The sequence below is a fragment of the Sipha flava genome, unplaced genomic scaffold, assembly GCF_003268045.1.
Source record: "Sipha flava isolate LNK unplaced genomic scaffold, YSA_version1 252_pilon_pilon, whole genome shotgun sequence".
Classification (NCBI taxonomy): domain Eukaryota; kingdom Metazoa; phylum Arthropoda; class Insecta; order Hemiptera; family Aphididae; genus Sipha; species Sipha flava.
In genome coordinates, this window is record NW_020272904.1 from 1,052,608 (window position 1) to 1,124,696 (window position 72,089).

Below are 72,089 nucleotides of genomic sequence, written 5' to 3' on the forward strand. Positions count from 1 at the left end.
AAACTTGGTTAGCATGTGTTTTGCTGTTTACGAAGGTAATTGAAATATGGCAAAATCGATAATTATCGCCAACACAATAACTACGTATGCTTAAAAAAATAATTTGAAAGTAAACTTGCAGCAAACATTTTTCAGATTGTGCGCATACCTTACTCGTACATATATATCCACGTCGTAGTATTTCACATAAACTGAACGAGTGGTTTTTCGTACGCCATGATTAATCGGATAAGACGAAGAAAGTACGATTTCCATAACAAAACGAACTCGTGCACTACGAGAGGGGCGTGGGACAGAGTGACTTTATCAAAGTGTACTTTTCTTCCTATTCGCAGTCACACGTTTTTCATTTGTCGAACTACCGGAACATCGTACAGCGGTTTTCGTCTCCTCGAGACCATTATTTTCAGTCTTCGGGCATCTGTACCTATCGCCTCCGCCGTCGGTTGGTGCGAATAAAATATGATAATTGGAATAATCAAATTGCGTCTTTTAGTATTTAATAAAAAAAAGCACTGTTTAGTACTCCGAAAGTGGTTGTTTTATGGGTTTCCCAAAAGTTTTCATATTAATTGCCAAAAAGTTATAAAAAGTACGGCACAATTTACGGCTTACCGGTTTTCGACAAAATTGCATTTTTTTTTCTTTGTAAATCAAAAAATAATAATCGTAAGGACATAGCATGTTTTCTAAATGCTTGTATAATCGTTTTCTTCGGATGATATCATTTTTAAAATATTTATTACTTAGCTATTAATAGAAAATCGAAATCTTTTTATTTTCTTAGATTTTCCAAAATGTCAATAACATAATTTTAATTTGACAAAAATTCTTGAAAATGTAATACAAAGGTCTTTATATAAAAATATAGATATAAATACTATATGTATATAAGTTATTTATAAATATCTATAGAAAATAAATTGAGATTTTTAATAAAAAAATGTAAAATTAAAAACAAATACCATAATACAGAGAATAGAACTACAATATAATTTTTTAGTTTCGTACTACACGTTTAATATTTCATATGTTATACTGCACGCAATTTTCAGTTCCTGATTCAAACGTAACACGCGTAAACGGATCGGCGGATGGGTTGACTTCGAGTTCGACGAAAACAGATCGGACTGCTGTTCGCCGAGGAACAAACACAGGGAATCGTATCATCGCACGTCCTCGGGCAGTAATATTTGATCGTTTCCCGAAGGGTTCGCATGGACCTCCTCTAGACAAGTGGTCGGTGAGAGAAAGAGACGGAAACGGAGGAACGATGAGCTGGACGCACACGTGCACGCGCTACCGGACTAACGATTGCGGCAAAACCGTCGTTATAATAATGGGCAATAACAATGATACAAAATGATACGTACAAACAATGATACGTACAACGGGTACGTAAAGTTATTACCAGTACCCTCGTTTGGTTCTTACCGGCGCACGCGTTATCGAGACATCGGTCGCGCATTCGGTTTTCTCTCTTCCCCTTCCTCCCACTCCCCAGACTACATCATAATATTATTTACACGTTTTTCGTATTTCTCCTGTCCCCCCGGTCTGCCGATCGCGCAATTTATGTTTTTATCGATACTCATGTATATCATAGAAACGCGAGTACTAAAATACTTTCGGGTGATATTGATTGCGCGCTCCAGGTTGACCTTTTGACGCGCGAGCGGATCGATCAATCACGCCACACGCACGCGCCAGAATGTACGAAGAACACAATAAATACTGTAGCACGGTGGCGGCCTAAGGCTCTTTTGAAATAATAATCTGATACCGTAGGTTGGATTGCCGTTGAACGTTTTTATAATGACTCGAGAGCACGCCGTCGGGTCCAACACACGGGTTGTGAAAAAAAAAAATTAATTTTACAATGCTTGACCAATAATCCCGATTTCGAACATTATTTGATACATCGCGAAACTGAATATAATCGTTGATAAGTGCGACTTTGTTGCCTTGCACATGGCTTTCACGAGAAGAAGAAAAAAGTTATAGTTAAATCACGTGCGTACAGAAAAATAATTGAAGTTAGCCCAGGGGCAGCAGTACATGATTATGAAATTCTATATTATTAATACGACATCCGTACCCGAAATGAAATATTATTTTATGCAATTTGACATTGGTATTCAATGCCGTTAATCGAATAGATTCCGTGGCGTGCAAAATGAAAACACAGAAGTATTGGCTTCTTCTCCGATCACTTTGCGTTAACGATAATAAATGCGATTACGTTAAAAATAAAAAGCCCCTCCCAAAATACTTTTTTGCACCTACACGCGGTAACAATGTCGACACGATTCGTTAATTAACACGATTATGTATTGCTTGTGTTAAAAGTATTATGTTCAGTAGGTGCTTTATTGTAATGTATTTTGCTTGCCACACGGTGTTTGAACGATCTAAGCAAATTCTTTTCCAAATGTTTATATCACTGTCCGCAGCTAATCAAACAGTATTGTTCTGCTTCTCGCATATGTACAACATTGTTTCTTCAATGTCTTGTTGGTTAACCTCAAAAAAAAAACATTCGTAGGATTTGTTCGATCAGTGTATTCGTTGCACCATTCTTCTTCCGGGAGGATTTTGCGGTTGCATTTCTGTTTCTGCTTTAAATAAATGCACATTTGTCACTACCAAAGTGCTTACGTCCAAGTAACTGTGGTTTTTTTGAAACTTTATTAAATAATTGTAGTAATGCTTGTACGAAAAACGTGACGAACAGATAGTAATATTAAGGACGTCATGCGGTATTGAAACGAACGTGACATTTTTCGAAGACCAATCCGAACACTTGACATTCATAGTCCAAAAAGAAGTACAATTTTTACGTCACGGAAATGAAAAACATACGTAGTACGCACCCACATATATATACTTATATATTTAATATTACAAAAAACTTGTATATAACATTCTTAATTAGGTTAGGTTAAAATATCATTAATTTTGAGAATATTTAATTATTTTGTATTTATTACAAATAATTCGTGAAATAATACTAATTCAATGTTCTCAAATCCAAAATCTGGGTTTACAGTAAAATCCGGATTTCGGGTTTCGAACTTCAAAAATCCGTATTTTCAAACTTCATCGAATCCGGATTTTTCCCATCGCTAGTACGCATACGTGCCTGTGGTTTGTACCAAAAGGTTTCAAAGAGATACTTCAAATAAATTAGTGTTTTCGGAAAGTGGATTAGAACTAATCGATATTTTATTTAAAAGTATTTGGATATTCGTAAAACCATTTGCGGCAGTCCAAGTCTCCCGCGGTCGGGACCTAAGTTTCCACCGTACGTGTACACTTGTAATACGACTACGAGGTCGACGTAATCCACGCGAGATCGGTACAGCACAAACAGACATCGCGTCGGCTACACTATTTTGCGGTGCGACCGGCGAAAATATTTATACAATTGTACGGAACTTTTACCCGTAAGCGCGCTACACCTTGGTCGTAGCCATAGGCGTGATCCGGACGTGGGCAAGAGGTAGCAACTCCGCGCCAAGATGTTCTGTCGGAGTGGCCAAACTATTATCTTGTCCCCTCGGTCATGTTTCAATTCGAATTTTTAACGCGAAAGAATAATCAAATCTGCGATAATTAAAGACGTCGAACATTGTGGTACCTACCCATGGTTCGGTACAATAATAATTAATATTGCAGTGTAACGTGCAGTTCGCGTTTCAGAGCAATATTCTGGTCATTGGCCTTACACCAACTGCTTACACAAAAAATACATATTCAAATACACGTTCTGAGAATAACCGCCCGACACGATAGTAAATTAATAATAGGAAAACATAGGCCCGAAAAATCTTCAACTCTGACAAAAATAATAAAATTATACTCTACTAACGCGAAAAATATTGCCGGTATGAAATTATCATTTTTATTAATATAATTGATTATTATTCAACCCTAGTGCGACAGTAATACAAAAACCATAAACTCGTGTATTTTATTAGTTATTACTGTAAATTAGATTAAACGATTCAAATATCGTTTGGTCTTAGAATTTTTTTTGAGATTCATTTTCCTACAACTTTGATAACATTTATCATCCGTAAAGTACGATAAAAATATACCATATTCTATACATAATTATATTTAATATATATTATGGGAATTTTAAATATATATATATATAATATTTTTACGTACCAAATCTTCTGTGCTTCGATTTTTGATGGTACTTACATACACCATATTTTGACATCAATGGCGTATACACTTGAGAGGCACAATATTTAAAACATTAGGTACCCGAAGCATAAAATAATAGAAAAAAAAATTAAAAAAATAATGCTTGTAATGAAAAACGAATTGAGACAGTCGCTTGTATTGTCAGTAGCATTAGCCGAATGACTGTTGAACGAATAAGGGTTCGTCAAAAACAATACATACAAGGTTGCTATCTTTGTCTGTAATCAATGGGCATGAGATTTAAAATTAAAACAACACTGGTTTTTTTTAAACAAACTTAATTATAAACTTTATGTTATACAAGTATAATGTTGGTTGACTTTTAATTTGGTAAAATAAAAATCCTAAAATAACTACATATTATGTAAAATTAGTAATATTATTAAAGTAATTATAATTATAATATCGTTATTTTTACGTCTAACGTGACTGAATGAGACTGACCGAACAACACTTCCACTCTAGCAGTAGTAATTTATGTATTTTTATGTATTTGAGTACGCCTTTAATTTTCGTAGTAATGAAAATTTATTCGATCACGATTTAATAAAGTCGTTGGAGATTTTCAATTTATTTTCAAAATTTAAATTTTTACATTCAAAAACTACAGTTTTGTTAGGGCTTGTTTTATATGATTATTTGGATCGTCCGCCGTAAATCAAATCCATTATTTATACGTATGGTAGATAATATGGGATAATATATGTAATTTATGTTTAGATCTTTGGTTTTCTAGGAAATTATTTTTGATTCCTATATTTTTTTTCATTGTTTGTAGAAACATTTAAACAGCGTAGACGACTTTCAATCTTCAAATGGAAACCTATAATCTTAATTTCAAATCCCAAGACATAGTTTTTTTGAAAAATATACACATTTTTAAACATTTTTTATAATTTCAAAAATCTAATAACATAGGTACCAGCAAGATAAAAAAAATACTACGCTGCATTTCATCAATCTAAATTTCGACTACAGTATTATAATTTTAAATTACAAAACTTTTACGGACCGTGTATAAAGCGTATATTAACTTGTTTTTGTATTATAAATATATATAGTCAAGTCATGTTTAGACTTTTTTTTCATGTATACAAAAAACTTTTTGACGGTACAAGTGTTTACATTTTTAAACGAATCTTCTGTCCTGTGAAATAATATATTTTTATAAATTCATCCTTAACTTTGAACTTCGGTTTTGGTCAACCAGGACTTTGAAAAAAAAGGACAGCGGGAAAGGGTAGACCACAGAAGGACCCGTGCGCGTATCTCTGCCACTTTTACGGGCTCGTAGAAAATACACTTTAAACCTTGTGTTTAGTCGAATAATCTATTTCATAAACATAAATTTCCGCCTGTGAATCGAAAATGAATAATTGTGCGTCTGAAGAAACATAATTAATTGTAAATAATCCTTAATATTTCTCACGACGATAAAGAGTAGTATTATAGTTCCACTGCAACTGATGTATAGAAACGTATACGGGCAGTGGCGAACGAAGGGATGCTAAGAGATGCTTACTTTTCCCTAAATTAAATCCCCAATTAAATTTAAAGCACCTCCATGTTTCATGTCGTTGTGAATCAAGAATGCCTACATTTAATGACACTGTTCCGGATTAAATAACTCGGTCGTTTATTGCCAGAAAAAAAAAAAACGTATACGTACAAATACGTGAACACACATCGGTGGCATGAAATCAAACGTTATACGTTTACAATACACAACCATAACTTTCATCGAACAACTCTCGGACGACGTGACTCGAGTGGCCCGAATCGGACCGACACAGTATTACTATGGAACTGAAGACGATTCGGCGGTAGCTGTTAACATTGTTAACATTGTTAAATATCAATGCGATCGAACGCAACAAATTAGCGGATTCATGTGTTGTCGAACGACGTATCAGAAATCGATAAAATGCATGAGATAACATACAACGTGTTGTGCCGTCAGTTTTTGATTTCGAACAATCAGGGGCGGAACTAGGGGGTGGAATGCGGGGACTCATTCCCGGGTGTAATTTTTGTAATTATTAACGACTAATTTGATATTTTTAACTTTGTTAAATAGTGATATTAGGTTAAAGCCCATGAAGTACGATTGTATATTAGAAAACAATTCTCGAGAAGAGTATTTTGATTATCGGTCTATGACAGGGGGTAATTTTAACATTTTCCCAGGGCGTAAATATTCCCAGTTCCACCTCTGCGAACAACACTCGGTCACGAGCCCACGGCCGAAAAACGGTGCGCGCAACGGGGTCTCGTGAAGGCTAATTTCGTTTCAGTCGTGCCGACCATCGACGCGCGGTCTGGGGACGGATTGTTCTTGCGCGGACGGACGGGGGTATTTTTTATGTTTTTTTTCTCTCTCTTCGCGTCCAAACGAGTCAACACCGCGTGGTCCCGGGCGGGTGATCCGCCGGAAACCCGTCGGTGGGCCTCGCTCGCGTAGCAACGTGCTGCGCCGGCCCAACGACAGGGAAATCGATTGGTATACAACGTGAAACCACCTCGTTCCGGGTACTCCGCGTGAGTTAAAAGCCACAACAGCCCAGGGGCGGGTTTTATCACTAACCAAAGGAGGGGTAATGGAGGTTTAAGAATTTAGTTAGTTGGTTTTTTAAATCTATATAAAATTTTAAATTACAGAATAAGTTTTTGAGTCCCTCATAAATAAGTCATTTTTTTCACAATAATGACAAAGTTTAAATAGTTATATTTTTGTATCAATTTTAATCTGAAACCATTTTAAAATATAAGTAAATACATATAATTAACAACAAAAGTGAGCTATTTATTTATAAAAATAATATATAAAATAGGTACCATATTCATCAATGACCATTGACGATATTTTATTGTAATCATTAATAAATAATAATACTTTCCTTTTTAAAATAGATAGCTTAGTCCCAAGGGGGAGGGCTAATGCCCCCTTAAACCCACCCGTGCAACGGCCATTGAAACCCCGAAACCGCATGTGCGCGCGTCGCGTTATAATTTTAGAAAAATAACCATACGCTTCAACGCGAGCCAATCACACCTGCCGCGAGCTGATAGTTTTCTTGTGTCGGCCGAGTGCGTGATACGATATCACCCGTATAGGTTTCAAACGGAAAATTATAATTGATTAACTTGTTTTTAAAAAAAAATACTATGTACTCGTGGAAAAATTATATCGGTAAATGATCAGTAACCGAATATTCAGTAAAAACTTTTTATTTTATTTTCCATATCATCTGCCTTGTATTATATCAAAGTGACCCGAAAGGTTGAATGCTCAAAAATTTATAACGATAAGGGGCCTCAAAATTTTGATTTTCACACAGGCCTCGAGTAGTTCAGTTACGGTACCGGACATGACAAGTTTTTTTTTTTTTTTATCGATATTTAAAGCGATACCGACTATCAAACGTGTATTTCGATTTCCTCGGCCGAGGATGGATTTTCATCAATGCGATCTCTAACCGTCGATCAGTGAAGGGAGAACACGAAAACGTTGTAAGTATTCCAGTCGAATGAGGTACATACACCGTGCGAATAATATTATTTTATTATTGGGTTACGCAACGTTTCTACTTACCGTTCGCTCGTTGTTGATATCGTCAGGGGGTTTTTTTTTTTATTATTATTATTACACTTGAAATTTCAAATGTATTTCCTCGTCCCCGACAAACATCAGCTTTCGTTAAATCCTCGGAGTAGTCACGACGAAGAAGACGATGACGTGCGTCATTTAGCCGTTATGACCACGCAATGTACTCGTAATATATTATAAAGAAAAAAATCCTACACAATTGACTAAGATCACGAGTTTATTGTGTATATATATATATATATATAGTTCTTTTTGAAACATATATCTATGTTTTACATATAAATATACGTATGCAGACACATTGAAATATACATATATACACACATTGTTTTTTTCACACAAAATATTATCTAATAACACTACATAAAAAAAAGAAAAAAAACATTTACAACATTCATAACATATATAGGTAAAAATAACAATGATTATAATTTTATGTATAAATTTCTTTTTTAAAAAATAAATATTATATTCTCTATATGGTTAAAAAAAATTACAATAATAATTTACGTTTAAATATAATATATACATATATATTTTTTTTCGTGACAATTATTTTCTACAAAATATAATTTTTTTTCAGTGAGCTTTGTTTTCATTCAATAAAAATTACGTATATAATAATAAAAATGGGTTTAAAGAGAAACAGAGACAAGGATGTATAATATGATAAGTGGACGAATACAACTGTCTTCACAGGTTACACGTGTATTGTTTTTGTGGGGTTTCAAAACCATGTTAAGTTTGCGCGAAAGACAAACTAACAGTTTTGAAGACGAATAATGTATGAGGATAAATTCAAAAAAAAAAAAATTAAGTAATTGTATTTTTGCACGATGGCGAAGGTGAGTGAATACGTAAAAGTCAGAAGTCCGGATCGAATCACAATTACAACTACACAATAATCAGTCTAAATTAATAACATAAATATATAATAAATAGAAAACAATAAAATAATATTGATTTCTGGAATGTCGTGGAGGCGGATGAAACGAAAAATAAAAATAAAAAAATTCAAGAACGCTTAATTTCTTCTTCCGACGATATAATATTTGGGTACACGTGTAGTAAAAATAATAATGAAAATAGTAATAATAATAAAAATAATAGTAATGATAATAATGTAAATTCAAATTTCTTCTCCGACCGTAGAGCACCGTTCAATCAATGAAAATCAAAACAGTTATTATATATATATATATATACACATAGGTATACATTATAATAAAACGTTTAAATATATGTTCGTACACGTATACGTGAACGGACAGGAATATATGTAACGCGTATCGTGTTTAAGTATACGGGACACACGAGGTCGTGTACAGGGATGGCAATACGAACGGTTTCGCGTCTCGTTTTCAAATATAATATGTATTGATACGTGAAAAATAAAACGTATCGTATAATAAATATACTATCGTGTACGTGTGCGCGTACGTGTGCTATGGCAATATCGCCGTCAAAGGACGAGGGCACGTATATGTAAACAAGGACGAACCATGGGACACAGGGAGGGGGAGAGAGAGAGAAGGGATAGGGTAAAAAATGGCAAAACATTTTTTCGAGTCGGGATCGTGCGTGACGACGACGCTGAGTACTCGCGGCCGCGGCCGTCGTGATTGCGGACGGCCAGTCAAGCGGCCGGTAACGAAGAGTCGGGTTGCGATAAGTCAATGGAGTCGCATTCGGGCGGTGGTCGCTTGGAACTGGCGCTGGTGGCCAGGCTGCTCTCGATGCTGTCGAAAAAAAACTCGCCGTTGTCGTCGTCGTCGTCGTCGTCGTGTTGGTGGCGCTGCTGTTCGTCGTCGTCGTCGTCGTTTTGGTCGCGGAGTTTGGCGGCCGCGGTGGCCATGGAGTCGGGCGGTTCTTGAACCTCGTCGACCGCCGGTAAGACCGTCTTCTTGTTATCGATCAGACAACGACTTGATCGCACGAGGTTTCGGCGTCGGAATAGTTTCTTGGTGGTGCTCTGCACACGCGTATCAAGGGGGAAAAAAAAATATAAACTCGTTAATAAATCGCATCGCAGACGCGTAGATTGTTTTGAACTAGCAGGCATGTCAAACACGCGGGCATTAGATGAAATTAAGCGAACAATTAATTATTTTTTAAAAAAAATGTTAGAAGTTTTTGCTATTTAAAATAGGTACATTTAATATAAAAAAAAAAAAAAAAAAAACATTAAATCGTAAGGGATCCGGATAAATGGTTTCTTTTTGTGTGGTTCGCGTAGTATCTTATTCAATATTTTTGGTCCGGTTGATGATTTCGAGTTTGACATGCCTGTTCTACATGAACACAAACAAACAACATGAGCAAGGAAAGCGGTTAGATCAGGGGCATGCCAAGGAGTGATGGTTTTAGAGGTACTACTCCTTCCCTCCCAAAAAAAAAAAAAATAAAGATTTTTTTTCTAATTGTTTCCAGTTATACTTATAATTAAGTATTTTAACCATCCCCTCCCTTCAAAATGATATCCTGGGCATACTCCTGGGTTAGGTATGATTTTCTGATGGGGCAGAGTTTAAGAAAGATAGTCAAGTGATTATCCAAAAATCGTGCGTCAATTTGCGCGCATGTTAAAACCGATGAGATGGATGATATTATATTTCAAAGGTGCACTTGAGAAAACAACGATTCATTATTCCGTTGGTAGTACGAGTAGGGTCAGTTATAATAACAGTTATAAAAATAATTCTGATCTGTACAAATTGTTATCGTTATTATGATTATGGTTATTGCGTATTATTGTGTAACGGCGCGCAATATATGTAAGACACCGTTACACGCGGTGGACACGAGAGGTGTACATAATATATATATGTATACATTTTGTAAATATATTTTATATATGGCGAAAGTCTTGAACGCGAGAGGTTTTGGAGTGTTTATAAATCAGTTACGGGCGTTGAGTACATGCGGTTATGGTCCGGTATTATGGAAATATGACAGGAAACGAATATCATACGAGTTAAGCATGAGGCGCGGAAGAGATAAGTTTTTTGCATACTGCATTATAAATGTATATACACGCACGCATTGTAAGAAACTGAATTATATTTCTCATCGTAACCTATAAGATTTTTTTTTTTTCATTATTATTATTTTGATTAGGTGTGTACATTACGCGTAATCGGTGTAATTGAGATTTTCTTTTCTGATGGTACACCGCGCGAATGCGACGGTAATGACGTTCGAGGAGAGATTATTATTTTCGTTTGGTCAGTATTTTCGGACACTGCGGTCAATCGTTTTCACTCCCGAGCACGAACGTTTCGTTACGGGAAAAATACAAACATTGCAATCGAACGTACACACAAAAATATGGTTCGTTCAATACCCATCGTATTCCGATGCGAGTGAAGCGCGCACGTACGCATCGACAACCTGGAGGAGTGCCACGCGGCGAGTTCTACGACGCGCAACAACAAGCGGATGTCCGGATATTATTATAATATAACGTTTGCCGTGCAATCAAAGTACAATACATAATAATACCTCTCCCTCTGTATAGTATGGTATATATATATATTGGATTCAATTTATCGCGGGAAAAAATATTATGTGCAACGCCGCAGGAGTTACATTTCTTTGTTGTCACGAAACGAAAAACTCGAAACGAGGACGCACGTCGCCCGAAAATCGTCTCTTCGTTTAAGAGATACTGCGTGTGCAATAATACGACACAAACGTGTCGAAAAAAAAAATTATATCCGACGGGATATAAATGAACAAAAAAAGTTTCTAAATTTACCTACTCTCGTGATTGAAACGTTTATGTTTACGACAAGCGTTTTATTTTTCGTGAAAACTTGAAAATTTTCGCGTAACGTGTAACACATACATATACATACATGTAACATATACCTATTCACGGGAAACTACATGAGCGTAGCACTCGAAAATTCGGAATCCCGTTCGGACGTGTGTGTTGCAAATATAATTACTCGCGCCACATCTGATTTTGATCGGGATCGAACTCGACGATACCGTTTCTAGTCGCTGTAACACGATGTGTTACATGATCAAACTGTTCGCGGACCCAACGCGTAGATCTCATCGTATTTCAATACAAGAATAATAATAGAAACGGTAGTCGATAGTGAAAAAAAAAAAAATTAAATAAAACGTGTGTACGACGCTTCAGACATCGGGCGTTTAATGTACAACGGTGCGCACGCCAAACCACTGGATGAATCGTCGAGATAATCATTTCGCGCGTGTTGTACGTATATAATACTATTACACGTGAACGGTATACGGGGGCCAATAGGAAGACACGGTCGGCTGAACGCGGTTGTTATTGCTGGTGGCGCAATCCGAAAGCGGCCACGGCAGCGGTTTTCTATAATAATATACATATTATTTACAGTTTTGGGTCTGAAAATCTGTTGTTTACGTGGTCGTCGTCATCGGTGTACAAGGAGGCGAAAAAATTCGCGCGCAATGACCTCTCCGACGTTTATTAATCGGTTGTAATATAATTATCGATTTCTCCCACGATTTATCGCCGCGACATTATTTTATACACAAGCAAGTATCGTGTAAGAGTAAAATGTATATACATATACATATGTTCGCGGAGACAATGCTATTTGACGGTAGGATTTTTCTATAACGGATTCGATTTATTACGCCGTAATCATACCCCGCGGTCGCGGCGTCGTGCAGGTCAAACATATACTCTCGGCATACGATTACACGATGATATAAACGGGAAAAATGGTTATTTTTTGTAGGCAGGAGGGAGTACACTTTTAATCGCGTGTACGCTGTGTACAGCTGTAACGCTGAGATAGAGAAAAACAGCACAGATAGCGATTTATGCGAACGTTGATATGACGCGGTGACGAATACTATGTCGGTGCGTGCCTACGTCAGCTATGGGCGCGTTGGGAAACTTTCAACGGACCCCGATAGTGAAACGCCCAAGGAAAATCGACTACGTATTTCGTTGTTATATCGTTATTATGATTATTACACCGTACCGTAATTGAATAATCGGTCTGATCAAACCACTGTTTATACAGCAGTAGGTAAAAGTTCGGCACAAAAAAAAAAAAAAAATTTGAAAAAAAAAATGTAGATAATTTAAGAATTGTATCCGTGTATACATCAAGATATTTGGATATTTATTTAGACGATTTGCATACCACTCAGGTGGTTCTATACGTTTAAGAACAAGGTTTTGGGTGCGTAGGATTTACAATTATGCACGATAAAGATAATTTGATGTCTAATCGAGAAAACTAATACATTCCTTTCGCAGTCCTTAACACCACGTAATATGGTTATACATTGATGTCCGATTATATAACCTTATTATATGTTCATTACAAGTGTACATTATTCTCCATTATTCTTCTTATGATAATATTTTACATCATTATACATATATATTATTTTAACAGTGATCGACACATTTACCAATATTAATATAATACATTATATATATATATAGGTACATAATATAATGAAAACAGAAAACATAACTAATTGTTTTATTTGTAGATCGTACCGATTTTTAAATGTAGAATGATCATGGAAGTACTATTTAAATAAAGCAATATTTGACAAGAACTAGATTTTTAAATTGTAACATAATTTTCCCTTATTATCATCATGTTGCAAAGTTTTATCTATTAAATCGTATATACTCGGAAAAGAAAAACTAAATCCAGTGCGTTTAAATAGAAAATTACTGCATTGTACATGAGGTGACCATTAACTTCACGTAATTGTTCATGATTTAAATTATGTACACATGAGCAATCATGACTTTCTATATAAATTAAAAAAATTGTCCGAATATTTCCTAAATGCGAGTACGTCATATATGTACGATATCAGCGGAGCGGTATTGCAATTTTATAACAAAGAAACGCATTAATCTGTGTGTGCCGCATTCGTCTGATTAAATTAACGTGCATATATATATGTATGGTATATTATCATTTCGACTTTCGTTTTCGGACGGTTATTTGTTTCGTTGATTCCGACGAGGGAGAGCCACCGGCCTATCATTATCTAGTTAATGTGTAATCGTGCGTACGCGCGTCTACAGCTAATCGAATGCTGCTGGATGATCGCGTCGGATCAATGCGGGCGACAAATGCGCAGAGGAAGTAATCAGGAAATGGTTTCCGGTCGTGGCCAGTTGGTCCGAACAATACAACGAGTTGTAGCGGGTAGAGGAACCGGAACAAATCACGTCGATGACCCACCGGCCGCCGCGAAGTCATAAAACGGCAACATTTGCAGTGAACTGCATTATCTCTCTCTCTCTCTCACTCTCTCTCTCTCTCATTCTCTCTCTCTCACTCACCCGTATTTTAACGAAATTCGAGAACGATTTACGTTGTAATATAATAATTTTGTGTATAATGCGCGAAAACAATATAATCGTTTTCGGAACGGTTTCGCGGGGGAAATCAGGTAACGAAGAACGGACAATAGTTCGCGTGGAATGAGCAAAAGTATTTACTAATCACCCGGCAAACGACAGATCGTGTGTATATAAGTAGCATATAAATATAATGTTACAATAACGAATAACAATTCTTAATTTTCTCTCGACCTATAACGTGTATCTCTCTCTCTTTTGGCGCGCGTATACATCAATTACAACCATGGTACCATACATACTATGTTATATTATATATATATATAAATCATGTAGTATATGACGGTATAACACGCGGTTTTTATGTCTTACCTCCCGGTTGGGATTTTCGACAACTCTCGAAATTCTGTACAAATGTAGAACATACGTGCTCGATTCGACTAAGGTTAGTATAGCGACGGAAATCTAACGGAAGTATATAGAAAGTGTAGTGTATATTTTTGATAACAAAAGCGTGAACGAAGCTAGCGAAAAATCGACTCCGCATAGTTGTAATGACGGTAAGCAATGCAACGAATCGTGCATACCTGTTTCTAGTAAACCGTACAACCGATAATTATATGTATTTCAAATCGGTATTGAATTTTAGTGAGTATATAATATATTTACTGTACAAAAGCAGTTTTATGGCGGCGGCATTAGTATAAGTGTGTACGAGCATATTTAAAAATCTGTGTACGCCACGACGACGACGACGATAAATTAGTATTGAGAGCGACGCGTTTTAGAGAACATATGTTTCGGGTGAACCGAGACCGGACACGGTGACAATAATATCGTTATGTCGAACCTTTAAGAATCGGGAGAGGCGAAGACGACTGGGAGAAATGAATCACTGTCTAAAAACATTAAAATTAAAAATAATACGTAGACATTGTGGTTTGTTGTACGAGGAAAATTTGGGCGACGGCGAGAGACGCCTATATATACACCGTATTGTCCTTGATTCACAGTTTAAAAATAATAATAATAATAAAGAACAAAAAATTAAAAGAGGAAAAAAAGAACAAACAAATCGTAATAATTATATAGTGCGCGGTGAGATGATAATGATGATGACGACGCCGTGGGGCCTTGAAGCTCGATTCTATATCCATTTATACACACATCAACGCGCGTAAGCAGTGTACTACTGCTAACCAGATGCTAAAAAGAATTAACGATCCGTAGCATATAGAAATATTGTCATATAGTAAATTTAATTAAAAACGGAGAGACAAAAAAAAATCCTATTATTGAAGTCCAGAAAATAAGTGTTGAGGTAAATATTGCTAAACGGCTACAGTGGCGACGGCAACCTTGGGATAAGCAAATTCGTACAATGGGTACCGGGATTAAGCCGCAAATGTGTACACTATTTTATAGTTTCAAGGTAAAACGAATATTGGTGGTTATTCAATAATATAAATCGTATTCATGCAGATCGAATACAATAACGTACTCCTAGCCGGTTTAATATTAAGTGGTTACAATATAGTTGTACAATTAAACGTATGTAGGCGGTTAAGTTAAAAAACTCGAAGGGAGAGGTAATGGGATGTATATATATATATATCATGCAATAAGCCACAACTCTACAAAAACAAACCATAATAGAGGGTAAGAAGGTAGTTATATAAGATTTGAAACTTGGTTAAAAAAAAAAAATAAAACAAAAAAATGATATCAGACTTACGGGTTTCGGCCGACTTGAGTCGTCGCGTGTGAACGTGTTTGGTGATTGGGGACATATGTAAATTTTTTTTTTTACTGTAAAATCCAAAGAAGCAGACAAGCACACGTTGAAAAGCTAATTTGTTTTCGGTATACGTATATATAATATATAACAGATTTTGTATTATTATTATCATCGTAATTATTATTATTATTTTTTTTTTTTGTGTGACTATGGTCGCAGCAATCGGTATACATGTGTATAGTAGTATTGGCGGTATGAGATGGCGATACGACGCACACACACACAAGCATATATTCATGTACGGACAAAACAGTCGCAAAACACATGACATGTATACTCGTTTACGCGTGTATACACACTAGTTTTGCGTGCGTGCGTGTAATATTTTCACGGTAATAGTATTATATAATATGTATATGTATGCGATGTGCGTGCGTACAATGTGTGTAGTATACTGCGTCGGTGCGACAGACACATGATTATCGTGTTGTATATCACGTGTGTGTCAATATGTAAATATATGTAAATATATAAACATATAGATATATATATATATATCTCACAGGGCTTATAATTGTATATATATATATGTATATGTATGTATATGTATGTATGCGTATATATCAAAAAGCCTTCCGTTTAGGATTTCCGCATCCAACTGTTAAGTATGTTGGCGAACCTCTTGGTCGGCCGTACCTTATTGGTATCGTCGGCCGCTGCTGCCGGGGACGAGGCGGCTGCGGTCGGGCCTCCACCGCCGGCCCTAAAGTCTTTGGTCCCTGCCGAAACGGCGGCAGCACGCTGCTGCTGGTGGTGATGGTTTTGTGATTTGGCTCGCGTCAGAGACGTGCCGCCACTCCCCGAGTCCCTGCGAGCCCTATGTTGCTTGCCATCCAGCTGCTGTTGCTGTTGCAGCGAGTCCTGTTTTCCTCCTCCTCCTCTCTGTTTACTACCACTGCCGATGGACGACCCGCCGCCGTTGATCTTGCCGATCGATTCCCAGTTCCGGGGTAACGAAGATTGGTCCGACTTGGATTTGTTCCACGACGGGAACGGGTCCCGGTTCCCATGGTGATAGTGGTGTTGTTCGCGGTACGACAACGGAGGCCTGGGCACCGAGTGCGACGATGGCTTGACCACTGGGATTTTGCTAGGTGGCCTGCTACCGCTGCGCGCCTGATGCGCCGACTCGGTGCTACTACTACCGCCGTTTTCGTCTTGGTGGTGATGCATGTGCTGGTGATTCTGATGGTGGTGCGAAGAGGTCACCGTAGCCAATGGGGGATTACCGGGCAACGCGATCTGAGGTAGGATCGGGTTCGATGGCACTAGGTCCAACCACTGATCGGTGGCCGTGTTTTTTGCCACGGCTATAGTCCCCGACGGCTGACTCACGACGGGCCCGTGCTGCTGTTGCTCCTGGTGCAACTGCAACAACCTTACCCGGGCCATGGTCCCTTCCAGTTCTATGCGCTTCTCCTCCAGCTAGAAAAACAAATGTACACAAAACGCATGTATCAGTATACAAGTATCAACATCCACGTGTCCTAGTAGTCTCTCACTTGGAATTTTAGTTCTTCGTTATCTTCCTTGCTCTTGTTCAGCTCGTTGGAAACATCGCTTTTACTTTTGCTCAGTATTTCCAATTGGCGGATGAGGTTCTGCGCGGTGAAAACAAAACAAAAAACACGCGTTACAAGACATGTATAGGTACAACATTATACAACATTCGTGTTAAAATAAATTATACAAGATTCGCGTTACGGACGCTTTTCGAGACAACAATGCAGCCTCGAACCAATCGATTTGTGTGTTATTGGCACGCGTGAAAGAGAAAAGTTCAATCGTATAAAAAACAAAAGCGCGAACGTACAGCGAAACCCATCATGGTCAATGTCATCGAAACCTCATAAATCTAATAGTACATCAATTATATATACTTAAGACCCGAATAGGATTATGTGCTATACGTGTTATTATGGTGTTTGTTTTTCATTCATTCAAGTCAAACGTCCGCCCGCATTAATATCTCGTTGAAGGGCGTTGGCCCAGTTTTTTTTTCCTTAGAAAATTTATATTATGAATTCATCAATATTGCGAAAGTATATTATATCCCTCGTACACGCTATAAGGTCAGTCAATTATCACCGGGCCAGCGACTCGACACAACTGCGGTAACCCAGATGACCAAGATTGTGTTTCTAATTGGCTCGGATTCCGAATAAAATAATGTAAAAATATGCACACGTTTCTAAGACACTGCACTGCCACAGATATCCGTGTTGGGTAGTACTACAAGATTTTCGACACAACTGTAGTTGTATGTTCAGGAATCACGGTTACATAACTACCAACATCTCGGGGACAACGGTGATGCATGAGCTAATCGTCAAATTATTTAAAAAACCTACGAATTAATATAAATAATTAATATTGTACATGTTAAACTGCATTCAAACCCAGTACGAATTTATTACAATAACATTAAGTACATGAACACGAATAGCGTAACGGTCATAAAGACTTCGCAGCACATCGTATTTTTATAATATTACCGCGGCGGGATAATTAATTATTATTGGTTTTGCACAATATATATTTATATAAAAATAACAAAACGAATGTACACCATACGGTATAAAAATAAATAAATAGCCGTGTATCCTTGAATAGTGCATAATCATTCTTATTTGTTTAGAGATGAAATATTGAAACAGCAATATGATCCGCCTACCGAAAAAAAGGAAAAGGCGAAACAATGAAGACCTTTATATACATTACATGAGTGCATACAATAATAGGTTCGGTAAAATAAATTTTAATCGCGTGGGTGTAAGCGCTCAGTGCTCATATATGGTCAACTTGTGACTAACTTCCGATGTAAATATGTCAATGTGGGTTCAAAAATTAAAACTCAGAAGACATCTGTACGTCCATACGACAAACAGAGGATTCTTCATATCAGTGGGCGAACAATTAATACAACCAAGAAATCTCTTAAATTTCGAAGGTACTCGTATAGAAAATATGTTTAGCCCAACATCCTTGCAGTAATGCAATTTCTGCTATGCATTACATCATAGTATTAAATTTAAATACATGTTGATATTTAATGCGAATGCAAGTGTAATTCAATAATTCAATGTAGGTATGTGCAACGTCCGCAAATAAAGTAACACAACTTCAACAGACCAGTTTCGAAATTCAACCTTATAAAAATGAAACGTGTGAATCGGTACCTATTCGAAACCATCGTGATTTTCAAATGCAAAAAAAATTCACCATTTATTTTTGACCACAGATTCCGTCGTTGGTATTATATTATTTTAAAATTCATCACCTTGGGCGAAATACCACAATATTTGAGTTCTGGTTGGCACGAGATGAGGAGTGATTTAAAGAAAATATAACTTTGGAAATTTATTTACTTTACATCTTCATAAGGATTATTCATAAATTTCGAATAAATTACATTTTGATCTCATTCGATTTCTCCAAGAAGATTACGTGGTATATAGAGTCGATCCAAAAGTATTATGCGAATAGAAAACTTTTAGCAAACATTTAACCACAAAGAAACCGACTAAACAAATAGTGGTTACGAATTGAAAGCGTATGTTTACACAAAGAAAACCGTATTAAAGATACATTATTAATAGAAACGAACGTGTTCACGAAGTTTGTCAACTGGAACAATTTGAAAACATTCATATACATTTCATACACGTATTGATGCGAGTACAGCATAATTTTACCTACGATAATGTACAATTTATACGTCGAAATATTTAAGAAAATAAATAAACATGTACGATTAACAATTAGATGTGCAAGGGCGCGAAAGAAAACAACGAAAGCGAAAGAGAAAAGCCTAAAACCACGAACGGAGAACGGACGTTGAAAGAATAAGCGTTATTTAATGGGGAGACCAAAATCAAAAAAAAAAATAATCTTCCAAATGTCTTTGACTTCAAGTGACATAAAAAAAAAAAATCCATTTAAACGATCATACAGACCGATCGGACCGATTCGCACCGCATACGGATTCCGGGTGCACACGTATATCGGATCGACATACTTTTCGCAGGTTACGCGCGGACAGCAGTGCGAGGCATGTTTACCTTGTTCTCGTAAGACACGGTGATGAGGTGCCGCTGGAGTTCGATGGGATTGAACGTTTTGAGTATAGCAGCCAGCGTGCGTTTCGGCAGCGGAGTGCCGACCACGGGACCACACCCGGGCACGGGTTTGCCCACGCTGTCGGCAGGGCTGCTGACGATGCCGTCGAGTGCGCCCAGCCGCTTGGCGAACGTGGGCGACCCGATATCGACGGCCGGCAGCAGGGGGGACAAGGCCCGGCCCTCCAGGTTTCGGGATATGGGGTCGGACGGCCGGACCAGCAGCATGCGCGACCGGTGCCGGTCGTCGTCGTCCGTGTCCATGTACGAGGACGAACACGGTTTGCACAGCTCGATGGACGACAGGTTGCAAGCCGAGTGTTGGCTAGGTGTGTAGTACGTGTCCCGGCCTGCGGACGACGAGCTGGGCCCCGTGGTCGACGATTCCGGTTGAACGGGAGCGAACCCCCCGCCGCCGTTATGACTAGATGATTTCCTCGCGGTCGACGTGGCCGCCGCGGAACACGGCTTACCGTTGCCGCACAGCCGGTCCTCCAGCTCCTTGTTCTCGCATACCACCGACTTGAGCTCGGCCAACAACCGGTGGATCTGCGCCGCGGTCGACAGGCTCTCCGCCTCCATCTCGGTAACCCGGTCCAGCAGCGCGTCCCGTTCCCGTTTCAGGTTGGCTACGTGCAACCGGAACACGTTGTAATCGTACCGTTCGTCGGCGACCGGCGCCGGCCACTTGCCACCGTCCCGGCTGATCGTGGCCCGTAGCTGTCGCTCGCCGTCCTCGCACAGCGCCATCACGTCGTCCAGGCTGCGGCACCGGCGCAACCGTCGCCGACGTCGCCGCCACCGCAGTTGCTCGTCGTCCAACAGCCGACTCTGCAGGAACTCCACCTCCAGCTTGAGCTTGGTGCCCTTGTCCTGGATCACCTCCAGCAGGCTCCACAGCTCGTCCTCATCCTTGCAACAGTTTTTGGTCATCGTGGTCCGCGAGCTGGTCGAACTACTGTCCTTGCTCTCCGTGCAGAACCCACTGTCCTGCACGGTGCCCACGGACGTGGTGGCCGGCTCACCACTTTTAGGCCCCTTTCCGTGACTGTTGCTCCGGCTCCGGGGTGCCGTGGCCGCGACCACCGTCGCCAGTCCACCACCGCCGCCGCCACCAGCGATCCATCCGGCCGACGATGACGATCCCAGCTTCCGGCGAACCCGAACTCCGGGCTCCCAGCGGCTCTCTCCGGAACCCACGCCCTGCGACCCGGAGCTCGGCTCCGGGCTGGACACCTGCTTCTGGCGCAGGTGTGGGAACGTGTCCATGACGAGCTCCCTAAACTCCAACAGCGCACCGACCTCATTCTGTAATTCCTGAAACATTCAAGCAAATTATTGTTATTAACATTACAAACGTACATAATAATACAGCAAAATATAATTTAAAAAAACAAAATTTAATATAATATGTATAATTTTAAAACTAAAATCGTTCCTATTTTACAATGCAATATTTTATTTTATTACATAATGCATTAGCTACATTTATAATTTAAAAATATTTGTTGGTTTTCCATTCCCTTTTAAGGAGATTTCCGTCTAAGAGGGAGTCTGTTTTAATAAGGATTTACTAATTCTACAAATCATCGCTGCAAGTACGAGTTAAAATTATTCCAGTCGCATTAGGTGTAATTAAATATTTGAATCAAAAGCATCTTACAACAGTTTTACGCAGATTGTTTGCGCGTTGACGTTTAATATTGCATTTAATACTTGCTCCATTACAACAATTATTATAATACGCGTCTCCATTTTTACTTACATTTTTACTAACATATTAATATAGGCAGAATCGTCAATAAATATATTAACTTATTATTATCATTTTGAAAATAATATTTTATTCATATATGGTTAAAACTTATTTATAACATTAGAATAATAATAAAAGTTAACTCTCACTACAGCTGTTTTATGACCACTAAAAAAAAGAAAAAAAGAAAAAAACTTGCAGTAAATTAAACAATGAAATTTAAAATCGTCCTACTTTTTAACGAATTAAACTTTAAAAATATTTTATTATGATAACTTAAATTGAGAACCACACAATCGCGGTATTGGTTATTTTTACTATTCAAAAAAATTTAAATTCTAATACATTTTTACAACAATTTAAGACAATCAAAAAACAGACAACGCTATGGATAACATTTTTCTTAAAATTAAAAATATACTAAGAGCATTACTAAATAACGGTCTTTATTTATGATATTTATCGATGAAATATAAGCAAAATTGTATTTTTTTCTAATAAAATATTCAGTACTTATATATAATACGAACATATTTACAAGATTACGAAAAAGACAAATTCGTGTCATAAAATAGTACTGACTTTAGTGCCGTAGGTGAACAATTTAATTTTACTTGTATGCGAAACATTTTATATTTTTTATTTAAACTATGTAATACATGTTTTGATAAATTAGTCATATGGCGTGAGATACTAATAAGATATAAGTTTATTAACATTTAAACAATATATGTATTTATAATTTACTATACAATGAACAAATTAAAACATTTAAATTGCAATTATTTCTATAACGTGCATATTAGTTTAATTAAGTATTTAAGATGTATCGAGAAAAAAAACGCATGAAAGAAAATGAAAATTTCACTTTGCTGTAATCTCTGTATGTACTTATAGGTTTTACTTTCGAAACACGAATTTTATATTTAACAATTTTGGTTACAATCAACAGAAAATCGAAAGGTAAAACTTTTGTTTTACCTCATTTGTCGAAAATCTACAAACCGGTAAAATGAATCGTATAATAATATCATACGGAATATAACAAGACATAAAAACAAAACGTTTTTTAGAAACGTGTGTTTATACTTTCTTTAAATATGGTTCAATAACTAATAATATAAATAATTTAGGTGTAAGTGAAATAGCAAATATAGACGTCATAACGTGCAAATTATATGTTACTTATATCGGATTATTAGGTTTAAATGATGATTTTTACTTATTTAACTATATTTTGAAAGATATTATAACTTTTTTGTGTAAAATTATGAAAATAATTTATAATGGTTAATTTATATTTTTATAGTCTAAAAGAGTAAAAAAGAGTAGGTATATACGGTATATATATAATATTTTTCATAAATAAAGAAATACTACCATCCTGATAAACGTTATAAATTGTTTATAAATTAATTTTAATGACAAATCACCAATTATTTCGTAATTATTTCATACTTGTTTTGATTTATAAACGGAAATGGTTAATTAAATGATACATAAATTAAAATGTATCATTAGGTTCTATCATTCTTAGCGAATTAAAAATAAACTAAATACGTAGAAACATGACGTAGTAATCAGCAGGATTTTTATTTATTATCAAAGTCAACGAGATAGATTTAAATAATATTTTTATAATATAAAATAAAAATATAAATATACATGTATTAGTGTTTACTGTATTATTCACTATTATCAGACATAACTAACAAATATCTAATGCAGTAATAAAATAAAAAATTTAGTAATTAAAAAAATATCAAATCAACTAATTTATTTAAGAAATTGGTTACATCTTAATTTTAGGAATCAACGTTTATTACAAATTGTCTTTCAATCGTTAATGACTGCAGTCGACGAGAATAATTAATAATATCATTGGTTATATACAGAAACTCATATCTTTATATTTTTTTAAAAACAACATGAATGAATAATTATCGATTACATAACTTATATTGTGTAATATTTCTAAGGTATACTTAAAAAATTGAAATAACAGTTTACACAGACCTGTAGAGCGAGGATAGACTTAGCCTGTTCGTTGATGAGGTATTGAAAAGGCACAGCTTGTGCCGATGCTCTGTTATTGTGTTGGATGAGCTCGTCGCCACGGCAGTCCATCCCACAGGGGCTCAAGGCCCCTCAAGGTCTGCAAACAAAACTATATATTTTAGTATTTGAAACTTTAACGATAAATTATTAAAAATTTTCATTTTTTTAGATCAAGAAAAGTATTGTGGTATAAAAAAAAAAAAAACACGAGCAGTCAAATATGGATTTTACAAAAACTCGTTCGCACATCAATACAAATCATATAACAAGAACGGAATACAAATTATATAACATGAGTTTTATTTTATCAAATTATTTAATTCCAGTAATCGTTATAACATAGTTGAATGATTTCGCAGAAGAAATCACAGTTCAAGGTAATCTATTGCTTACGAACAAGTTATCGAATGTATTTTTTTCGCGTGTTCGCGTAACACAATGCACATACGTGTAACGTCAGTATTACCAAGTAACAGTAATATCTATAGTGTAGACTACGAGTATATAATATTATTTTGGATTTCGGTGCAAATCAGTGCTGATCCTACGAGTAAGTACACTTTTTCGTTTATTTAATAAATATTGACGAATGTATGCGTATATTGGTGAATTGCGTTATGGATCGTTCAACAACAGCCCTCGAACGTAATTATTTTCTATAATATTTCACAAGTTACTAGCTGTCGCCCGCATGTATTCTTGTATATAATATATATGTACAGCGTATTACACTGAAACCAATTGAGTTCGTAGACATTGTTTCCCGTGTAATTTTTACGGCGAAATTTTTACATATCGTAAAACAAGGAGACTTTTTTGTAGAGCATGACATGTATAGAGGTAAAAAAAAAAAAAAAACTATGGTTACTCGACTAAAATAATATAAAAGAATAACAGTAATAACGCGATTGATAACGTGGTACCCGGTATGTATATATAGAGTTCTTTCGAGTCATTGGAACCTGTGGTCAACGTCCACCTCACGGAAACCGCTAGTCGATCACACAAACGTATATACATGTTATATACATGCACATATCGCACGAACGACCTCATTTCGTGCAGTATTGGTCTGGATATCGATGGTCTTCATTCATAAAGCATACGCTGGACCGCTACATATTATGTACTGAATTATGTTCGGTGTTCGAAAGGCGTCAGACCAAACGATCAAAGATCGAGAAAAAATTCGTGGGCTAGACCCGACAGTCGACCTTCTGTACGTTAAATAATAAATACTATTTAATTAACTGGTTTCATAATGTCGCAAGAAATCAATAACACGCCGACGATTTGCAACCCCTTCATTCTCACTCGATTCCTTCTCTTTTTCTCTACAATCGGATTTATAAATTCAATAAATAATATCGAACCAATTTGGTCGAAACTCCGAAATAATGGCTGCGGCCATGAAAGTTGTGTATCAATATCCTCGGTGATAACCTTTAAATAAATACCGTCGTTGTTATTTATACCTATGTATTAGAGTCGAGAATGTTACACGGTTGATTTATATGAATTAGTAGAATTTTTATCGTAACCAAAAAAGTTCCATAGCAGGAAGGAAAAAAAATTTGAAAAAACGTAATTTTAATTAACTAGACCATGTGAACAGACGACGATTAACATTATGTCGGTGTGCACTGTATTTCACTAATTAACTCGCCGGCATGACCTAGATCAAGATTTGAAATACAATAGTCGTATATATATAATAAATAAATAAATAATTATAAAAATGAACGTCGAAAATAAAGAATAACTGAAAAAAATATAACAAACCCGCTGAATCTGTCGAATTGAGATTAAACAACGCGGAAAACAAAGACATTCTATAAGAAATATGTGGTACATACTATGAGAATATTCTAGATAGCAAGAATAACTTTAAGAGGCATGCAAGCATATTATGTATGCCCGATGAACATTGCTCACGTTGAGTAATAACTATATAAAACAAAAAGTACTTATCATTATTGGAATGACTACGTGGACAAATATAGTACCAAGTGCAATACCATAATATATTAATAGTAAATCGAAGGTAGTTATCAAATTCGTAAAACACGAATATTTAAATGCTCCAATAATGATCGTTCTAAAAAAAATTCAATTAAAACGGATTGAGTGACTTCTCTCAGATATAACCTATAAGATTTGAGACCAAGTTGGTTTCGAATAATAACTATTAAATACTTAATTTTGCTAGTAAACCATATAGTTTTAAGATAATATTTTGTTAAAAATATTTACATTATAATACAATTTATCATGATTAGGACAATATCTATTATATTTTACAACCAAGTGTACTGTGGAAAGCTCGAACGTTTTGGGACAGTATTTCTATTGGGCACTATAAAGGTAGTATGTACTAAATTGATTGTCCGGCCTGCTTGATACAGAACTGCCTTAACTGTGGTGATTATATGGACAATATTTTATGCAATTTAAATATATGCTATAGACCAGCGTTTCCCAAACTGTGGTCCGCGAACCCTAGGGGTCCACACTTATACTAGAGGGGGTCCGCGAACGTAAATTAAAAATACACAAAGTACTTTTCTATAAAAACGAAAATACTGATGTAATATTCGTATTATATGGGAAATACATTGTCGAAATAATTATCGTTGAAAAGCAGTTAAAATTAGAGACAGACTGATCGCGTTGGTATATCGCTATTTATTATACAAATATGAGCATTTAGTTCAGAAAGTAAAGCAATCAATTTAGTATTATTATGTATTATTGTTTTTAATTTTTATCTGATAAAGAGGTCCGCGATCAGGGGTCTGGCAAAGAAAAAGTTCGGGGAACGCTGCTATAGACTATAATAACATTGCAGTAATAATTAGAATTCATATGTAAAAAATTTGATATTTTGTAGGTATAACTTTACACTAAGTATTTCGTGATGTCACAAAAGAAACAACAACTTTTATTATGCATATTTCTGCATAATTTTCGGCTTTAAGCACATGAATGCACATTTTTATTTTTCGTTTGTAAAATCAATAATAATACGTATATATTTGATTTGCTTTAATAGCGTAATATATAATAGTTAAATATTTATTAAATTATTTTTTTTAGCGCATTAATTTTCCAACTCCTTATTTTAACCTTAATACTAACCGATCGTTTCTCAATTAATCAATCGTCATCAAATAAAATGTACAGTCGGCTAATAAAAAAAAAACAAAAAAAAAACAGTAGATTCGATGAGGGAGATCGTTTATTAACGACCATCGATCCTCTCTCCGTGCGTCATAATATATGAGTATATATATATAATATTATAATTTTTCAACGAAACCTGCAATAGGAATCGTGGCTGTCGGTATGCGCACGTGTCCGATTTTTAACGCAAAGTGGGACACGAACGCTCCGCAGACTCGACGCTACAGACGATGTCCGCAATAAAATCGGTTGGCCGATATTCAACCGACTGTACGTTGGGGGGCCATCGTCGTTTTTTTGGTACGCGCACACATAATCTTAATCTCCGAAAACGTGAGGTTTCTCGTTGAAAAAAATACGTATACAAATCAATTGTTTTTTCATTCCGTCATTAAAACACAAGCGATAAACTGTGAATAATAATAATAAAATGTATGGATTTTACAATGTAATGTATAGAATGCAACGAGCCGATGAAGACGCGATGACTCGGTGTGGTAAATTAAACGTAATTGGCAGACAACGCCTAGCTTTTAAATTAATGGACAGTGCATTGGGAAAAAAAATCGTTTTGAAATTCGTTTTTATATTTATACATAAACTTGCACATAATTCTATCGTCGTTTGAAAAAAAAAAAAAAAATTAAAACTGAACATGAAAAATATTTTTTTTCCTATTAAAATTTACAACTGGGATATCCAAAAATGATACGATCGCGAGACGGTTTTAATCGCAAAAAAAATATCGTCTGTTTACCATTTTCAACGAGTGTACGCAACAGTAACAGCAATTCGCAAAGAAGTGGTCAGAATCTTATAAATGAACAACATTAGTCGTTAGCAGGTTTCTCGACGTTAAAAATGGCAACGTCGTTGTCGCGGGCTCTGAACGACGCTCGTATGTGCCAAGGACAAGGGATAGATATACCAGCCTCGTGTCAGATTTTGATTTTTTTTTCTTCTATTGTTTGTAAACAACGGCAAGACGTAAGGCCAAACAAGCCGACGGTCGCTTTTAAATCGAGCTTGACGATGGTGCATTTAGGCGGCAAACTAGCGGCAGCAGAGCCCGTGACACAAAATAGTTTGATGAGAGTAGCTTCTATATCGTTTTATTTATAAAATCTTTAAAATATTTCTTGAGCCAACCTAGTAATATTAAATCACGATTGTGACATTGTATCATAGCTACAACTATGATAAAACCGTGTATAGGTGCGTTGGAAATAATACATTTGCAAAAAGCCATTATGTCGCGATTGCAAGATATGTATATTATCTATAGATATAGAACGCACAATATATATATGATATATCACATAGGTTTACCTATACAGAATTAGTTAAATCAAAACACTTTCGTTTTTAGAACGTTTTTGTTTTTGTAAACATGTTTAACACATACTACACATGACTACACATGAAATTAATGTACCTACAATTTAATCAATTTGATTGTTCTGGTTTAACGTATAGTAAACACTATATTTTCTAAAAATATACAAATATAATTGTAATGATTATAACTATTTTCATAATTCATAGGTGTAAAGTCTCAAATATCAACCATAAACAATTCACTTTTTACACTTTCGCGACATGGCATCTATAAAAATTATATAAATCTTAAACATTGAGCACCGTGGTGTGAAGCTAAATTAATGTATTACTATTACATACAACAACAACACTCTTATATTAAATATAACATGATTATATATAAATATCTTATTTTATTTTTAAACAGTTATACTTAAAAAGTCATAAAACATAATACATATTATATTACAATATGTCAACTTATAAATATTATCTAAATAATTTAATTAATATTATTAGAATAAAATTATTATAAAATAAAAGTTGGATTTGTATTTTTTAGAGCGTGTTTGCTACAATCAAGATAGTTCTTTCAATGCTCAAAAACTACTTGTAAAATAAATCGAAGTTGGTCCTCAGCGTGGATGATTTTGCGATTAAGATTTTGGATCAATGCAACTCCTATTTCTGCCACATCATTTGTCACTCTAAGATTTTTGAAAATTTTCTCTGCTTCTTTGAAACTTTTACACTCGTTCCAGTTTACCACCTCAATTTCTCAGAAATTGTCTACACCAAATTCTATGAAAATTCTCGTCGTATTTTTATTAGCTAAGTCATAAAGTTCCAATTTTTTTAAATCATCTTTTTTAATTTTTGGTCGTACATCGCGAACTTCTGGGGAAGGGTTTTTTAATCATTGCGTGAACAATCTTACACTTAGTTTCTACTGAGACATTTTGATCAAACAAACAAAGACCAAATAACTCATCTGACAGATACCACAAATGTCCCATCATCTTTTTAACTGTGGCATTTGAAATATCTGGATTATCGCAATTTATTAAGGTCTTCATAAGCTGTACATCATTGTTTGAAGCACATGTCGCAAAAAATGCTGTGAACCAATTTTTTATATAAACGGTTACAATAAAGAGGCATATTTCTTCTAAGCCCCTTTTCCCTTTCAGATTTAAATAAAATTGCTCACCAAACATAAATATTTTCAAACAATAAATTACCTTTGACATCCAACGAGCATGGCTAGTAGCACCTGGAATAATAAATCTGATACCTCTGGTGGGTTTCTTACCAAGAAATATAACAGATAATTCCATTTAACTTGTTTGATTTGAAACATTTCTTGACAAAAATTGACTATATCATTTCGTTTTTTATCTGTAATCCTAAGAATAATAGTTGGATTTGATGTGATATATGTTGACTGATTAATTTCTGACCAATAAAACTGAAATCGTACAAAAAAGTCAATTATCAAGCCTAGATGTAGCTGAAGGCAACACTGCTTGAAATGCTGCTCCAATAACTAACTCAAATATGTGATGTCTGCATGTTAGCCAAAATAAATTTCTTCTAAGTTTATGTTCCAATAGTACACAAGACTCTTTGTTTTTCCCGGTGTTCAAGGACGTCGTGTCAAAACACATGGCAACAATATTTTGGGTCAAGTTTCATTCTTGATTAGTCAATCAAAAACAGCTTGAGCCTGCACCTCTCCAGTCAATGATGACAATTTTTTTTATAATTAGTAATTTGTTTTGTTCTCCTCCTGAAACCAGTATTGGAAGGCGGTCTACATGTTCTCTGGATGTGAGATCAGACATCATTTTTCCATCCCAGTGAACAGTTAGTTTGCTGTTTAATGTAAATGATTCTTTTATAAAACTAGCCATTTCTTGCCTCATTTTTTCACGATGTAGTTTTATCGTACTATGACTACACGCGAAAGAATTAATATCTTCGCCTAAACTTTTTACTGTAACTCCGATAATAAAAGTTACTTGCCGATCACTTACTATAGTTCTATCCAACACAGCTGCTAATTCTGGGGTTATTAAAGATGTCAATTTTTTCTTGTTTGCAATGATATTTTTTGATTTTTTTTTCTTCAACTTTAAAATCGTTATCGGAATTACTGTCACTAGAATAATTGTTGTCCGTGTCTGATAATGTAAAATCATAAAAATCACTTGAATTACGATTGACAACCTTTTCTTTAAACAACCGTAGTTTTTCTTCTAGCTCCATTTTACGGTTTTCTTTTTGAGTAGTAAAAACGTCAATTGTAGACATAAAACCCCTTCTCCCTGGCTCTTGTTGTGCCAGTAAAAGTTGCCTATCTTCATCAAACGTTATTTTTTTTTTTTGAAGCATCAGCATCACCAATATCAAAAAAAATTAGCCATTTTTAAACGAAACCCGTATTCTTGTTGACGGTGAAGCTATTTTTTCTATCTTTATGTTTAAAAAAATTAAGCCATTGATTATAGAGCTTTTTAAACTTATTTATTGCGTTATCTTTCCAAGTTGTCGGTATTCTTGCTTTATTCCAAACAAATATCACTTCTTCAATTACTTTGATGCATGAATAATTGAATGATTTTTTTTTCTTTTCGGTACATATGAAAAAAAACCAAATGCATCACCATTAGACGATAACCGATTAATAGATAAACTTGCAAAAGGATATTCAATTAAGTAAATAGAAGTACGACTTCGTGTGTTCATTTTATCTTTATTTAAATAAATATATAATATAATAAATGTAATATATATTATCGAATCATCGCTATTCACTAATTTACCACAATATAACACACAAACGAAACGGCGCCGCGGCGATCAAAACCATGCACAGTCAACAGAAAAAGTTAAAATGTAATTCTTCGAACAATAAAACATACACGGTATTAGTGGTATAACACACTATCATAATATACCGACCGATAAGGATTAAATATATCACATGGATGAAAAGCCGGCTAATAGTGCATAAAGCAATGTTATATTTATTGACACGGCCATATCTAAAAATATCATAATAATAATAATAAGATAATTACGAAAACATTACGCTTGTATCGTATATACGTATATATCGTATAACGAACAACTTTAAGTGGCTTGGGATGACTCAAAAATATTTATTATATACTAATATTTATAAAGAAACTATTTTTAGACTATAGAGAATAACTTTAAGTGGTAGAAGGTAAACATTGATAAGCATTAGTTTTTTAGACCACCCTAATAAAGATATACGTATAAAGCCATATGTAAAATATTAATTTATCCTATTTTTTTTTCTAAACACCCGAAAGCAGTATTCTATGGTAAAATCGATGTGTAACAAAAACATTCTTTTAAACAGGTTTATGAATTGTGTGACCGAGTTAATAAAATACATTTATGGCATACATAATATATATTTAGGTGTGAGTGTGTGTGTATTGTGTGTATATTATATATATATATATATATATATGTGTGTATGTGTGTGTAGTACGTACATTTATATATATTATATTATTTATTTTTAGACAACAGTATTTTTGTACGTGAGGACATTTGTATGTTACATGAATGAATACGTGAAACGTGCACATAGATACTACATTATATATATATATATATATATTACAACAAAATTATTTCCACAATTTTTGAAGGATGAAATACGTATTTGCTAGTACATAGGGTAATATAATGTTAATGACAAGTAAATGTCGTTGTTTCCTTTTTTTATATTTTTGACAATTTCAACACCACCTATTTGGAAATATTAATAACCGTGTAACTTGACCGGGAAACACGAAAAAATTATGAAAATAGTTAATTATTTTTCATACATTTAAATGTCTTGATTTCACGATATTTTAATAAATAAATAATAACGTGTAGGAGTAATAATTAACTGAAAAATTATTTAATTCCCATTGGATAGACATTTACTATTCAACGACATCTCTATGTACATTGTTATGTTTGTTTTTATCGAGGTTTTTATCGTTCTTAATTATAGGTAGAGTTTAATAAAAACGTTTGTTTTTTAAAACATAAATTCATTCGAAAATATAAAAATCATATGGTCATATGGTGTTTCAAATATCTTGAAGATTACGCACCGAAAACCCAATTACACACGAGTAGAAAGCGAACAAAATAGCATAACGACGGCGGTTTTATTTTAATTATCTGATCTAGTAAACAGATGAATCGTTTTTTTTTTTTTTACATTAAACATTTTTTTTTACATATGTAAAGGTCATTTAGAATATAGCAGTCATTTCGGAATCGTGAATAACATATATGACTATGTCCAGGACGATGCTATGGAGAAAGTTAAGATATTAGAGTATTTTAGCGCGAAAAAAAAATGAAAGTCGATGAGTTAATATTTAAGGATATGATGGTAAATTATGAAGATTCATAAAATGGTAGGCATAGGTCTACACGCATTGACATTGGTGACCTTAAAAAACAATAAAACAATAGAAGGTTTAAAATATCCTAAAACAAAAAAAATTATTGAATGAATTTCAAAAATCTCATCGTTTATGGCAATCAACATATGTAGGTCGTAGTATAATATAAATTAATATTTTATCTAATGTAATAATATTTTTGTTAATAATAATACAATCGAGTGTAAAATGATTTAAAACTAAAAATCAAATCTATTAAAAATGAGTAATTTCCAAAATAATATAATTATATAAACTGGTAGTCAAACAAAATCGTTATGTATAAGGTACAGTCCGGGTACAGGTAATAGATTTATTATGATATAAAAAATTGTACAGTTATTGTTAAATCATGTAAATATATATTTCGTAAACTGTACTTTATTACAAAATATTCAACAGAATTTTTATGTTTTTTATGATTAATATCGTATTCAATCAAAAAAATATTTATTAACCAAATAAACATAATAATAAATTCCCCCCTCTCATCGCTCGACCATATACAACGCCCTTCCGCTGCCATCTCGTCAGTGAATCGATAATGTCCCAGACACTTCCGTTAGAGTTAAATTCGGAATCTACACTACAATATTGATAAAAAAAAAAAATCAGAACTGATATTACCAGATGTGTAATATATACGTAATAAATGGACAAATAGTTTTTGAGCAACGGTGTTGAAAATTAAATGGACAACCGATTGTACCATACATAAAAAAAAAAGAGTGAAAGCTTTGGGTTGTCACGGTTTTAAAACCCGATTAAGCGGTTAACGTAGACGTCATTTAGGTTGTTGCCCTGTTTACATGTGAAGTCACGGTTATCAAAAACTCATCGGCAAGTAATTCAAATAGTACATCATACATTTGAAAATGTTATTGAAAAACATGCTCTATCTGAAAATATTGCGTAGTACGTTAATATAACTTTTTCTGTTTGTCCATGTGACATGGCCTCGGCACAGCTGCTATCCAGCTATAATATGTATATATAGCATGTTTAGTATGTTACAATAGGTGAAACGAATAAAACCGACGTGGAACCCATCCTAATAGGAATTAGTTATAATTATTATTGTTTATTTTATTTTTTCTAATAGTTTTACATTTCCTGTACGAATTTGATTAAATGTTATACCACATACAACCATAACATGACAATTGGCTTCAACTTATTGACCGGATGGTCAACAACCGTGACGACGAGACAGAGAGCTCGATTCAATTTAAATTTGTGAGACCTGCCATAAAACAGCAATAATAATAAAGTCTGTTTATAAGGATTAGAATATTATGAAACTAAAATTTGATGTTTCCTTATTTTTTTATACACCGAAGAGATAAAATATAAATTATAAATCACGGCGAATTGGATGTTCGTGTCAGTGTCACACTAATACTGATGTAACGACAAACAGTGGTACCTGGCACCGATAGTTCATTACGTCATAGCGTTGCTATAGAATTAGAACTTGTTATCTTGTGCATACGTCAATTGAGCACACAATATTTTGACAATTCTACTATTTAACGATGATAATGTAATACAAATATATTTTATGGAGTTATTAAAAAATACACACACCAAGTTTACATATTAAACTTTGGTCTTTAATGCACAAATAGTTAATTCAACTTTATAAATGTATTACTTCTGAATATAACAATTTTACTAAAAAGAACACATTAAAATATATTTTTAAAATTAGTAACAGTAGTAAATAAAAGCTCATAATAAACAAAGTTAATTTAAAGAATATTTTGTAAGTCTTAAATATAAGTGATTTAACACTTAAAATTTGATAAACAATTTCTCAGTTGATTTTTAATTATTAATATCTATTGGATTTGAAAACATCTTCGTTATAAGTTTAAATAATATACAGTTATTTAAAATTAAAATACTCGAAAAACAAAATAAATTGAACAATTAATCGAAATAAATATAATTTTACTCGTATAAATATATTTGAACACGGTTATGAAATATACATCGTATTTATGAACTTAAAAAATTACTTAATATTTAAAAACACAATTGGGTAAGTTAGTATTGGTGTTCCCTATAACGTACATTTTTATAATGTTCAGTCGTTTAACTTATGTCTTCCGTAGACACTAAACGTCTATAACCATTAGTTTAAATTTAACCCAATTTTAAAAATGTACTTAGTTATTTTAGCTATATCCGGTTAATATTGTAATACCTTTAGCATATTCAATATTCATTAGATGTAAAATACCATTTAAAGTTCCCTGCAAGAAACTTAAACACATTACACATCTCCAAAAATGTCAGATTGCTGCAGAGGTACTTCATCAACCAATTCTACTACCATCATCGTTTCTTCGGTAACAATTATGCGATAGTAGATTGTTTTTGCCAGTGACGTATGTACATAAACAGCGAAAACAGTTTCAACGACGTGGTGCTCGCATCGACGCCCTCGCCATTATACACAAGTCATCAAAATTTGCAATGAGCCAAGGTGAAGTTTTATTTTTAAATAAAATACCATGTTCATTTTCGTTACCATAACCGGTTTTTGGCGGGTTTAGTACTAGTTATACATGCATATAATATATATTAATAATAGTAAAAATGACATAAATACATAATAATCGTGTTGGAAATCAAACACGTATACTCCTACGTCAATAGCCACTAGTGGCCGCCGATATTACAGGCCTGCGATAGTAAGTATATGGTACGAAGATGTGTTAACGGTGTCCGTGCACGCATTTAAACACCAGCCGGTTAAAATTATGCATTATATTTTTTAAAAAAATAAAAAAAGAATAGCACATACAAATTTCGCTACGCTATTAAAATATCCATCATGTCTCCAAGGAGAAACTACCGTAACTTATACACGCGTGTACATACTTTTTTTTATTACTATAACTTTATTTATGACTATTCTCTTAACCACCCGAAATTAAAACTAAAAATACAAATAGAATGAACAGTGTCGTGATTTTTTTTTTTTTGCTCTATAGATGGAACCGCAACCGCTTGGTGGTGATGCCAATGAGAGCGTGTTATTAAGAAAATTGTTATCTCCCTTTGTGGGGTATATAGTATCTGCACACTACAACTTTCTACAGTGGCAACTTATTAACAATGAAAATTAGGAAAACCCACAAGGATTGTCGGGAGGCTAAGATGAAGAGAGAGAGAAAGACGAAAAGTAACGAAAGTACCAGTGTCAAAGTACAATAATTGTATTCTTTAATTATTAAAGAGAACATTCAAAATCTAAATAGGTATTTGATATTTATATACTAAAATATGTAAAATAAGCAACAAAAATGTAAGCAAATTAGATAAAATATTAATATCAACTCATTTTAAAAAAAAATATGCAATAATATTAAAGAAGAAACTAAAACAGTGTATTTATACTGTTGCGGCTAAAATACAAAAACAGTTTTTTTTTTAAAAAACTGATAATTCGAATGTCATAAAAGTTACCGATATTCCAAAGACAACAATTTGAAGTGTGGGCGCTGTGTAACGGTTAATATGTTCGTGCATATATTTAGTGTTGAGTGTAGTAGCAAGTGTAGATATAAAATCAAAACTAAATCAGCATCTTAATTTTGTTCGATTAAACTAAAATATATACGCCCTTGGATTTAATATACTTAAGTTATATACATTTATATATACATATTTTATATATATTTGATAAAAAATAATTATTTTCTTTAAAAATGAATTATTTGATGACAATCTGTAATGAAATAAAATATTTTGTGTCTTCATTCATATTGTAAATACAAAAAAATAAAAATGCTTCTCTGTAAATCCTTGTTTTTAATTTTAATATCTCAACCATACATTTAAATACCATAAGTGTTTTAAAATCTCAGAAACTGTCACGTTCTGCATTCTATTATTTTGTTAATGAAATATGAATAATTTCTTAGAGGTAACCGAAGAATATTACGATACTTAAAACAACCATTAACAATAAAGAGTTTTTCTACAATAAATGCAACATTATTAATAGTATTTTTAATACAAAAATTGTAAGAATTTTTAGAATACTTTAAATTATATTTAAAATATAGGTAAACTTCAAATAAATTCAAAGGTAAGTTTAAAATTATAATTATTTATACTTCTTCAATTTGGAACCAAAGTATCACTTTTAGGACATCAAAAATAAATAAACTGATACTTAAACATAATTTGAATGTTTATCACGGTAATCATAACATTAAAATTGAAAGAACATGTATGATTTTTTTTACAACAGAATAGCGAATTGATAAATATTCTATAACGTATACAATTAAAAATACCGTTTCAGATCATAAATGAGTATGATTCCCACCGGCATCTCAAATCTCGACAATGCAATGAAACGTATTCCAGCAAAATACTAAATTGCATTCAAAAATATTTTATACTTCTATTATTACATCATCTAACAATGTGTACATTACAAAAAATAATTTTACAGTTATTAGTAATTATTTTATACTGACTACTCGCTTCGCTCGATCAAACATCACACGGTCAATTTTGTAGTTCAATTTCAATTTAACTGAATTTGTATACGTATATTGACTATCATCTCAGACCACATTTTATAACGTTATATGCAAATTAAATTCAATCTAAATATATTACACAATATATATTTAATGATATTACATCATTAAATAAAGAAAATGTAAAAATAAAACTAAAATAAAGTATTTTAGTAAATTAATCTAAGATATAATATTGTGAAATTTTAAATATTTAATAAAAATTAATATATATTGTATTATAAATCAGTATACTTATAATATATTAAAGAGATAGTAAGTCTAGGGTAATAGATATTTTTATAATCATAACTCATAATATATTTATGCACAAGACATTTTTTATTTAAGCAAGTTTGTGACTCGACAGAAAAAATAATTGAATAGATTTTAACAAAACAGTTGTGTTGTTTGCAGTTATACTGAAGCAAATATAAATTAATAGCTATTAGATAAAAAATAATAACGGTTATCAATATGTGATGTTAAAGTTATAAAAAATTGTTGTTAAACGTTGTGTTGTTGATCAAGCTAAATATTAGTTGAAAATATGGAACAATTTGTAGGCGGTAGAAATTAAAAATGTTTACATAAATTCTCAATAAACCTAACCAAATGCCATGTAGCTTTAGTCAAAGGTATGTTATAATATGATATGATAATAAATAATTTATAATCAATAGGTTATGTTATTATAACTGAAAAAAATTATCATATATCATACTTTATAAAATTATTTCTACGATTAAATACTTATTCAAGATTTAAAAAGGATCGATATATTTACTTATTAAAATAGTTTTAAAACTAAATTTCTTAGTTAAGATTACAATTTTGTATTCAGTAAAGTTTAAACGTATAATACATTCATTCGGACAATAATACAAATACATATAATACAGTAATTATTATTTGTTTGGAAGATCGTGTTTTCTGAGGTGTTTACATTAAAAGAACTTTTCTTGTATATTTCACAGGCAAGTACGTTATGCATCTCCTGTACCATTACAATTGTTTTAAAACGTGTTACAAATCCACTTGCCCCGCCCCTTTCATCAACACACGTATTTTATTTTCCGAAAACATATATGATTTTTCCCTTTTTTAAAACTTTTTTTTATAGTCGTCTCTCTTTTTTTATTCACAATCTGTGATGTATGTTAATGTATACCAGAAAATCGTCTTCGTCAATTGTATTGTATAACACAATACGAGAATGTTCTATTGCTTTGAAAAATACGCTCATCGAATGACAAGGTTAAAATATTATATGTACATTAATATTGTTATATATGCGCAGATGGAAAAAAAGACCTCCTGGAATCTTCACAATTACCAACGTATTATACTCGTGTACGCATAAACCGGACAATAATCCACCAAATAAATCATTAGCAATTTATTTCGTTGTACGTGTGTAGGCAATCTGTGGAGGTGGTTTTTATTAAAACAATAGGCGTGAAAATCCGACTTAAATGAACAAACGACACGTGTAGGAATAGATTAAATAATTCTTCTTACCAGTAATCACTAGACCTTTACTTGTGTTACGTCAAATTCATTTACGTTACCGAAAACCGTTAGGTATTTTCATGCCAATTACTGCTACAGTTTGCACTATTATTATCAAGATTATTTTGTAATGTTTTTAAATATTTTATTAATCGTTATTTAGAGAAAATAATTTCGAAATCATTTTTTAATGTATGACAACAGGATAAATTATCATCATTGATCTCAATACTTAATACAATTCGGGAAATTAACTGAAGAAGATTATCACGTAATTTTTTTTTTTTTTTGATTAATAAAAAATAATAAAAATATTATTTTAGTTGCTGATATATATTTTAATACATCAATTTTATGATACTTAATATTAAATATGAGGTTCAGAAAATGTGCTGTAATACAGCCCCGAAAGCCGAATAGTTTATTAATTTAAACCAAATATTGTAATAATACTTATAACAAAAATAATGTTTTTAATGATAGATGATCAATGATTTAAAAGCATATAAATATGTTGAAACCATAATGAATACAACTTAACTAAATAAATAAAACTAAATTAGATTTTCATTTAACTAAATTTCGAACGCATATGAATATTAAATGGTACACGATAAGTAATGTAAAATTATCAAGAGCTAAATATTGATCACAAGCGAAAAATACTTGTATTAACCACAAGGACAATATTCACCAACATTTCCTTAAGAATTCTAGAGAAAAAAAATTTAGCTTTCATAAATAGATTTACAGTGGGAAAACCATACTATTTAAATATATAAATATATACATAAATATACAATCATATAACTTAGTCGTTAAGTTAGCACTAGCTGTATAGAAAATTGAAATAGTATTGTAAAATATGCCTTATAAATAATAAATACCTAATATATCTCACATTACTAAATTATATGCAAACAATTTTTTCTAATTTTATATAATATTAACTTTTATAAGATTCGTTAGTAATCAAGATTTGTAAGTGCTACAACAACGAAAGTTATAAATAAATCCATAAATACTCTTTTATGAACACGTTCAGCAAGTAATAAAATTTGCAAATTTTGATTCACCAGTACCATCAATAAATTTAAAAAAATATAATTTCTTAATAAGGAAGAAACGACTTTACTTTTTCATCATATCCATTTTCGGTTAACTTATCTATCTGAATAATATTAATAGTAGATACTCGATTTAACGATTTAAAAACCCCACACATACTTTTGAATCTTAAAAAAAAAGTCCTGCTCATTATAAAAATTAACCACATTGATTCTGTAAACTAATTAAATTTAATATAAACAATAGTATAATTTTAAATATACACGGTATGAATTATAGAAGTATTAACCAAATCGTAATGATTACAACTATAATTGATGACCGTTTACGATAGTGTATACATTCTACTTTTTCCAATTCGAATGTAATCAACACTATATCGTAAAATAATAAATAAAGTTCATATTCATTTATACATAATACAAATCTTTGTAAAAATCCAAACAATAAATCAATCGTACATGATTTAATAAAAATAACGCATGGATTACAGAATAAGTCGGGAAAAATTCAATGAACGATCGGGATTCTACACTTATTAAAATGCTGCGGAAAAACCTTACAACATGTATAATAAAATATACATTAAAACACGCATACGTTACACGATTAATCTGATTTACCTTTAATAAAATATTATTAAAAAAAAAAAAATAACAATATTATAATGTACATTATACATTGTCTATAAACAGCGCCAGTACATTATAAGTTTGATACGGATAGAAGTAGAAAAGCATCGGGAAGTCTGACGAAGGTGGTTCGCGTATTCAAGTAGACATTGCTCCGCGTTCGTTACGCGCACTACCCGAAAGGAGGGGAAACGAATGACGATCGGAGGCGAGAGAGGGGTACGCGTGGTGCAAGGCTCCCTCGCAGTAGTCGAAATGCATATTTGGCTACGTGCACATATTTTACACGTTCGTATACGCAAAAGGTATAACACCAGAGAACATTAGTTGTGGACAACAGTGCGCACAGATAGTGGCGACTAACGGCAATAGCAGCAGGTCCACACGCAACCGATATGCATTATGTATTTGATGATGGAGTGGCGGCGGTACGTGCGTGTGTCTATTGTCGGTAAATATACGAATAGGCGAAAAAAAAAATCGAACCATAAAATAATAATAAAAAAAAAAAAAAACTATTGAATACGATTGAATCTCGTCCGCGCGCGTATGCTTATTATTATTATTGTTGTTGTTGTTGTTGTACACGAAAACCACTGGAAAATATGATCACGGTCTTTTGGGCGAATATAAGGACGGACCGTGGTAAAAGATCCATTTGTCACGGTTACCCGGATTCGACTGACATCGGACGGTAGCATAGGATGTGGACGGTCCATACACGCTCACGCGCGCGTACACCGGCGCGGGCTTATACGTTACAGGCCGTTAACCTCGTTCCGTGTTCGGACACATGGTAACTGACCGAAGGTTTACGTAATGATGTGTTACTGTTGTACACAGGGTTTTAATTGAAACACACGCAATAACACGGAAACATTAATGAACGATCTATTTGGATTTTTTCCGTATTCTGTCGCTGGACAGCCTCGCCACTAGTCGTGCAAACGTTGTTCCCCCACATAATAATATCGGTGATACACGACTGCGGACGGTTTTTATCGGGGCGACCATTTTAATTGAAATTATAGTTTATCAGCGGACCCCCGAATATTACACTATTGCGGACGCGTGTTACCAATTTTATAAATAAAACTTCGATATTGTGGAAATATGGAAATTCTGAACGTGTTAAGTTTAGTATGCAGTTACAAGTCATTTTTGTTAAATACTGCAGTTAGAAGAAATTAAATTAAAGAAGTTTAAAAGAAACTCAAGGCGAAACTGAGACAATTATTTCATCCATAAACAAAGGTCGAGAAAAATCGGAGGCAAAAAAAAATTTTGATAGAATCAACTTAACTATTCAGAGCTGTAATGATTATAAAAATCACCAAAACGTGATATAATATTTAAAAAATTAGTTGTCATTACAGGGGGGGAAAAATATAAATTTTTAACTTTAAATGTTTATATTATAAATTATTATATTAATAAACTGCGTCGCAAAACTTGGCAACGTTTCATTAAATTTCGACTGCAGTCGTATCATTTTTTGGGTGCAAAATAATACCTTTTGTTATATAATGATCGTCCGCAGCCGTGTTTCACCCAATAATATCCGCACATAAATTAATGTAAATTTTTTAGTTCAATAAAAACAATTGAGTAAAAATAATTAAAATAATCTACACATGTATATATTGCCCGCACTGTGAAGTTTGATTTAGTAAGCATACATTATTTACATCGCGCCAGATGAACCTAGGTTGAAAAAAAAATTACAATAATAAATTGTTCTTCTATATTCTAAAAGAGCATGTGGATCATTCTTAGAGATGTTTTACATTTAAAAATACCATTAAAATGCCATGAAGACAAACAACAATGGACGACAAACACGAATTTGACATACATTTATACAAAACACGACATGTTAAAATGGAAACAAAATACACGAAGAATAATAATATAATGATCAGCAATCGAGTGAGACAGGCTATATAGTTGGATATATTAATACTGATAGACATATATTAATCCCTTTCTCTCAACGAAATAAATTTATTATATTTATCGAAGTTCGCGTTTCAAATTAAATTAGGAGTCGATATTAGGCTATTATTTTTAATATTATGACTATTTATAATAAAATATTTTTTTTAAACATTACTAGATTTACATTTTTATGTCAGCTATATTACCGTGGTCCATTCCAATTAAGAAATACATAGGCTATCTAATGTCCATAGAAAAGGTGGAAAAAATAGTTAATTATAAAATAGTTTATCAAAATTATTCATAGCAAGTATGAATACAGAATACATTTTAAATATTGAATATAATTACTGCTAAAAGATCTTATTGGATATTTTATAATATTACAGTATTTATTATTTGAACCGTATTATTACTTCTGAATTAAAGTTTAATAGACTTTTTGTACCGCGGTTATTATACCGATGATACAATGAACATTGAATTGAACACTGGAGCACTGGTAGGGATTTATTGATGACATATTTTTTATATCATGGTAGAAAGCATGTAATTTGCCAGGATGAATGCATTGGTTGCATTGTTCCGATACCTATCTAACGGAACCGTGTCGTTATACTGCTTTTGTTATAACATTTTTTCAACTATTCCTAATGGCAATTGTTATCATAACGTATAGAGACAAGCATTTATATTTTATATATATAATATGTGTATGAGTTTGTTATGTCACTGATCACTCAAAAAATTAAATATTTATACATATACATAAATAAAATAAATGTAAATATTATTTAACTAAAAGTGGTTAAATATATCATTCATTAAAACAATAATAATCTAATAATATGTCTATCAACTAATAATTATTTGTAAATCCATACCTATAATACCAATTATTGATATTTGAAAATTCGAAAAAATGTATATTCACTCACCTAACTTTATTAAAAATTATCAAATTAGAATTTTAATTATTTTAAATTATTATTTTTTAACTTCTAATTTCTATATTTTGTCACCAACAAAAGAATGAAATTGTCCGATAACAGTTTACTTTAGTACACCGTTTTTGAGCATCCACATAATTCTTTTCATATGGAAAAAAAATTGAGTCATGTCTATTAGTTTATGGTAATAATATTTTTTATATATAAAACACACAAGTTATAATAATTAAAAATAAATATCCCATCGGGTGTATTCATTACTCTGTGTTATATCTTCCCACCACAGCTGCAATCTTTCGACTCAATTTTACAATAAGCAAGTAGATTATGTATACAAATTACTACGAGTAGATGTATTAAATTAGTTGAAAAAATATACATTGTATAAGGGTAAAAAATAATGAAAAAAATACACAGATGAGGTTATTGCCATCACTATATGACACCGAATTCGTCGTGCATGTTGAAATCATGTTAGAACGATAGAACACATGATGTCATTGACCACGTGTATTTGAAGAACACCGTATCAAATATGGTGGAAACTAATATTGTGCGGGCAAATCACAACAAGTATATTGGACAAAATAATATCTAGGTAGCAGTTAAAGTTTGCTAATATAACAAAATTTAAAATTTGTCAATTTGCTTCTCGCTGGGAAGACGAATATATTATGATATCTAGCCCAACATACCTAGGACTTAGTGTTTACTTTTCCTTTTTGGTGAAATCAACATCGTGTATAGTTAAGTATTATTACAACTAGCTAAACAATTATTTTAAATAAAGCAACGTCATTTTAAATATCAACACCGTATCATGACAATTTTGATATTCTAAACAAATATATATATAATAATTAAACTGTAGGTACTTATTATAAATTCGGTTTTAATATTTATTATTATCATTTGGTTCTACCAATAAGGTTAACACGCACATAGACTACAAATAAAACTAAAATATGAATTTTGGTTTATTTATACTAGGTATATAAATGTTCAATATAAAATAATAATTACAATTTTTTAATATTGAATAGATCAGAATACTTTTAAGTTGATATCACATTAATAATTAATTTATTAAATTGCGTATTTAATATCTTTATTAAATTAATTAATTTTTAAAACATTCGCTTGTATTTTATCTTACAATGATTTTTCCAAGAACAATATTTTTGATCTAATATCAAAACAAACAAAAAACGTTAAACTATATGAAGACGAAAAAGACAGAGAAAGTATTCGATGTTAGAAGGTCGCCTATAGCATAGCATTCTGTAATGCAAATAGTACAATGATCAATGTTCAGTGTTCCGTGATGTCAATTCTTATAGATTGATGTTAAATAAATTGGTAATCTGATGACAATATAAAAATAGTACCATTTTGTATAAATCCATAAAAAAAAAAAACATACATTTTAGTAAAAGGTGAAATTTTACAACATCGAAATCTTCGTCAGAATCTATTTATATATCTTACACTAAAATTTAAAAATGCTTATTGACAATTCCTTAATAAACAATACTACTTTACATAAACATATTCATCAATTGTTAAATACTTATTTGGTGCACCTAAAGGTCTATGCATACAATTTACAAATGCCTATAAAATAAATTATAAACTGGTACGATACACATCTTTACTTGAATCATATTTTATACGGTCTAATGTACTTCAATGAAAATCCGTTATGACCATCAAATTATACAGAAAATATTAAAATTGTATTAACGTATAATAAGATCATTTATAACTATACAAAAAAGCATGAGTGCACGACTAATTTGATGATTATCTCGTAGGTAAAACTTTGAAATAAAAGTAAAAACTATGTATAATTAGACTTTGATTAAGTGATTTCTTGCTAGAAATCACTTAAATATCATATATCTCAAATATCAAACTTATCTTAATTATGCTTAATTAAGATAAGTTTGATTCATTTCAATTTAAGAAAATAGAAAAACTTTTTTTATCACATCATATGCCATATTATATATATTATATAAGAATATGAAAACTAACCAATAAAATACTATATAAATATATACAATACTATATAATACTAAATATAATACTGTTATTATAACCTATATTTAATGAATATTTCAAATAATAAATGATAACAACTAATAACCATACACTTCCAGTGACGATGATAATCGTAGCAAGTAGTGACGTTAAGTATGTATCTAGTACTATGAGTATATAAATTCTACAAAGTGATTACATTTCTTTATAGTATAAATTTAACAATCTTTAAAGCAAAACCACCATGTTAACTCTAAACATGAGGAAGTAAGTAAAAGTAAAATACATTTGATTTATAAGATTAAAATATTATGATCATAATCCATTACCGAGCCCATTACCATTGCAACTGAATTATATGTAATTTAATAACAATACGTAGATACAAATCATTTTTATTATTTATCATTGCAATGACATAAATTATCAAAGTAAAAATTACTGTGAGTAAATATATTGAATTCATAAAATATATTATTCAAATTAGACACAACGTACGTATAGAACTTGTTCTAGAATTTATTGTTTAGTTAGAATTTTATGAATAACAGAAATAACAAATACTTCGATATATATTAAAATTATACCCTTTCTATTTTCTTACAATCCAAAGTATACATTATATAACAGCTAAATAAATATGTAATATTAACAATAAGAAATACTAGTGTGGATAATAATTTTATTAAAATATTAATGGACAATTTGTGTTTTAAATGGCCCCGAAAAGCATATACAACTGTTTATATAAGCTTTAAAAGTTAATATGCTTAAATAATTTATTTCCATAAATCATTCAAAATACATAAATAAATAGTACAACTATAATTTAAAAAATTAAAAATAGTGAAAGATATTCAATTTAAAATGAAAAATTTATAAGAAATCATTAAGATAATTTTCACCTAACTTTATAATCAAATAGTTTGATTAAACTAAATATGTGGAAATCAGATCACGCTTGGAGGAAAAAAGACGCTATGATTAACACAGTAATCAGGGAAGAACCGAAAGGAAAGAGACCACTAAGTAGACCACGCCTAAGATGGGAAGATTGTGTGAGGAAAGATAATAAAGAGGTTGACCCAGGAGCAAACTGGAGAGAAATAGCAGAAAATAGAATAAATTAGAGGGAAATTTGTTTTGCGGGATGGTCTTAAAGGCCGGAAAAACCCCCAAAAAAAAAAAAAAATGTGGAAATCAGATATGTTTATTCAGTAGGATTAGTACCTAATTTTAATAAAAGATATCAAGATAAAATCCATTTTAAAAGTTGTTGTATAACAGTGGTCAAATTAAGAGTAATATCGAATGTTTTTATATAGATAGGACTGTTACGACTTTAATTACATCAGTTTTATCAAACCATCTGAAGTGGAACTCAATTTATAATATTAAATTTGCTCCATAACCTTTTAAATCCATGAATATATAAATAAAATTTAGGTAATAAATATTTGTAAATACATACTGTCACATGTATAAACTATAAATTGATCCTAAAATAGTTATTAATTGTATATTAAAATGCATCTATACCAAGACATGATTTAAAAATATAAAACTAAACAGTTGTAACAACATCCAACTTTTATAAAGTTTAATATATTTTCTAAAATTATCGTATTTTTGTTTTATTCTTAAAATACCTATCGCGATAAAAGTAAAACTATAATAATATGATAAATAGTGAGACTATGTTCATCTTTTAATAAAAGACTAAGCGTAATTTTGAATTGTATACTTTTCAAATAACACTTAGATGTTTTTATTATATTTAATTTAGCAAAATATAGCTTATTATATAATAATAAATTTATGCACTAAATATAATCGAGTATTCGAATATCTACGTCATAATAAATGTAAAACATCTTCATTGATTTATAAATCTTCAATTAAAATAAAAAAACATCAGCTATTTTAAGTTATGAGTTCCAGATGTTAACAGACGAAAGCCATAGAAGTCGTGTTCGCGAGAATTGTACTTCTACACGTAAAGTACGTTACACAAAAAACTATAAGCGAACATGAAATACTTCTGCTTTTCATCGGTATATTTTTAACATTTAAACGATATTAACGATTGGGTAAACAGTTAACACTACAGAATAAAGTGCATCCTGTTGGCTGGAAATCATAAAACTTTCATGACTTCCGTTTTAATAGTCCAGCATTAAACATATAACATTTTGAAGTGAAACAGACTAAAACGAATAGGTACTCTCATTATTGTTACGTCAAACGGTATATGTACATTATAACACATAAATACATTTATAATAATAGCAAACACAACAACGGAAATGGTTATTTATTTCATTTTTACTAACCTTTATAAATAAAAGTTTGTGTTATCTAATAACATTGAACATTTGAATTCAATTGCATTATAGTGTGATTAGACCTCGGATTATGCTATACAAAAATATATAATAGATAAACATTAAAATATATTTAAAAGATTTAAAAGAAAATGCAAAACTTTACTTTGGATAAAATGTATAAATTAATTTAAAAAAACTTGCTATACATATTAGATAGGATACGAATCCATAAGGAAACAATTTGCGATTTTAACCACCTAAATTTTAATTCCTCTTCTCTTCTCCTTAGTAGACAACTCTTATTTTCATTTATATCTTCCCTTGGTTATATTTATATCACTCCAGATTCAAATTTTCTCCTTAACACTCGGTCCATCCCCATTATTTCCTCGATTATAAATTACGAAAATTCTGCAGACTTCTTAATTTAAACGTCTCTGTACTAAGTCAATATTTGTATATCTGTATAAATATATTATTATTATATAATAGTATTGCTGTAATGTGACCAACAAAAGCAGAAGAAAAAAAATACATTTCATCAATAATCATACATTCCGTATTGATATGTTATGTACAATAATAATTCATCGGACGAAAGTTTGCTGGAAAAAAAACTAGCAGAGCATTACGTAGTCGGTAGCGCTGGACAAGTTAAAGCAACACTTCTAGTTAAACCGCCCGTATGGTGGTAATAATAATCGTGCAAGGCGGCCGTGTTCATTTAAATACAATTGTAATCACGAATTGATGAGTCACAGGCAAGTGCGACCGGAAACCAATCATAAGCATGACCTTCGTAGCGGAAAGTTATCTTTTTTTTTGGTATGAATAAAAAATATTTTTATACAGACTTAAAAAAGGAAATCATACGCGTTACAGTTATATTTATACTCAGCGTAATTAAATAATAAATTAATGGAAAAACACACATACACAAAGTGAACGCACGATGAATGACAATAGGTTTCACTTCATTTTAGATAAAGGATAAATTACAATAATATCTAAACGTTTCTCGCTTACCAACTGGATTATCACAGCACAGTTTGGACGTCAAGTCCACAAATAGTGCATCTATAATGCGGTTAGAAGAGAAATGGAAATAGGCATTTATAATTTATTTCTATGTACATATGTAACATATTTTCGTTCGACAAATGTGTTTTTAAATCAATCTATTTTATTGGTTTGGAAATGAAACAATTTGTCAAAGGCAAAAAAAACACAGCAGAAGAAAAAAAACTAAGCAAAATGTGACTTTATTATAAAATAGTTGTAAAAATAATATTTATTTTCAACGATATTAATTACCTAAAAATAACTACTGGGTAATTAATGTTTTCACTTTATTCATTATTAATACTAAAGGTACCTAAACATTATATTTTATAACACTTTACGAAAAGTTAGTGTATGGAAGTAAAATACCAATTTACATAAAATATATTAGTTATTAGGTATAGTACTAATAGTTGTCACACGACATTAAAGAGGCATTTATAATTATTATTCGTATACATTTGATACAACTAATTTAATTGTTATTACTAGTACTTGACACTAAATACTTCTTTATTCATTCCTAATAAATACGTTAATAAGTAATAACGATAAGTTTGAAGGGCAAAATTATATGAGTAATATATCGATAACTATGACGGTTGACAATTTAATTTAGAAAGCATGAGTAATCATTTTTTAAAATCAACACGTAAGTTATTTCATTTTATATACGCACTAATAAAAATAATATTATTTTATTCTAAACATAATTTCTGAATATTTTGAATAATTGGAAAATTTCGGATAATCAAATACAGATACTAAATGTAATTATATAAATACTGAATTTAATGTATATATATACAAATGTGCGTGTGTCAGTTGAACAGGTAAATTGTAAATATTAAAAGCTTGATAAAGGCTTTTATAAAGGTTCGTTGATGTAAAGGTATCACTATGGTAACAATAGCACTGCTTACACTGCTTATATCTCTTTAAATCAACTAATCATAAATACCCCCATGGGTAAATTTATTATTTATAATTTTTAAATTTAAAAAAATCCTCAAAACTTGACATAAAATGGTTCCAACGCTCTCGCTGAAACGGTGAAGTTTTCAACCCTCATAAAATCGTTTTCATCGAACAAAACATACATCTAAGAGTTCCATTTCTCCCAGTGTTGTTGCATTAAAGATAACACGTAAAAGCGTGCAATCAATGAATAATAGCTTTAAGTGCCTTTTTTTCGAGATATCATAACTTTAAGCAAATATTTTCTAAACAGATATTGTGTAAACCGTGCAATTAAAATATCGTTGCCGATGAAAAAATCGTTAAATCTTTTCTGTAAAACGAAAATAATTAATTTAACAATAATCAATGTAATACAAATATATTTATGTTTTATGCACATAATTCGCACGTGTTGGTCAACTAACAATAAGATATTACAGTATCTACTATAATAATATAGGAGATACAAGTGCTATCACCTACATATCCTTGGCCCAGTTATCAACAGAGTCGAAATTTTATATTGTATATATTCGAGGTATTTACCATTTGTTTTGTTCAGATAAATACACCAGTTATTACGCCCAATGTCGAACGAAGGAGGCATGTATACGATAATGCAACAATAATAACAATAATAATCGACACTGTCGTTAGCTAAACACAGACATACACACATAGCTTTCACCCATCAGTGACAGCGGCGGAAAAGAGAAGAAAATTATCAGACAGTTCGGAAAACTATTGAACCGTATAGTCGGTCTCAAATCATACTGCTGTTAAGACACAAATCGAAGATTTAACAGCACATCAACTACCGTCTACTTAGCAGTTTACCACTACTCAGGCCATTCGTGCATCGGCCGATCTTTCGGTCGAATAAAAATGTTTCTTATCATCAATGCAGGTCATTACTATATGATGGTACAGGCGGTATGACGATGATAAACATTTTACCACGTCCTCAGAAAAACCCGCGGTAAAAAGATTCCGAAAATATAAAACCCAAAACGAATATGATAACAATAATATTTCATAAAAATTACCTTATTCGCACCAATCTCGTTGTCGGTGCTGTCCGCGTTCGTCGTGTCATTTGCGAAAATTGACGGACGCACACCTAAATTATTTTCTTGGGCCGCTGTCGCTGTCTCTGCAGCTGTTGCCAAAATCCAAACGGTAGTAACGAGTAGTCATTTTCCTTGCTATCGGTTAAAAAAAAATTATAATCGCAACTCACGCACTAATAAAACAATACGATAAATATATTGGCAACGATATGGTTACGACGTTAATATTTGCGAAGGCTTATGATTTTGGTTTCACTTTGTAAAGACAACAATAAAAAAATTAATAACAAATAATGATAAAAAAAAAAAACAAACAAACGAAATTGAGCAACTACCGACAACGGGTTTCGACACACAAAACACAGCACAGCACTCGCGAATTTTCATTTGACATAATCACTGGCCGCGGACATCGGGGAAATGCACTACAGAAAATCGGCTGGACACGCGACAATCGAGTGCGGCAACGATATGTGACTGAGTAAGAGGAACCTAACTCGGGATCAACACACCACACGCGTTGTCATTATCGTAATTTTTATTTTATTGTTATTTTCACGATACGCGCGACGAGACGGTCGAACTTTGCACTACCATATCGTTCTGATAACAATATTGCTTGTGATTAATACGCGCAGACGTCGGGCCGCGCACACGCACGTAACACCACCACGAACGGAATGGTGCAGTTGGGCCATCGCGGGAGGGGGGCAGTCGATTACCAGTGCCGACCCGCAGTGGCCCGGTGAAATATCCCGTTGTCGGAAGTCCGCAGTTGGCAATTCTGTTATCACGCCGCGGTGACTACGATAGTACCACAGAACATTTCCCATGATAGTACCCAACAACCAAGGTCTATTAGATTATAATTAGGACTCGGATTTCAATGCAAAGTGCATATTTTTTTGATTGATCATACACAATGCTCTCTAAGAACATAATTCGTTCCATGTAACGAAAGTTTCGAAACTACAAATTTTATTTTGCATATTTTGACATTTTTTCGTTTTTAGAGCATTTTTAGTATTACTGGGTCATTTTGCTGGTTTTTAATGCATATTTGTTCGATACATTAAACAAATTTAGCCTATTCAAAATAAAAGACAAATCATTTTCTTGATATTTAAGTAAGTTTATTGGGTTTTTCCATAAACATTGTCAATCTTTAATTTTCGATTCAATTTTTATCTTAATTTATTATTGGTTGTGGAACGTCACCAGTATTCGATCAAATAACAAATAATCAGTTTTAGTTCGTATTACCTCGCAGATGTTGCTTGTATTACGTGTAAATATGATTTTAATGCATTAAATAGTGTGTTAAATAATGACCAAAATAAAAAAAATATGTCATTTTTTCATTTTTGTGATAAAATGAATTTTTTAAGGACATTTTACGCTATTTTTTAGAGCATATTTGTATGGTTTTAAGTGCATTTATATCCGGTACCTAATTATAATGAATATAAACCTTGCCAAACAACTGCAATTTTAGAGCACTTTTGGGCTAGATTAATAGTTGTTTCAGCCACTTATCCGGGGGGGGGGAGGGGGAGGATTTGCTGAGCCCTTCTCTCTGAAAAAAATTTGGTAAATAGTAAAGAAATATCAAATATTTAAAAAAAAAAAATGTTATTATGATATCACGGTGAATGGACCAACAGCCATCAGATATGTGTCAACATTATTTTTTTTTTTTAATTTTTTTTTCTATGAAAATCAGTAATCAGTTATCGCATGGATTATATAATTATGCAGTAAACAACACGGTAAATTTATAAGCATTTATAAGAAAAATTATCAAATTCGGTTCTTTCAGAAAATGTAGAAATAAAAATAAGATAAAGATTTTTTTTTTTACTATTTTTGTTTTATATACATTGAGTTTTACACACAATTGCATTTAAAAATAATGTTGATATAAATATAATAATGCAATGTGTGTGTGCAGTGGCACCGAAATAAAAATAATTGGGAGGGCAAAATTGATTTTTTGCTACCCACCACCTATTACACTATAGAAAAATATATGGTAGTTAATACATACTTTTTTAGGGTTAGAAAAATAATAGGGTTAATAAAATATAAATATTAAGTAATTTATTTTTCACTCGACCATGAAAAGAGAAGAAGCTGTTATTTTATTGTTTGATCAAAAGAAAACGTGGAAAGCCCCTTTGAATGGATTCTATTTTTGGGACTAGATTAGAAAAGGACAATTTGCATATTCTATATACTAAATTTGTCTAAATAAGAATTGTCTATATTTTTCAACTATTTTCGCATGTCGACTATTACTTATTATATATATATATTTTTTTTAATTTCGGTTATTTAATAATTTTTAATATAAATACTAAATAATTAAAATGGTTATATTTGGATGCACATGTCTTGTCTGAAAGTACTCATAAAGTTATATCCGATGTATTACTACGTGTTCACAATATCTGTGAATTTTTTAACTATCGGAGTATCGACTTTCGAACGGGTTTTTAAAAAGCAGCATAATATTATTGTCTTATTAATAATAATGAACATCATTATACCAATCAATTTGGTTTTAAATCGCATTTGATTCATATTTACTTCTTAACATTGATGATAAATACTTATTAGAGTTTTTAATTAATAGTTAGCTTATAAATTCCATTAAAACGTGATTTTTTCATATAGGTACCTTAGTAGTCTCTATAGTTATTAGAAGATATTTTATGAATAACTTTCAATACCTAGAAAATCTAGCTGTGTGATAACAAGTAATTATTATTAAATATAATACATAAAATCAAGTTAGATAAATACAGAACATCAAGAAATTTATTTTATCTATATGCCTAATAAAATTAACTGATTTTCTTTATGCTATTTCTTAATGGCTATTAACATTTTGAGCAAATTACTGTACTAATTATTTTTAGAACCGTTAAATTTACGAGTTACTTTAAATTAATATTATCGCCAGACACCAATAAAGTTTAATTAATTAACAGTTTCATTACAATTTAACTATTCTTTTTCTCCACCACTCAGATCGTTTTAATTTATATGTAACTTCATGATTTCTGATTTTGCTCCAATTAAAAAGAAAAACTGTTTATTTCCGAATAACACAAATATATTTTGTATGGCTATCTAGGTTATGTATATATTATGTGCCTGAAATACTTCCTCTGTTAAATATAATGTAAAAATATTAAATTGGCTAAACGTATTCTTATATTAAAATTTTTATTTTTAATGTATTATTATACTTTTATTTAATAGTATATGTGTTTTTAAACTTATCATTTTCTGGCGGAATTTTGTATTCTATGTATTTTTGGAAGTAGTTTCGTATTTGTATTTCGCTTACATGTATAGGTATTATTCTAAAATTAAAATAAATAGATTCGAAGGTACCAGTACTATGTATTAGGTGTGGCATACATTTTATTGATAAAAGTTTGCCAATTTTAACGTGTTATAGATTTACATAAAACATACTTTTTTTTTGTCTTTATTAGAACATTACATTAAAACAATTAAATAAACATAAATAATACTAATAAAACAAAAGTATAAAGCAACTAAAATAAATTAAATTAAGAAGCCAGCGGAATAAATGAAGTTAATAATGGAATGCAGTGGCGTACATACGGGGGGGAGGGGTTCCATGTTCAAACCTCCCCCAGGGCCAAAAAAAATAAAGAAAATTGTTTTATTATTGATGACGTGTAATATATTCGTAGTTTCATTATTATGCTTTGAACTTAAAATATACAACTATACAAATATTATGAAAATTAAATAATTATATTGATAGGTGTTTGAAAAGTTATGTTAACTATGTCGTTTTTATATTCCAATAGCTATTAATTTACTATAATGTAAAAGTAAACTGTAAATTAGTAAAAAAGTTGTATAAAATAATATCTATTTATAGCAGTTATTTATCTTATTTATCTTTGCAACGAAAAAAAAAAATAATGATTATTTTTGTTAAACCCCCCACAGAGCAAGATTGAATGAACGCCATTGATGAAATGGATGACAGGAATGGAGCGAGATTTAAGCAGGAGGTTGTCGTCGAGAGTGATATAACCAAAAGAAGATAGGAATGAGAAAAGAAGAAGTCGGCTAGGAAGGAGAGATAAAATATACCTACTTACAATTAGTATTTTCGTATATTAAAATTTCTACAAATGCTCAAAAAACCTTTTTTAATGTGATTAATAATAAGTTATTATAAATTCACAGTTTATCACAAAATACATTTAATTACAAACTATAGAGCCATTCGACTTTTTAATAAGATTTTCGCATATGATATGATATTTTGTATTTTAAACTTTCAAAACAACTAAGAACATACTTAATTTATAAATATGTTTATAATTTGTAATTTAATGATCTGTTTAATTTATATAAAATTTTGTTAACCTCTTTACATAAATGACGATTGGTATTTTGATGAACATATGTACTTTCGTTGTAATATCTGGGAGTATATGTACTTTTTAGATATTGTCTTTCCATATAATTTTTTAATTTCAGCAGAAATGTTTAAGTTATGTATGAGTAAGTCCCTAATGACAGTATTGTATAATGTTATAAAAAAATAACACCATGATTTAGTTTATATATTAAATGTTACATGATATCGATTATACCGTATAAAAATTTTCAAAAATCATCCTTTTTTCTGTTGATGAGTCATAAATTATTTTAGGTAGTTAGATACTATTTAAAAGGTAAGACATTACTGTTTTACATTTAACATTACTGTTATATTATTAAATATTAACGTAATAGATATAATCATTGGTTACAGAATAGCCTATTATATAATCAATTATAAAACTATATACCATCACTGTAAAGTTATTTTAAACACATAACCAATAATTATTTTTAATCTATAACCAGAGTAGGGTATTACTTTGATCAAATTTTACTTAGATGATTATTTAAATAAAATTGTATTCGAATAAATTATAACTCAGGTGAATTGTTCACATTTTATTAAATAGGTATAAAATATTTTGTTTGTAATGTTATTTGCTATAATTATAGGCATCTAAAATGCTTTTTTTGAAAACGAAAAAGGTCCAAGAGCCTCACCTTCATGAATTCATAACCAATTATTTGATCAAATAACATAAAAATATCTAGTATAACCCTATAAATATATATGGTAAAAAGATAAAAAAAACATGTTATTTAGTACAAAATAATATATATATATATACATTTTATATGTACCTATAATCATACCTAATTTTCTGAAATATTTAGCTATTTAAAAAAATGATTTTGAATGATGAATTTAAACAAATTATATTTTTTATACAATATAACCTAAAATTTAAGAATAACAATGAATATGTATTTAATATAATATATATATAAACTAACCCCATAAATTTAAATCAGTATTTGTTGGCTAATTAACATTTGAGTTCCAGTGTTTGATTTTTCCTTACTTAATACTAATTGCAGTATTATAGTTTTCATTGGCTTTACCTTAGGTTGTTTATCCATGTAATAATTTCTGTAAAATAGAAAATTATGAGGTACTCACGTATTATTTTACAGGTTCATACATATAGATTAAAATGTAGTGATGTATGTTAAAATGTAGTAGTGTTTTTACACTAAAAATTACCTAACTTGTATTTGTCCATTATAACGTTGGAAGGACAAAATCATTAGTTTTTTTTAATTGTTCAAGGTTTTTGCTTCACATTTTAAAGTTTAACAATGTATGTAGATATATAATTTAAAAATTTATTATTTATCCATAGCAGCTTTACATGTTAGTATATAAGCATAATAATATACGTTTCTTTCATCAAAATTATTTTAAGTATAATATACTAATCTGGCATCTGCCAAAACTGATAATTAAATAACCTTACGATTTATTTAATTAATATGTAATATTGTATTATGCATTTATGCGTGTGCATTAAATATCATTGGTTATAATCTAACTTAGAAAAAGTCGAGACTATTAGTTTTATGATAGTCAAATACAAATAGTAATGAACAAATATAAAAAATATAATATCTTACTCAAAATGAGTTCTTTGTAATTTAATGCTCTAATTATCAAAATTAAATGCTTATTGCATGTATATGAGTATTTTAATTAATTTGATAAAAACACCAAAATTTCAACATTTAAGGTCACACTATTTACTGTACTTTATATTCATATGATTTAATTTACAATTAAGATTTAATGTATCAAGGTATACTTTTAACCTGTAACTCTGTGATTTATCTATACATATACTTAACTCTAGAGCAAAAATAATACTTATATATTATATTTTAAACGTACCAAATAAAATTTTAAATTCTATAAAAATTTAAAGTAACAAAAACGCAATATTTAGACGGTTTTTATTATTATAAGTATATAAGTTAAATATAAGTTTATATTATTATACTATAACAAAGATACATTTAGATTGTTCTTAATTTCAATGTTATCAAAACAATGGTACTCAATTTTTTCTTGGTAAAAATAAATTAGATATATTCAAAATATTTAAACCTATTGATTTAATTAAAATATACAATATTTAAAACATATATATATATATATACAATTTACCCATTTTCAATAAACAATCAACCTCTTTCAAAACTATTTTTAATAAATATTTTGTATTTTATATCTTTCGTAGCTCTAGTGCTGCTTCTACTAAATTAGGAATTCTAAACAAAATGTGTAAAATTTACAAATTTCAATATATTTAATGAATAGGTTTAATTGTATTTTAATATTTAAATTAATACTAAAATATCAGATTTTAAATTAATTTAAATTAATTAATGTTTAAAATTCTCTAATAAGCATAAGATTCCAATATTTTTAAACGACAAACTTAATAAAATTTGATTAAATAAATAAATAGTTATATTAATAGCATTCATATGTATATATACATAAATACAAATATACTCGTACATACATACACTTTCGTTTAATTCATATTTACTAGGTGCCTACTTCATTATTTTAGATATAAATCAGTATGAGATATACCTATACCTAGAGCTACTACATGATTTAAAAATTATCGTAAATCTTTGTGTTTCATCATCATTATATTCCTGTTTATTGCAATATTACATTAACATTTAACAATGGTCAATAAATTATTTCAACAGCAATACAAATATTAAAATATGTCATATAATCACTTAATGTATTAAAGTAATATAATATTATATGTCTACCTACAACATATAAGTTGCACAAAATTATAAAACATTTTTATATTATTTTGATGATAGTGGTGAATTATTATTTTTTAAGCTATTAAATATTAAAATCTTTACTAAACAATTTTCTACTATAAAATACAAATTATTTTGATTCCTCGCATCTGGTGATGTTTACCTTTCCAATTTTCAACGAATTCATAGCATACAATGATTAGCAATTATTTATCAACAAGTATAAATATTAATATATAAAACTATTATACTGATTTTTAGTTATTATTATACTGTAAAGTTACTATAAAAACTCAATTCATAATAACTTATTATCATAAGATGCTAGGACATTTGAATAATATCCATCACGATAAAAGTGGAACATTTTTTTTCATGGACCACAGTAATAAATAATTTCAGATACAAATTTGTAAATTTCATTGGTGTTATTTTTATTACAAGACTCATTATACATGACATATAAGTTTTGAAGACATAAATTTAAATACTTAAAAACATTTAAATTAATGATAATGTAATTTTCATTTTACTTAATGAAACATAACTAATAATAACTATAGTGAATAATTATAAATATATATATATATACATATATTAATGTTTATTTATTACATTTTATTTATTTGTTTGAATATCATACAGATTTATAAAATAACGTTTTATAACTTGAATATAAATTATCATACAATTACGAAAAATAGTAATTAATTAATTACAATTTTACATTTAGAATTTATATATTACCCTTAAATCTATAAAGGTCTTATAATTACAACTACACATTAGTGTAAATTGTAGTAAAAGGTTGAATGAATATTTAAAACATTAAAATAACGTTAAATTTCAAAAACTGATTGAAACGGATAACGGAAATCATAACAGTAAATAATAAATCATCGTAAATTAAACATATAAATAAATGAAAAAGAAAAAGAAAAAAGCATTAAACAAATTATAACAACAACGGAATTTATATAATTTATAAAATAATTATTTATTTTATATTTAACAATGTCTTGCATTAATTATTTTATACGTTTTTCACTGATAATAGACCGAAAAAGCTGTTTAATAATATAGGTAAAGTGATACATGTAACTGGCTTTTCTTATATTCTTGATTAATTTATGTAATTTTTAGAAAATTATTTTTTTATCATATAAAGTAAAATTGGTAAATTGACAAGAAAAATTAATAGATAATAGATCATTCTGAAGGCAGAAATAATATATGCAATAGGTTTGCTTAAAATATAAAATACTTTTTATGAGACTTACACAATATTTAACGTTCTTATAGCATTTAACTTTAAAATGTATAGCCAAAATTAATTTTAGATTCATGTAAAGGTAGCTCTACTGTGAGCTTCCCTTTTCACCGTCCCATCACTGTCATTCCTCCATCAAATTTACTCATTGTACATATAATAGTATAGACTATAAATAATCAATAAACGATATTTTATTAACGAAAAAAAAAAATGTATAACAATTTTGTATTATATATATACATTTAATTTTAGATATCAACTCTATAGTAAACATTTTTGGTGAATAATTTTTTTTCTGAAATATATGCAGAGAATATTTCTTTGAAATACCGGGGCTGATTAGTTGCAGGCCCCATTTACTTAGACTTGTTTGGTAAAGATGTACATACTTCTTGTACAAACTTAAGTACAATAAAAATATTAAAATTTGCATCTTATGCTACGGTAAATGAGACTATAAAATAATTTTGTATAAAAGGCTGAGACGGCGAGCCCTTTCGGAAGTACGAACCCTGAGGCTCTAGCCCTTCCTGCCGTACCCCTCTCATCGGCCTTGATATTATTTATTATTATTATTATAACAGTATTCCCCGAATCAAAAGTAATAATTATTTATAACGCCAAAAGGTTGAAAAATATAAGCGTCAAACTGAAAAGAATTACAATATTTTTTTCTCTTGTTGTTGAATACGTGTATAGTTTGTCAAAATAATTATTCATGAAAAAAAAATATCGTAATGGCCGATGGTGACGTAAATTCTTTGATTATGTATGAAATATGTAAGCAGCTATTAAAATATACATATTATGTATAAATGTTTACCATTTTTGTTTAGTGTTTCATTAAAAATATAATTTCGTATGCATCTGAAAAAAATGGTAGGTTAGGCTATGATGGTACCTAATTAATACATCATGGTCTGTAATTCAGGGGTGTAGTTTTTGCCCATGGAGGGGAGTAAGGGTGTCGTAGTCCCTAATGGCTTAATTTGTGTCTTATGTATGAATAGATAAACCAAAATTGAAGAATAGTCATTACATAGTGAATTGTCAAAAGCAGAAAAACTGAAAATTCAATGATGTAATTGTCATATATCTTATCTCTGTTTAAATGCAAAAAAATTGTAATTAATCAATAAGTATTGATCATTTTAATATCACGTACCTATAGTCCTTTACAATTTCCTATATAATACCGAAAATGTAATTTTTTTTCGTTAAAAATTATAAAATATATCATTAAGTAGTTCTTATCATCAGTCTTATCTCACAAATAGAAAATAACATTTAAAAATAAATAATTCCGTATCAAGTATAATTGATGTCACTTCAGAGGTACCTCGAGGTAACCATTTATTTCCCATCTTATTTTATATAATTACACGATGTTAATTTATTTTATTTGTCTATGATTAAAATTTGTATTAATCTATTAATTAAATCATTTAAGAAATTAAATCTTCAATCTCTAGCAGATAAAAGGTTTAACAATGATATTATATTTTTATATTAATTAGTGAACAATAAAATTGATTGTCCCAAGCTCCTAATTTCTTTAAATATACCGTTCTACAAATACCTTTTATGCTTAATTTCAAAAACAAAACTATAACCATTATGCATCTATAAATATAAATTTATTAAATGATAATTTCATTAATAACCTTGACTTTTTTTTTTTATTTATCAAGTTGAATAAAGATCTAAGTAATAACCTACACATTTGTATGTAGTTTATTAATATTTATCATTAATGTATAAATGCAATACATAAAATATGTATTTAATTTATAAGATTAATTTTCATATTATTATATATTATCATTTTCATATTTTTGAATAACTTATAAGTAGGGTTAGAATTTTAAAGCAAACGCTTCTATTTTATTTATGAAATAGAAATTTAATTTCACGTCTTTCTGATTCCAAATAAACCAATTAATTTCTGATTTTTTTTGTAAATGCTTTTTTCAAACGACGTTGTGCTTTTCTTGATATTTATTAAGCTTTAAAATCCGAGTCCTAGTCATAATATATTTAATTTAAGATAATGTATTTTGTGCCCACAAAGGGCGTTATCATTTACTGTAAATTCTTCTTTTACAATAAATCATGATTATTATTATTATAACAGCAGTACCTATTAAATTATATACTCCACAACTGTTCTAAATTGAATAGTATTCAATAAAACGCTTATATAAACCAGTTATTTGTTTTTGCTTAACTTAATAAAATATTTATCGTAAGTAAAAATGTATTGATATTAGTGGTGTGAAAAATCTGGATTTACCAAAGTTCGAAAATCCTGATTCATGAAATTCAAAATCCGTAATCCGGATTCGGAGAAAATTCCGGATTTCGGAATTCAAATTCGGATTTTACTCGAAACCGGATTTCGGATTTTGAAACATTGAATTAATATATTTTATGGATTCCTTATATTATTAAAGCCTTGATAAATACACATTTTTTTTTTTTTTAATGAATTAATATATTTATAGAAAAACTTTTAAAGCAAAAATATAACAACAGTAACAACAACAACAACAATTATCAATATTGCAATAACGTGTAGATATTACGATCTAAACTCAATTTATACATGAAATTAGTAACAACATTTATAAGTATCAGAATAATTTATCCAAAAAGACACAGTAAATAATACCTAAATATACTTTGTTTAACTAATAGAAAAGTACAAGTAATAATGAAAATATATACTTAATTACAAATATAATAATTTAAGTTTGAAAAATTATGATGAACAACGTTCAGAAAACTTTCTTTAGAATGCAGAAATCCACAATGTGAAACTCAAATATTCGGATTTTTAAATCCGAAAATTCGAAATTCGGATTTGAAACCCGAAAATTCGAAATTTGGATTTGAAAATCTGAAATCCGGATTTTACAACTGAAAATCCAAAATCCGAAATCCGGATTTATTTCACACCACTTATTGATATACGAATCTCCTTTATTTGAAAATATTAAGCACGCTCTTGCTATTGTCACAAATTCATGATTCATGCAAGTTACAGTTATAGAGAAAATGATTTTCAAAACAACGATCATATACTTAGTTCCATGAAGATTTTTTTAAATTAATTTAAATGAATGTGCATATATTACCGCACTGAAAATTAAAACGTGGTTATAATTTATTATCTTTTTTTTTGTGTATCGGTTTCAGATTTTTTCTCGTTTATTTTAGATACAGAGCTATTATAACCCGTTTTCTGACTTAACTGTGTCATCCGGAGTAATAAACCCAGTTTCGATTCCTTTAATATATATTGATAACTTTCGCTTTATTGGCATAATATACAAATGCTCTACTATTCCAGCATACGACATGTTTATCATTATAATCACATATTTCTTATGAAAATATAAAACTCCCTTCATTATTAATACTCCTACCTATAAACTGATGCAGTACTATGTCTACATGCCAACGACTTTCAACTTTACACTAAGATATTAAATATTTATTTTTATATAAATACCTAATAATACATTTTAATTAAATTAATATAACTAATTTCATGAAAAATGTATTATGTGGTATATTTTATACTCACAGCATTAGTTGGTCTATATATTTTGAATGATTAAAGAAAGTGCCATTTGAGATATTAATTGTAAATGTAAGTCTATTGTTATTTTTGGCAGATTTAATTGTATACATTTGAAAATAATTATAAATCATCGTGTTCGAAAAATGATTACAATTACACGTAGGTATACAATACATACATGCATAAACTTAAATTATTTGATTTTAATTCTTGTATGTATTCTGAATATGTTTAAACGACTCAATATTTATAAAGTATTCTGTAAACTATGATAAAAATACATACATATTAATAATAACGTGACGTATTTCAGTTATTTATCGTAATTAAAAATATTTATTATACAATAACACCCATACATTTTTAAAATAAGAATGTATTCACTAGTGACTAGGTATATAGTGAATAAAATATGTGTGTATTAACAGGGTGCTGGGTTATGATGCGCCGCCCGAGCGTTGTCCGGGTAAACGGCTTTATTTGTAGATAGCTACTGATTTTTGTGTCATATTTGTTAATTTAAACTAACAAACCTGCACAAACCATTTTTTTCTGTTAAATTATTTTTACACTGGGTAATATAAAATATATTTATTGTTAAAACTTTTAAGTTTACTTGTGAATTTGTGGAAAAATACAAACGAATTATAAATCAATTTACCTACTTTCTAAATACATGTATGCATAAATTAAAATGACTAAAATGGGCATGGATTTTCAAGACTTAATGCTGTTGTCTACAATTTATAACGGAAATTTAGGCCCCATAAAATTTTAAACCAAGTTATGTTTACTACTTAAAAGGGTTACAACTGTTATTTTCATATTGTCTTAAAGGCAATAATTATAATATAAACGTATGAGTATAATAATTATGATTAAGCAGATATTAGTAATGTAATATTGTTTCGTTTAGATAATGGATAACAAAAATAACTAAATATTTTCGGTTTTAGAAATACAACCTGTATTCAGGGTTGGGCAATATACTTGAAAAATGTATCTAGATACTAGGTATCAGATACATTACATCAATTTTCACCCGAAGTATAATTAATTATTATTGTTATCTTTTTTAATTGCAAGAAACGTCAACCTTTGTATTAATTTTTTACATGAAAACAGTGACGCCGAAGTCAGTTTTTAGAAGTTATACAAAGCATCCTTGCCTATCCACAGTTGGTTGAGCGACTGCTCTCAATTTTTTTCCACCCATCGGCATCAGATCTAAATCTTAATAATTACCAATAATAATTAGTAAATTTAATCATTAGCGTTTAGGTTTATCATAATTTATAATGTTTGCTGTGATGATAAATAAAATAATTTAGAACATTCATAAATTAAAATAATATTAGCTAGTATGTTTCGCAGGTTTACTACACCCACCCACCCATAACAGTTATTTCAACTGCAATACCAGGATATAGGGATAGGCGCTAATGCATGAAGATATCTAAATAATTTAATCGACAAAATTAGGTGGGTATAATATTACCATCATGGGTGGATCCAGCATCTATTTACGATCTAGGCACTTAATAGAAGAAATATTATAATACAGCTGATCATAGGCGTATGTACCAGGGGCATATTTAGACTTAATTATAAGGGGGGGGGGGGCGACTCATATTTTTCCTTTAATTCAGACTCAAAATTTACAAGTAAAATGTTTGGTAATATTTAAATCAGGTAAATCCTTAATATTTGTGTTTTTTTTTTTTTTTAATCTAATGCCGGATCCACTTAGAATCGACTTTGTGTAGTTCTGTTTTAACACCTATCCGTGTTTTGAAAGTTACGCTTGTGTCTTATTTGATTTTTCACTTAGTATGGACTCGACAAAAAGTCCAATTCAGAATTCACAGCAACGTGTAATTTGATTTCGTTAAAAAATGATCCACATTAAAACATTTGAAATGAGGATTTCGCATATAATAAATTCCTTAAATACGGATTCAAGGGGGTGATCGCCCCTTCGCCCCCCTAAATTATGCCCATGGCCGCAAGTTGAAAACGGCTACAATGTGTTTTTTAATCATTGGCCAACAAATAAAAAGCACTGTTTTATCAATTAATTGTGACTACACTTCAATATTCAATTGTACTATATTATTAACTATACTATATTATAACCCATTTTTATTAAATTATAAAATAATATAATTAATACTCGTAAATTAATATATAAATAAATAAATAAGTAGTTTATATAACTATATAAAATATTTATTTATTTATATATTAGTATTTATTACGCAACCAAAATTCTAGTAAAGATAATATGCAATTGAATTAAGAATATTGTAGAAAAGTAATTAAACAACGACTAATTCGGGTTAAAAAAACAGAGGTAATAGAGAGGCGCATTTTAGGAGGGGGTAAAGGGGGAAATTGACCCGGGTGCCAACATTTTAGAGGCATGTCAAAATTTGTTTTTGTTTTCATAGTTAATGACTAATTATATTGTAAAAACCGTACTTAAAGTTAAATTATTGAGTCCATTCTGATTTCTGACACACTTAAGTTATAATTAAAGTAATAAAATTGAAGACTATAAAATTATTAATTTGATAATCTTCATTGATTCTGTGTAGAATATAATGGCCTAGTCTGATTATTGAACTACGGACACGATTTAAAATTTAAACTTGTAATCTGTCAGATTGTGACTCCATCTAAGTAATTAAATAAAGTTATATCTTAATTTAATTTAAAATATATACCTATTGTATTTTAAAACTTATCGACTCCAATTAATTTAAATCTTTACATCGATGTCTAATTCGGGTGTATTGGGACTCATTTAACCATACAGGGCGACTCAAATGAGTCTATTATATTTTTATATATCAGTCATGATGAGCAGGGGTCGAATCTTGGAAAATTATCGAAAAATAGTATCACTGAATCATTAATAAGATTTATATCTTGTTGAAGGAAATTTAAACGTCATAATCTATTTAAATTTTATATTTAATTTTTGTAAATAATTTAAATGGTAAAATAAATATAGAAGATTAATAATAAAATAATACAAATAATTAATAAGAATAAGGATTTATTTGGTAACAAAAAAAAAATGTTTTTCAATGTTAAAAATTTTATTACTTTTATTATTAAGCGCATTTTTAAAAAAAAATTATATTATGATTGCATTAAATTACATTTTTTAAAGAGATTTTCCTTGTTTTTTAGAGCAATTAAATCCATTTCTTACTGATATATAATATTAATAATAATATTTACATATGTTATTCTAACAATTTACATTTATTTGTCATGTTTTTTATAGCAGGTTGATACTAGAATTTATTATTTTTGTTAATTGAGTTCAGAGTCTGTTAAATAATATAATGTACGTTAACATTTAGAACAACAATAGTATTTACAAATATAGGTAGTATTCTCGGTATTTCTTATCTTAGATATAAAATGTTGAAAGACTAAACAATTTTTATTTAAAAATAATAAAATAATACAGAGGTGTTTATGTATAAAGTAGGTATCACATAAATTGGATTTAAAAAAAATGAATGACGATAATTAATTTTATATCTGAAATTTGAAATCATTACCTAAGTTATTAATTAAATCAAAATTATTATCATACATATTTTGAAGATAGAAAATTGGAATAGGGTCAATTGCATATGTTTTTGTACGTATTAGATTTTTTTTAAGTTTATGTAATATACGTATATACATACGTCAATCCGTTTTTGAAGTCATTATTAATTAAAACATTTAAATTATATTTAGAAAATTTGACCTTTAACGCATACAATAAAATTATTATTAATAATTATTATACTTTAAATGTTAAAAAGTATTAAGTCAATATCTATTATTAATACTTTTTCATCTATACTAATTTGTGCAACTAAAAGTTATATGTATAAAAAATGTACCAAAAGTCAATTATACAATGTTAAGATTGTTGCAAGTCTATTAATAGCCAATTAATGTAATGTACATATTAATCTGGAGTTAGTACGTCATAAATAAGCGAAGATGGCTTCAATGTCTATATTCTCTTGAGCAGCGTTTCCCAAACTGGGCACCGCGAGCACTTTTTAAGGGCACTGTGGTCTATGGTTCAAAACAAATAATTTAAAATGTATAGAATTTTTTGCCTTTTTGTTTTCGTTAAAACTTTATAGCAAATAATGTAATATATACTGTTGTATCTTCGGATATTCTTATTTTAACCCTATAGTATTTTGATGTACCTAATAATTATAATCAGAGGCGTTCTCTAAATGTATTGAAAGGTGAGCCGTAGGGGTCAAGTCCTCACACTTCCTTTTTTATATAAAAATAACATTCATAAAATTAAAATTAAAAATATTATATTGTTAATTAAAATATTAAATTATAATATATACCTATAAATATAATAATATAAATAAAATATTAATTATTTTTAAGCCATCATATCAAGAACTTTGACATCAATTGGGATTTCTCTATGGGTGGCTAACAATGGGAAGCCTTTAATATCATTCTATGAATGACATCAAATTATAAAAAATATGAAGTTATAATATTAACCTTAGAAAAAAAATTTAGTATACTTGAATTACTTCCTTTCATTTTGATCAAAAATAAAATAAATGCAAGTCAGTTGTCAGTCGTAACTCATCAATACACTAAACAAATCGCTAAAAACAGTTGATAAACACAAATATGTTATTACTTGTATAATCGATGGTATCTTGCGACTAATTTATTGTTCACATTTTACATCAATATAATATTGATTACGGATATTAATCTGTTATTTGTATACCAATTGGATACTCGCATAGAAAATATTGAGTCAAAAATATATTTCTTTATTTAATTTTCATTAAAACATCACTCATCAGTTAATCGTGAAAAGACATCTTACTTAAAAAAAAAAAAAGGCAATCCCCTATAATATAGAGTCTATATCACCCCCGCGAGAACACCCATGATTATAATCATAATAACAATAATTTTTATTTATTTATTTATTAAGTTTAAAAATGCGTTAATTAATAATTAAGTTAAATGTTAATAAAATTAATAAAATTAGTTATCAATGAGAATTTGTTTTGTTCTGTCTTTTATGTTATTCAAAGCAGGGGAACCTTGGCTATATTGGGTTCAAAAAGAGGCACCGCGGAAAAAAGTTTTGGAACCACTATTCTTGAGAATCTTATTCCTCAGTTAAAATGAATGTTTAATTTTTCTTAAGTATATTAGCTTTGAAGATTTGATAGTAATAAATAAATGTAATGTCCATAAAAATGTATATATTTGAATAGAAAAATGTGTATACAGTAATATTATATGATAGTTAAAATAATTTTTTTCTTAGTTTTCAAATTTCCATTAGTCTGTCCACTGCAGTGAGTACTTCATTGTAATGTTTTTCTAAAACAAAATATTTATAATTATTAATTTTATTAGAGTTCAAGTTTTTTGTGATAATTATATATTATTAAACTTAAATATACTTTTATTTTTTTAAAAAACAATACATACTCTAAGTAAGGACACATATTTATATTTTTAACAATATAATTCACTACAATAAACCTCGTGTAAATGGTTAAAATTTATAATTTTCAAATTGGAAATATATTTAAGTGAATGATAACAATTATATTATTAAAAAAATTATAAAGCAACCTTCAAGTTAGATTATACTACTAATAATAGGTGTTACTGACACAATAAGTACAACATATTTGTATGTACAAGTATTGTTTTTGCACAGCAAATTATTAGACTAAGGTAAAAAAATAGTCTGAGAAACAAATGTTGCTTAAATATATTTATTTAATTTGGTAGAAATTTTTTGTTATTCTCATAATTCAATTTATCTCTTTCTTACCTTTTTTTTTCACCATTATTTTACTTATAGATACTATGTTTTTAAAATTAGTATTAATGGAAACATTGTCAATGAAAATAACAGTAAATTTCATTATAACGAATAAAACATTATTTCTTTATTTAAACACATTTTTATTATTCATCAGTAAATCTGTATATTTAATTTGTATTTATATTTGTAATAGCATTGTTTTAATGTTTCAGAAGGCAAAAAAAAACGTTATTACCAGTCTTTATTACACTTGCCTAAGCTTTAAATAATTATAATTATTTATAGTTTAATCAATGAAATACATATTATTTTTCAAATCTCAAACTAAATAATTAGCCAAATGTACAACATGTTGTGCATAATGAAAATTATTAAACATTCTCTTTTATCACCAATTATAATAAAATTAATTTCTATAAAACCCTGCCTGAAAATTTTTGATATTAAAATTATGAAAAAAAAAACCATCAATATTATTTATAAATCAATATTTAGAATGTAATAAACTCAATAATACTTAACACAATATAACTATAGAAAAATAATGGTTATGGTCATCAAGAAAACAAAATCAGATAAAACAAAACATTTCTTTTATGAAGACATAGAATATGTGATCTATGGAAAGAATTAAGTGGAAGTCAAACATATTACATTTTTAAATGATTGTAGAAATTTACCATGGAATATATTTTTACAGAATGACTTCTCTATGATAAGTTATTTTAAAACTATATTGTATTATAAAAAAAAAAAATTAAACTAAATTTTTATGAAAATCTTGTTGAAGTATTCAGTTCTAAAATTTGAAATGAATGTATATTACATTTATATAACATAATGAAACGACTAATATTATACATTCAAATATTTAATAACTATAAAACCTAAATTATTATTTATTTTATAATTATAAATTTTACATTTCAATTAAATTTAAAAATAATAACTCAGATGTTTAATTCACATCAGAGACCAAAAAGGTATATTTTTTTCTTGCAAATATTATGAAATTAAGATAAAAATATGCAAAAGAAACATTATAAAATTATTTTAAATATTGATATTAAATTACCTCCAGGTGGGACCTTGAAATTACCACTTATCAAACAGTCTTTGAGATCACAGCCAGCACTAATTATAGCATCATGACATACTATACAATTTTGAAGCACACATCTAAAAAGTTTAATATTTATATTATACAATAATTAAATGCAAACATTAATATAAGATTTTAATTTTGATCAAAAAATCTTAGATTATTTATAAAATATACATAAAAGTAAATTTCAGGTATTTTATTTATTAGAACTAAAGCTCAACTTAGAATGGAGCAATGGGGATGGTATTGTAAATTATATTCTTGATAAAACCAATATTTATTATCTAGATTATCTTTAAATTATAAATATTACTTTAGATATAAAATGTATTTAAATATCATTGTTTCACTAAAAATTCTATTTCACTGCAAAATTATATAGTAGATACTAAATTATTATCTATTAGATAAGATATTTATTAAAATATCTAGAACCAAATACTACAGTATCTTCTTTTATTGAACTATTTTCTTTGTTTTTTAACTTAAAATGCAAAGTTTGACAATTTATAGCCTTTTATGTGTTTATAGGAAACATGATTACATTATTTACCTCTCTTCAATAATAACACCATTCATTAAAATACAATCAGTTACTCTAGTTTTTGAGTTAACTGTGCATCTTGAACCAATAGTACTATTTTTTATGGATGTTTTTTCCATAATTGTAGTATTTGATCCAACAAAACATGTTTCCCTATCAAATTGATTGGATAAGATTTTAGCTTCAGGTGAAATTTTATCTTTTTCATCACCTAAATGTATGTTTAATTTGTTAATCTATAAAAATATAAATAAAATGCAAAATTTAGAATTGAATAAATTTATTAATTAGGCTTATTACTTACAATTTTATTGATTCTACAGTAATCATATAGAGTGTTGGCACGAACTCCAATATTTGAGTTTACCACAAAAGCAAAACATTTAATTACTTCTTCAGAGTTAATCATACTACCAAAACTGGACAAAGAACGAATCTTATTTTCAATATCAGATTCTTTTGGTATATTAAAAATATCAGGTTTTTCGTTTTCTTCAACAAATTTTTCACTTGATTCCACATTTTTACAATGTTTAGATAGTTGTTTTTTCACTACAAAAGGAAGTAACTCACCCTTTAGAGTAGATATATTTCTAAAAATAAAAATTTAATATGTAAAGTAAAATTTGAATAAAAAAAAAATCCACTTACTTATCTTTTACAAGATAATTGACGAGCCATCGTTTCATAACATACATATGAGAATCTAATAATTGTGAGCAAAGAGTTATATTTGAACATTTATACAACAATGAACTACTTAATAACATAGTTTCTTCATAGTCTGAAGCTGAAGCCATTAACAATAATCTAGAAGTTTTTGAATCATATCCAATGATATCTTTTTCTACAACATTATTGATTAGGAATTAAATTAGATTCAAAATTAATTGAAAAAGATACTATAATTGCATTGTACATGAAGTAAAAATTAAAAATTAAACCCTTTATAGGTTAGCAATGTTATTTGATATTTTGTACTAATTCATGCAATTATAATATTGTTTATATAATACGGCTAATATTGAAAAGTTTATAACAATATTCTTCTAAAATAAAAATGTAAATATTTATAATTTTACCAAGTTTATTTTTTGATTTAGGCCCAGGAACTGTAAAAATATACTGGTCATCTTGTGGTGGTGAAAAGTATAAAGACACCAATGATGCATTATTATTTCTATAGACATTTAAAACGTTATGTAAATCGACATCAGTTATTAAGTCACAACTCAGAACAATTACATCGGTCTATAAAAAAATCATATTTTATAAATAAATAGTCAATAAAAAATATTCAGAATAATTAATTAATTACTATTTACCAAAATATAATCAGCTATATGTCGGAGAGAATCAGCTGTACCCCAATCTTCATCAGATGGTATTGGAATAAAATTTAAATTCATTTCAAAACCAAAACGATCTACTTCTTCTTGTATATCACTGGCATAATTATCTGTTACAATAATTTTTGTTTCTGAAATAGCAATG

At 30.1% G+C, this 72,089-nt stretch overlaps 2 protein-coding genes across 2 annotated transcripts in view; both read right to left on the bottom strand.

Moving 5' to 3' along the window:
• Nucleotides 1–8,383: 8,383 nt before the first annotated feature.
• On the bottom strand, nucleotides 8,384–51,649 carry LOC112684605. Its single transcript, XM_025556215.1, has 6 exons — nucleotides 50,971–51,649; nucleotides 23,860–23,998; nucleotides 20,031–21,404; nucleotides 17,472–17,570; nucleotides 16,606–17,394; nucleotides 8,384–9,797 (listed from the first exon to the last, which is right to left on the bottom strand). The coding sequence occupies exons 2-6, from the start codon at nucleotides 23,968–23,970 to the stop codon at nucleotides 9,462–9,464; spliced, it is 2,709 nt and encodes a 902-aa protein (XP_025412000.1). The 5' UTR covers nucleotides 23,971–23,998; nucleotides 50,971–51,649; the 3' UTR covers nucleotides 8,384–9,461.
• Nucleotides 51,650–68,363: 16,714 nt separating this feature from the next.
• LOC112684617 (translation initiation factor eIF-2B subunit gamma) overlaps nucleotides 68,364–72,089 on the bottom strand; it is a 4,202-nt gene continuing 476 nt past the window's right edge. Inside the window, exons 2-8 of the mRNA XM_025556228.1 lie at nucleotides 71,921–72,075; nucleotides 71,678–71,846; nucleotides 71,247–71,442; nucleotides 70,900–71,188; nucleotides 70,605–70,831; nucleotides 70,022–70,125; nucleotides 68,364–68,489 (exon numbers count right to left, since the gene is read on the bottom strand). Of these exons, the coding sequence (XP_025412013.1) occupies nucleotides 68,437–68,489; nucleotides 70,022–70,125; nucleotides 70,605–70,831; nucleotides 70,900–71,188; nucleotides 71,247–71,442; nucleotides 71,678–71,846; nucleotides 71,921–72,075 (1,193 nt within the window). The 3' untranslated portion in view covers nucleotides 68,364–68,436. The remainder of the gene's footprint in view (nucleotides 68,490–70,021; nucleotides 70,126–70,604; nucleotides 70,832–70,899; nucleotides 71,189–71,246; nucleotides 71,443–71,677; nucleotides 71,847–71,920; nucleotides 72,076–72,089) is intronic.

Excerpts from the sequence above, each read along its gene's own strand:
- LOC112684605 (XM_025556215.1), bottom strand. The coding sequence starts at position 23,970 with ATGGACTGCCGTGGCGACGAGCTCATCCAACACAATAACAGAGCATCG. Across the intron at positions 17,571-20,030 it reads CCGTGTCTTACGAGAACAAG|AACCTCATCCGCCAATTGGA; the intron begins GTAAACATGCCT and ends TTCACCGCGCAG. Across the intron at positions 9,798-16,605 it reads CGGCCGACGATACCAATAAG|AGCACCACCAAGAAACTATT; the intron begins GTACGGCCGACC and ends ACGCGTGTGCAG.